This window comes from Oratosquilla oratoria, chromosome 1, assembly GCF_046742065.1.
Source record: "Oratosquilla oratoria isolate Oo_2021 chromosome 1, ASM4674206v1, whole genome shotgun sequence".
Classification (NCBI taxonomy): Eukaryota; Metazoa; Arthropoda; class Malacostraca; order Stomatopoda; family Squillidae; genus Oratosquilla; species Oratosquilla oratoria.
The window spans coordinates 57,417,686-57,480,185 of NC_134777.1; the positions used below are offsets into that span (position 1 = coordinate 57,417,686).

At 39.9% G+C, this 62,500-nt stretch overlaps 1 protein-coding gene across 3 annotated transcripts; it reads right to left on the minus strand.

The window, feature by feature from the left end:
• Positions 1–7,653: 7,653 nt before the first annotated feature.
• On the minus strand, positions 7,654–46,983 carry Tbce (Tubulin-binding cofactor E). Of its 3 annotated transcripts, none has more exons than XM_076189716.1 (14): positions 46,841–46,983; positions 35,027–35,124; positions 33,507–33,682; positions 30,448–30,626; positions 27,924–28,032; positions 25,688–25,767; positions 20,926–21,111; positions 20,448–20,607; positions 13,239–13,369; positions 12,650–12,779; positions 11,983–12,102; positions 9,298–9,469; positions 8,841–9,067; positions 7,654–8,034 (listed from the first exon to the last, which is right to left on the minus strand). In XM_076189716.1, the coding sequence occupies exons 2-14, from the start codon at positions 35,067–35,069 to the stop codon at positions 7,936–7,938; spliced, it is 1,812 nt and encodes a 603-aa protein (XP_076045831.1). In that variant the 5' UTR covers positions 35,070–35,124; positions 46,841–46,983; the 3' UTR covers positions 7,654–7,935. The 3 variants fall into 3 exon arrangements, with proteins under 3 accessions (XP_076045831.1, XP_076045779.1, XP_076045870.1); XM_076189664.1 differs by having other exon boundaries at positions 33,507–34,214; XM_076189755.1 differs by lacking the exon at positions 35,027–35,124 and having other exon boundaries at positions 46,841–46,865.
• Between the last annotated feature and the right edge of the window lie 15,517 nt (positions 46,984–62,500).

Consider the following 62,500-nt stretch of genomic DNA (forward strand, 5'->3'; position numbering starts at 1 on the left):
TGGTGAGCGAAAGGTCTCTTGTTGACCTTGCAATTAATTTATAAACGCAAAGGCTGGGTATCAATCAATCATTCCATTTCCTATCCCCTTCACCCCGTCCATGCACCTCTTTTTTAGTTTTCCTCCCAAGTTTACTCCATCCACTTCTGTTTTTCGTCTTTTTTTTATATTTTATTTCCTGTTTGATATATTCGATCCAACAACATTCTTTGCGCCCCCGCTTTCTGCCTCACCTCTACATTTCTCACTCCATCTGTCCTCGGAACACCTATCATATCTCCTAGACATTTCATCTTGAACACGTTTAGGTTTTTCTTTTCTGTCTCCTTTAACTTTCACATCTCCGCTCCATACAGTGCCGTAGGCAAATTCACTCCCTCATTCAATCTTGTATTTCCATTTATTCCCAGTTTAGTATTTGTCACTACATTTTTCATTATATTTTAAATTCTCACCTTCCTCAAGCTTCTAATACTTCAAAATCACTTCCACACCACCATCATCACTCCTTGTGCATCTCATCATCTTACTTTTCCCCACATTTACTTTTATCTTTATCCCCTCCCAAACTTTGTCACCAACTTATTCATTCTATCCTCAGCCAAAAGTGGAATGTCATCTGCAAATTATTTGACTCCCACCCCACTCTCACTCATGAACTCCAAAGCCCTACGTAGTGCCCTTTCCATTCTATCCATATACATGTTAAACTACCATGGTGGCATTACATAACCCTAGTGCAGCAACCCTCATATCATTTACTCTATCCATTCCTGACCCTCACACAAGCTCTTCTATCCATGTAAACTTTTGACTACCTTCAACAGTTTTGTCCACATCACATACATTCATAATTCACTCCATAACCTCTATCATAAACCTTCTCCAAAGTCATAACCCAAGACATCCTTATCTTCTGCCAAAAACTTTTCTCATATGTCTTATTAGAAAAAAGTTATCTACAAACCTTCTTCCTCTCCTAGACCCACACTGTTCTATTCCCCTCCTAATCCTTTCAATTGAATCCATTCCATACACCTTACTAACTAAAAATGATTCCTCAACTGCTTGCATATTTAGTCAAACTGGTGTTGTACATTCATGTCACCTGCCAGTATGTGGTTTGTTGGTGTGTTGAAAAGTAGAAATCAGTGGTGTAACCCCATGGTCCTGACATGTAAGGTGGTATGTAGATGTATGTGATGTTCTAAATTTTATCTGGATTGTGATTATTTCTGTTGTGGTGTCAGTTATAATTACCTAATTTCTATTTTTGTGGATAAAGGCATGCTGTTGTGTATCATTGTCACAAGTCCACTTGTGCTGACCTGACCATGGTATTTTCAGTGAATATGAGCTGGGTGGACTGAGGTGTTAATTTTGTATCAGTGCTATGTGGTTCTTGTGTACAAACTGAAACAACTCATGCAAAATTTTGTGATGCTGTTGATGTTTAGGTTCATCTCAGTAATGAAAATGTGGAGCTCTTTTAAGACAAGTGTTATTTTACTACAATCATAACTGTTGACAAAACAGCTTGGACAAAGTTTATGAAAACATCTATCTACATACCAGATTTTTACCCCTTACAAGGGAGGTAGACAAGTCAAAAGACGTGTACCACTCCCATCCACCACCCTTTCATCTTAGCTCCTCATGGATGACATATCATCCTGTATCCCACCCACTGCCCTGGGTCAGAAGCGATGCAGCAAGACACAGCATATCCACAGCAAGGCTGCTTCATTTAATCGGTGACCTCACCTCTCTGTCCCCTCATGCAGAGAAGACAGGGGGAAAACCCTTTGGGCTGTGTCAAAATATCATTCACACATAACCACTCCTTTGAATCACAGTATCACCCATACACAACCATTCTCCATTAACCCCTATCGCCTACCTTCTTCATTCCTGCTCAACAGGCATTCCTCATTTGATCAATGCCCATTTCACCCCATCCATCCATCTCATCCTTGGTTATCCCTTCAAGTTCACTCTCTCTACCTCTGCCTTCCACACCTCTTTTACTATCATTTCCCCCCTCATTCTTTCCATGTGCCCAAACCATCCCAATATACCGTACTCATACCTTCATCAGTATCTGCTGTTTTCCACCCCTGCTCTCCTCAACTCCTTGTTTCTCATTCAATCCATCCTTGCAACCACTACTGTACTATGCTCCTCAGACGTTTCATCTCAAATACAATTAAAATTTTCCTCTCTTAGATTCCATACAGTGCTGTCAGCACAATCACCCCTTCATATAATCTCCTCTTTGCATCCACAGGCCTATTTCTCATGACATTTTCTTACTTCTCAGTCTACAATTTACCTCCACCTCTATTCCTTTCTTTCCTGCCACATGCAACCTCAAATACCTAAAGCTATCCACTTCCTCCAGCCTCTCTCTTTTAAGACTTCCAACTTGCTGCCATCTTCTCCCCTGGTACACCTCATCAGCTTACTTTTACCTTCAACTTATGAAAATATAATATATACAGGCATACATATACCAAAGGCTTTTTCCCCCTTACAAGGGAGGTACCCAAAAAACAAAGGCATAAAAACCATTCCATCCCTAATACACTCCACTCCCCTCCACCCGCTATCCTCCCTCTTATCTTGGCACCTCCTGGATGATGGGTCATACCTGCATCTTGTCTACTGCCCTGGGTCAGAAGCAGTGTCGCAAGACACAGCACATCCACAGCAAGGCTGCTTCATTAAATCAGTGACCCCACTCTCCGTCCCCTCATGCAGAAAAAGAGAAGACGGGGAGAAATCCCTTTGGACTGTGTCACATTTTTCTCAAGGGAGGTAGCCAAAAAACAAAGGCATAAAAACCATTCCCACCCATTCCATCCCTAATACACTCCACTCTCCTATCTTAGCACCTCCTGAATGACGGGTCATCCCTGCATCTTGTCCACTGCCCTGGGTCAGAGGGAGTGTTGCAAGACACAGCACATCCACAGCAAGGCTGCCTCATTAAATCGGCGACCCCCCTTCTCCGTCCCCCCATGCAGAAAAAGTGAAGACAGGGAGAAATCCCTTCAGTCTGCGTCAAATTTTTCTCACACATACTACCTCACCCCCATCCATCACAACATCATCCATATACAACCATTCTCCATTCACCCGTCTTCTGTCCTTCCTCAACAGACATTCCCCTCTTCCCCAAAGCCCCTTTCACCCCATCCAACCATCTCATCCTAGGTTGCCCCCTCATGTTCACTCCCTCCACATCTGCCTTCCATACCTCTTTTACTAGTCTTTCTTTACTCATTCTTTTCATGTGTCCAAACCATCCCAATACTCTTCCATCCACCCTATCTCCCAACTCCCTTACTAGACAATAGAACACAAATACATACCTCATCTCTACATCAACAACACTCTAATACCACACACAAACACACCGAAAATTCTTGGTGTAACATACGATACATCCATGTCTTTCAAACAACACCTCACAAACATAAAAAACAAATGCACACCTAGACTTAACGCACTTAAGTCAATCCCTGGAACGACATTTGGACAAAACAAAGAAACTACTATAACAATATACAAACAATGCATACACTCAGTGTTGAATTATGCGAGTCCTGCATGGGCTCCTAATCTCAGTGAGACACACCACAACACCCTTCAAATCATACAAAACAAAGCCCTAAAAACAATTACAGGCTGCACAAATACAACACCAACAGACCATTTACACCATGAAACAAAAGTCCTCAAAGTCAAGGACCACCTCGACATGAGAGGCACACAAACACTTGCCGCAGCCACCACAAACACATCACACCTGCTACACTACATAGCAGAACACCCACACACACCAAGAAACAATAAAACACCACCCAAAGACCTTTATTACGCACAAATACTCTCTTCTCTTCCTCCACAACCACCAAATACCAGCCTCCGGAAACATATTCATAAACATATCACTCACCGCTCCATTAACACACTGAAAGACAACACACTGCTGCATGCCAGACACCCTGATATCCACCCATCTGAATCCTCTCTCCCACGAAAGGACAGAGTCCACTTGGCCAGACTGCGGTGCGGCCACCACCCAGCACTTCTAAGCTACCAGAAGAGGCTGGATGACCGCATTGTGAACAGCTGCCCAAGATGTAACACTTCACCCCATACCATACAACACATAATGGAAGACTGCATTATACACAATCATGCATGCAAACAACACAACATACACTCTATAAAGGATTTGTGGGAAAACCCAGTTTCGGCTGTAGCATTCCTTGGGGAGACGGGACTGCTCGGACAGACAGTCTAGGGAACGACAACAACAACAACTCCCTTACTACCCCTGTTCTCCTCCTCATTTCTCACTCTATCTAGCCTAGTAATCCCCATCATACTTCTCAGACACCTCATCTCAAACATATTCAAACTCCTCTCTTATGTTCCATGTTTCTGCCCCATACAGTGCTATTGGCACAATCACTCCTTCATACAATCTCCTCTTAGCATCCATTCCCAAATTTCTCATTACACTTTTTAATCCACCAAGGCATTTACTCACTTCTCTCAATCTACATTCTACCTCCACCTCCACTCCTCCCTTTCCTGCCACATTCACACACAAATATCTAAAACTATCCACTTCCTCCAGTCACTCTCCCTTAATGCTCACTTCCAGTCTGCTGCCACTTTCACCCCTTGTACATCTCATCACCTTACTTTTACCCACATTTATCTTCAACTTTCTTCTTTCACACACTCTTTCAAACTGTCACCAACTTCCTCAATCACTCCCCTAATCCTGCTACAAGTGCAGTGTTGTCCGCAAACAACAGGTGGCTCACCCCCCACTTTTCTCCATTTTCTTTAACCATCTCCAATCCCTGACCCACCACCCTTGCATTTACCTCTTGCACCACCCCATCCATGTATAAATTGAACAGCCAGGGCGACATAACACATCCCTGATGAAGTCCCACCTTTACCTCAAGCCACTCACTCTCTCCCTTTCTAATCCTGACACATGCTCTACTACTCTCATAAAAACTCTTGATAGCTCCTAGAAGCTTTCCTCCTATCCCATATACAGTATCTGCAATACCTCCCACAGTGCCATAAAAGCCAATCCCTGACCCACCATTCTTGCATCCATGTACAAGTTAAACAGCCAGGGTGACATAACACATCCCTGACAAAGTCCCACCTTTAATTTGAACTACTCACTCTATCCATTTCTAATCCTGACACATGCTCTACTACTCTCATAAAAAATCTTGACAGCTCCTAAAAGCTTTCCTCCTATCCCATATACAGTATCTGCAATACCTCCCACAGTGCCATCCTGTCTACCCTGTCATAAGTCTTTTCCAGATCCATAAAAGCCAATCCCTGACCCACCACCCTTGCATTTACCTCTCGCACCACCCCATCCATGTATAAGTTAAACAGCCAGGGCGACATAACATATCCCTGACATAGTCCCACCTTTACCTCAAACCACTCACTCTCTTCATTTCCAATCCTGATACATGCTCTACTACTCTCATAAAAACTCTTGACAGCTCCTAGCTTTCCTCCTATCCCATATATCTGCAATACCTCCCACAGTGCCTTCCTGTCTACCCTGTCATAAGCCTTTTCCAGATCCATAAAAGCCCAAAAAACATCCTTACCTTTTCCTATTGCTTTCTCACATATCTGTCTTACCACAAAAATCTGATCTACGCATCCTCTACCTGTCCTAAACCCACACTGCTCTTCACCAATTACTCCTTCTATTCCTCTCAAACAAGATCCTCCCATAAGCCTTCCCAACTACACTTAACAAGCTAATCCCTCTGAAACTACTACACTCACACTTGTCCCCTTTTCCCTTGTAGAGTGGAACTATACAGGCACTCTTCCAGCACTCTACCCTCTCTCCAACAAACATCAAATAACCTCACCAGCCAGTCCACCATCACTGTCCCTCCTTTTTTTTAGACATTCTACATGGCATCCATCGAGACCAGGTGCTTTACCTGCTCTCATCATCTTAACAACTGCCTTCACTTCATCCTTCCTTATTTCTCCTCCATTTTCCTCACTCATCACAGTCATTTTCTTAGCACTTCCCACTACAGCTATCTTTCCCTCCCTATCCTCCTTCACAATTAGTAACCCCCTAAAATACTCTGCCCATTTTCCTCTTACTGCCTTCTCTTCCATTATCTCTCCTTCTGCACCTTTTACCTCTTAATTTCTTTCCAAAACATTTTTTATTAATTTCAAAATTTTCTGTCATACTCTTACCCCATTTCACATCTGCTCTCCTCTTTGCCTCCTTTACTTCTCTTCTCTTGTACCTCTCATATGACTTTCTTGTCCTATTTTGTAACCAATCTGTGAAAGCTCACTTCTTCTCCTCTACAACCTTCTGTTTCCTCATCCCACCATTCACTACCCTTCCATTTCCTCCCATCCTTCTTGTTCCATACACCATCTTTGTACACTTTGTGACTCCCTCCTTGAACCATCCCCATTCCTCCTCCACTCCTAGCTCTACTCTATCCTTCACTCCCTTCCACTCCTCTCTAAGCTTCTTGTACTCCTTCTCCTTTAAAGAGTTCACTCTAAGCACCTCGCTACCTTTTGTCCTTTTCCTCTTTCTCCATCTATCCTCCACTTTCAACTTACCTTCCACCAAAAAATGATCTGATATTCCTCCACTCTCTCCCCTTAGAGAACATGTACATTCTTAACTCTTCCTATTATACTCCTATATACCACTACATAGTCCATTAATGCTCTGTCTACCACCCTCTCCCATGTGTAGTTATGCTCGACTTTCTTCTGAAACACTGTATTTGCTATCATCAACTCTCTTTCTAGACACATCTCCACCATCAAAAATATATCAAAATCTAAAAATAATTTAAGTTAGGAAAAAGCCCCCATATTCTTTTTCTTACCCCATTTCAGAATGGGCTGAGGACCCATGCTTAGTTACTGAAGTATCAATTTTGAAACTAAATTGATCAATATATACCAAATAACCTTTACAAGGGGACTGGGGTGCATTACCAAGGGCTTTTTCCCTCTTACACATGAGGTAGCCAAGACAAAATGCAAGTACCCACTTCCACCCACCACACTTTCCTCCCCCTTACCTTAGCTCCTCATGGATGATGGGTCATCCCTGTATCCTACCCACTGCCCTGAGTTGGAACCAAAACAAAACAAAAAGTGAAAACACACAGCCACATAAAAAATAAACCTCATCCAATCATCCCTCCCATCTCAGGACCTCAAGATTGAAGACACATCACACTGGTTGGGAAGGTTAGGAAAACATCCTTTCTTGTTCCTGATTCTGGTTATCTTAATAGAGAAAAACACTTTTCTTTTGTAATGTACAACACAAAAGCATTATGTAGTTTTATCACAGTCTTTTGCAATATAATTAGTTTTATCATCCCTTGCAAAATTCCCCTGAAGTGGCCTCACTTTCAAAGTAGATTAATTTTTATTTTTTCCAGTCTCACAATTTTGTCTTATTTATCTATATTAAAAAAAAATACAATATCATACTCTAACATCAATGTCACACCAACAAATGTTACTTTTAATAAAAAACACAAAATTCTGTCATAAAGGTTGAATGAAACTATACAAGAAGCTCATTTTGTTGTAATTTTCTCTGAAAAAGAAATATTTTCAAGGTACTGAAAGACTCAATACCAAGAGAGCATCTATGAGTTAGATTTAACTTAACCTAAAACCTTTATGTAGCATGTCAAAATGTGTGAGAAAATAAAAGGAATATATATATATTTTTTTTCTCAGTTTCCATTCCTAATATCACTGTGACCAGTCTATAGCACTATTTTTTTCTGTATCTTGACTTCATTCTAGAATGTTCCTTGTTTACACAACCACAGTAGACATAATTGGGGCCTACTGCCATCTCACACACAAAGTGTCACCATTATTAATTGAAAAGAAATCAAGCTCCTTGATGTCATTGTCCAGTGGTATTTCATATATTTTGTTACTCTGGAAAAGAACAAGAAATAAAAAAGTGAGAAAAATCATACATGATGACGTGAATACAAACATGAATGACCAAATGTTAAAGTCATGTTAAAGCTTTGAGTTTCATCTTCTATCACATGACAAGTGATAGACAATTATCTTAATGTGATGTCATATGACATTTGAAAGTTACATGTCATTTATATTATATTGGTTTTATAATTCTGAGAACACTTTCAATGTTTTTCTATCTATATACCAAGGGCCCTTTTCCCCTTGCAAAGGAGGTAGCCAAATCAAAAGGCAAGTGCACACTCCCATCCACCACTCTTTCCTATCTTTCATTTTAGCTCCTCATGGAGCTAAAACGTTTTTAACTTTTCAATTCTGGAGGAACATGTATGTATATGGTGAGGGGTGAAGAATGTTATTACCATGCTTCCAGGTGTGTCATAGAAAGTGACTAAATGTGACAAAGTGAGAAAACTAGGAATCCTCCATCCAGTACTAAAATCCACAGACATACTAAACATTCAGTACAACATGAAACAATCCTGGTGCTGTTCTACTTTCACCTCAAATCATTCAGTCTCTCCATTCCTGAACTTCACACAAGCTCTACTACATACATATACCAAAAGGGCCTTCTCTCTTATAAGAAGGGTGGCCAAGTCAATATATATATCCACACTTCACCCATTCCTTCTTACACTTAATCTAAAACATATTTAGGCTCTTCCTACACCCTTCCTTCAAATTTCCAGTCTGCTCTATACAGTGACATGTCTTTCCTCATATATGAAATAATAAAAACAAAATTTCCTTACATCTGCTGGCACATATGTGACATCAACTGTTGCTCTGGCATTAATCTTGAGGAGCCTCCGAAGCATCATCTTGACCTTGCCAACCTTGGTGATGGACAGGAAGCTTCGTGTCACAGGTAACACATCAGGCTTATCAGGGGCAGTCACGAGGAGCTCAATCTTAAGGTCTTTCAACTTCTGCTTGACCAGTGATTTGTGATGGGACTCATCCACTGGAGCCCCATGCTCTGTGAAGGATAATCAACACAAAAATAAGTTGCTTCTTGACATCATTCAATTAAACTTTCTTCTCGAGTTTCAAAATAACATACAAGGAAACTAGGAGAAGTGTTGGTCCATGGTAAATTGATTGATCATCTGCTAGCCTGTGTAGTTTGGAATTATTGTCAAATCTGGATACGAGTGTTTCTAATCCTTTATTTATATCAATTTTCAACACTAGCACTTGAATGCTTACCCTTAATGAGTTGCAAGAAAGTTGGGTGCTTATGAATAAATTCTTGACTTGGTTTAGCAGTTGCTAGGTCATCAGTACCTCCACTTGTATACCACTCATTGCCAAAAGTCTTCAGGTAAAACAACTCACAATCTTTTCTTTCCTTGTGTGACTTGTATGTTCTGTTAAGAGTCTGCAAATCATTCAAATTCAGCAGTTTAAGCTTAATTTTATTTCAAAGGTCTTCTTTAATAGTATTCATACATACATACATACATATACCAAGGCTTTCTCCCCCTTACAAGGGGGGTAGCCAAAAAGAAAAAGGCATAAAATCATTCCCACCCATTCCATCCCTGAATACACTCCACACCCCTCCACCCTCCCTCCCATCTTAGCACCTCCTGAATGACGGGTCATCCCTGCACCTTGTCCACTGCCCTGGGTCAGAAGCAGTGTCGCAAGACACAGCACATCCACAGCAAGGCCGCTTCATTAAATCGGCGACCCCCCCCTCTCCGTCCCTCCATTGCATAAAATGAGAGGACAGGGAGAAATCCCTTCGGGCTGCATCAAATTTTGCTCACACATACTACCTCACCCCCCATCCACCCCCCCATTCCACCTCATGCTATCACAACATCATCCATATACAACCATTCTCCATTCACCCCTGTCTTCTGTCCTCTCCCGTCCCTCCTCAACAGACATTCCCCTCTTCCCCAAAGCCCCCTTCACCCCATCCATCCACCTCATCCTAGGACGTCCCCTCATGTTCACTCCCTCCACATCTGCCTTCCATACCTCTTTTACTAGTCTTTCTTCACTCATTCTTTCCATGTGTCCAAACCATCCTAATATTCTTTCATCAACCCTATCTCCCAGCTCCTTTTCCACCCCTGTTCTCCTCCTCACCTCCTCATTTCTCACTCTATCTAGCCTAGTAACCCCCATCATACTTCTCAGACACCTCATCTCAAACACAAACTCCTTCTCTCTTCTTCTCTTATGTTCCATGTTTCTGCCCCATACAGTGCTGTTGGCACAATCACTCCTTCATACAGTCTCCTCTTAGCATCCATTCCCAAATGTCTATTCCTCATTACACTCTTTAATCCACAAAGGCATTTACTCGCTTCTCTCAATCTACATTCTACCTCCACTTTCACTCCACCTTTCCCTGCCACATTTCCACCCAAAGTATCTAAAACTATCCACTTCCTCCAGTTGCTCTCCCTTAATGCTCACTTCCAGTCTGCTGCCACTTTCACCCCCTGTACATCTCATCACCTTACTTTTACCCACATTTATCTCTAGCTTTCTTCTATCACATACTCTCCCAAACTCTGCCACCAACTTCCTCAATCCCTCCTCCGATCCTGCCACAAGCGCAGTGTCGTCCGCAAACAACAGCTGGCTCACCTCCCACTTTTCTCCATTTTCTTTAACCATCTCCAATCCCTTGCCCACTACCCTTGCATTTACCTCTCGCACCACCCCATCCATGTATAAGTTGAACAGCCAGGGCAACATAACGCATCCTTGACGAAGTCCCACCTTTATCTCGAACCACTCACTCTCTCCATTCCCAATCCTGACACAAGCTCTACTATTCTCATAAAAACTCTTGACAGCTCCCAAAAGCTTTCCTCATATCCCGTATATCTGCATAACCTCCCACAGTGCCTTCCTGTCTACCCTATCATAAGCCTTTTCCAGATACATAAAAGCCCAAAAAACATTCTTCCCCTTTCCTATAGCTTTCTCACATATCTGTCTTACCACAAAGATCTGATCTACACACCCTCTACCTGTCCTAAATCCACACTGTTCCTCACCAGTTACTCCTTCTGTTCCTCTCCTAATCCTCTCAACCAAGATCCTCCCATAAGCCTTCCCAACTACACTCAACAAGCTAATCCCTCTGAAACTACTACATTCACACTTGTCCCCTTTTCCCTTGTAAAGAGGAACTATACAGGCACTCCTCCAGTCCTCCGGCACTCTACCCTCTCTCCAGCAAACATTAAATAACCTCACCAACCAGTCCACCATCACTGTACCTCCCTTTTTCAGACATTCCGCATGGCATCCATTCAGACCAGGTGCCTTACCTGCTTTCATCATCTTAACAACTGCCTTCACCTCATCCTTCCTTATTTCTCCTCCATTCTCCTCATTCATCACTCTCATTTTCTTCGCACTTCCCACTGCAGCAATCTTTCCTTCCCTATCCTCCTTCACATTTAGCAACTCCCTAAAATATTCTGCCCATCTTCCCCTTACTGCCTTCTCTTCCATTATCATCTCTCCATCTGCACCTTTTACCTTTTCTTCTCTACTTGATTTGCCTCCTCTTCCTCTCTTAATTTCTTTCCAAAACATCTTATTCATGGGGCATTTAAATAATTGAGAATACTAAATAAAAAGTCAGTCAATCTGTTGCCCCTGGTCTCTCTTGCAGAAGACCAGCATTCTTCAGGTAATTGGCAACAGCTGGGTGGGACCATAAGTTACTCAGGAAAGATATATTGTGTTGTTGTCTAGGGACTGTTAGTGTGGGACATTGTAAAAATGTGGATATCAATGATATTCTTAGTTATCTAAATGACATATTTCTAACAAGTACAACTTCTTCACTGAGAGATTGTGTGCCTGCTCCACAACACTTTATTACTTTAATTTGCATAACCAACCCCAACTTACCTTAAGATTAAATATTCGTGCAAATGTGAATTCCTGGAAAAATAGGTCCTTTTCTCCTTCATGGGTGATGATAAGTTCTTCCAGAGATGGCAACTTGTTCAACTCACCAACCGATGTCCACTGCAACACGTAAATTCAAAATTTGGGAATTACCGCTAAAGACAGAAGGAAAGAAAGAAGAAGGAAAAAAAATCTATATACAAATTTTTTTTCCTTTCCAAGAAAGGTAGCCAAGTCAAAAAACAATGTTCTGCTGTCATGTGTAGGCAGTCAAACTAGATTGGACCTGAACTGATTAAAATTGCTTTTTTCTAAATTTATTTATGCTCTGTTCGAAATGGGTGGGAGAGGAATTATGCCTTTTGACTATGGCTACCTTCCTTGTAAGGGGTAAAAAGCCCTTGATATATGTATGTATTTATGTTTTGTGATATAAAGATGAAAGGAAGGAAAGGGTGGTGGATGGGAACGGAAAGGGTCAGAGTAGGTATATGTCTGACTTGGCTTCCTCCCTGTATAGATAGATAGATTTATGTTTTATTCAACTTTTTTTTTTTTTTAGGAAACTAAAACATAAATAAATCTAGAAAAATACAATTGTAATCAAGTCAAGCCATATCTAGTATGAGTGACTACACATGACAGCAGAACACTAACAACTACTTACCACATCAAGTGGATTATTAGCAACCATTAGGAAGGACAGCTTTGGGAAAAGCTTAGTTTTTTCACCCACGGGTGTCTCAGGGAAGGCAATACTTTGCAGTTTGCAGTCATTCACATTCATCTGACTTAACCTGAAACAAAATAAAAAGACTGATTTAGACATCACAAAGAGACTTCACAAACACATGTAGTAAATTTCTGAGATAAAACCATACATATATATCTACCTAGGGGTCTTTTTGCCCTTATAAGGGGGGGTGGCTAAGCCAAAGCATATACCCACCCAACATTCATCCAAAAGCCATACATTGATCCTAGAGATAACAAATACTTCACGTTTAAGAAAATATATTGTGTCCAACTACAATTTTCTAAAGTCAGTTCACTTTACCAGTGTGCCATACAATCAAACAGTTAGGTACACTTTTCTTTAACTTTTAAACAAGACAGAGCCAAGGTCTTTTTGTGGAGGGAGTGCACAAAAAGTCTTGGCATATCACATGATGGCACAGAGCAATATATAATCTCTGGCATCTGCAATTAATACCTGTCAAAGAGCTAGTCATTTCATAAATATCTTTATCACTTACTTGGGCAATGAGCCAAGGTGGCAAAGGGTCTTCCACTGTGTGAAAAGATTCGCTCCAACATCCAGGTCTTCTAATGTGTTTAGCTGACCCTCAGGAATAGGTCCTAGTTCTTCCAAATCATTAAAAGCAACCTGAGAAGACAACAGAATTCCTAAGTTAGGAATCAATATGGGAGTGGAGTGGGTGGGGATGAAATGGGTGGGAATGGAATTATGCCTTTTGATTTTGGCTGCCCTTGGTATATGTATGTATGTAAGAGTCAGTATCTTTATGAGATATTACAATAGGAAACCAAACTTTAGATGCTACCCATTGGAGACCTGTGGCCCCATATAATTTGGCCATGGCCATCATATTGGATTTTCATCAATGGAGTGCTATTATTGATTATGTGTGATGAATGGGTTTTGGATAGGTGGAGGATGGATGTATGCTTTGATTGACCACCCCCTTATAAGAAGGAAGGCTTTTTGGTATGGACATATGTATACATGTATGTGTGTTTACAGGGAGTTCAGGATAAATTTTACACTTTTTCAGAAGAGAGAGAAAAAAGTAATATCTTGGCCAAAAATTGATGTATTCTCAAAATTCAAAGTGCATCTCTTGGAGGATCTTTTGCCAAATACAGCTCACTCAAAGAATCCACCCTGAGCCTCCACCACAGCCTCCAGGTGGGACCTGAAGCTGCAGCACGCGGCCTTCATAGTGTCCTTCGAGAGATGCCATCTCTCTTGCCAAAGTCTGCATTGCCTTGCCTGGATCTTGCCGCACCTTGTTTTGCAGCTTCTCAACAACTTTCGCTGTGTGGACAGAGTCAGAACGCCTGCTGTGATCCTTCCTGTTAGCCACTAATTCCACACCTCCGTTGCAATTCTCCAGCCTACATTTCATGGCCTTCACGGTATTCAAGGAGCAGTGAGGTGCACCTAAATTTAATGAATTTTTTAATCCAGCATGAATCATCATGATGCAAGTCACTTTCTTCCAATATTCCAGTGCTTTCTAAATTGTCCATGCTCTCTTGCTCTCACACCCAACAATAGTACACAGAATTGGATATCTGTTGCATTTTACAGCTATTAAATCCTTCAAATGGTTCTGAAATAACAGAAGATAAAAAAATTATCACATTTATCCCATGCAGAATGTCTAAAAAAACGAGGTGAACTGGCTGGTGAGTGCCGGAGGACTGGAGGAATGCCTGTACAGTGCGACTCTACAAGGGAAAAGGGGACAAGTGTGAGTGTAGTAGTTTCAGAGGGATTAGCTTGTTAAGTGTAGTTGGGAAGGCTTATGGGAGGATCTTGATTGAAAGGATTAGGAGAGGAAGAGAGGTAGTAATTGGTGAGGAGCAGTGTGGATTTAGGACAGGTAGAGGTTGCATAGATCAGATTTTTGTGGTAAGACAGATATGTGAGAAAGCTATAGGAAAAGGTGAGGATGTTTTTTGGGCTTTTATGGATCTGGAAAAGGTTTATGATAGGGTAGACAGGAAGGCACTGTGGGAGGTATTCCAGATATACGGGATAAGAGGAAAGCTTCTAGGAGCTGTCAAGAGTTTTTACGAGAGTAGTAGAGCATGTGTCAGGATTAGAAATGGAGAGAGTGAGTGGCTTGAGGTAAAGGTGAGACTTCATCAGGGATGTGTTATGTCACCCTGGCTGTTCAACTTATACATGGATGGGGTGGTGCAAGAGGTAAATGCAAGGGTGGTGGGTCAGGGATTGGAGATGGTTAAAGAAAATGGAGAAAAGTGGGAGGTGAGCCAGCTGTTGTTTGCGGACAACATTGCACTTGTAGCAGGATCAGAGGAGGGATTGAGGAAGTTGGTGACAGAGTTTGGGAGAGTGTGTGAAAGAAGAAAGTTGAAGATAAATGTGGGTAAAAGTAAGGTGATGAGATGTACAAGGGGTGAAAGTGGCAGCAGACTGGAAGTGAGCATTAAGGGAGAGCAACTGGAGGAACTGGATAGATTTAGATACTTGGGTGCGAATATGTCAGGAAAGGGTAGAGTGGAGGTGGAGGTAGAATGTAGATTGAGAGAAGTGAGTAAATGCCTTTGTGGATTAAATAGTGTAATAAGGAATAGACATTTGGGAACGGATGCTAAGAGGATATTGTATGAAGGAGTGATTGTGCAGAAACATGGAACATAAGAGAGGAAGAGAGAAGGAGTTTGAATGTGTTTGGGATGAGGTGTCTGAGAAGTATGATGGGGGTTACTAGGTTAGGTAGAGTGAGAAATGAGGAGGTGAGGAGGAGAACAGGGATGGTAAGAGAGTTGGGAGACAGGGTGGATGAAAGAGTATTGGGATGGTTTGGACACATGGAAAGAATGAGTGAAGAAAGACTAATAAAAGAGGTATGGAAGGCAGATGTGAAGGGAGTGAACATGAGGGGGTGACCTAGGATGAAATGGATGGATGGGGTGAAAGGGGCTTTGGGGAAGAGGGGAATGTCTGTTGAGGAAGGACGGGAGAGGACAGAAGACAGGGGTGAATGGAGAATGGTTGTATATGGATGATGTTGTGATGCATGAGGTGGAATAAGTGGGGGGATGGGGGGTGAGGTAGTATGTGTGAGAAAAATTTGACGCAGCCCAAAGGGATTTCTCCCCGTCTTCTCCTTTTCTGCATGAGTGGATGGAGAGGGGGGTTCGCCGATTTAATGAAGCGTCCTTGCTGTGGATGTGCTGTGTCTTGCAACACTGCTTCTGACCCAGGGCAGTGGACAAGATCCAGGGATGACCAGTAATCCAGGAGGTGCCAAGATAAGAGGGAGGATAGTGGGTGGAGGGGAGTAGAGTGTATTAGGGATGGAATGGGTGGAAATGTTTTTTTATGCCTTTGTTTTTTGGCTACCTCCCTTGTAAGGGGGAAAAAGCCTTTGGTATATGTATGTATGTATGTATGTATGTATGTATCCCAAACACCCTGTGTGTGTGTGTGTATATATATATATATATTTACATTTGCCTAGTTGTATTTTACGAGCAGGGGGCTTGTGGTATCCTGCATTTGTATCTCACAATGTCTAGTTTGCTCTTAAATTCATGAATGGTTTTTGCACGCACTATTTTTTCGTCCTGTTTGTTCCAAGTGTCCACCACTATATGGAAAACTGTTATTCTTCAAATCTCTTCTATAACTATGTTTTTTGTTTCTTTCCATGTCCTCTTGTGTTTCCCTTGTCCCAATTTAACAAGTCCTCTCAACTGAGTATTTCTGTGCCCTTCATGATTCTATAGATCAGTGGTTCTTAACCACTTCAGTACGGGACTTAAATCTCGCGGGCAGCAGCCAATGCCAGCCGTATGACGTAACATAATAATATTTGCATTATAAGATATAGTCACCGCTTATATCGATCGTTCTCTCTTTCACCCGCGAATTTTGAAAACCACAGAGAATGGGATTCAGGGCGCATATGGGAGAATGTAAAAACACAGGGGCGACTACAATAAATATAATCAAGACGCCGATATGGCAGCGTCGCGAATCCACTTGCTCCTCATGACGCCTACGTGTGTGGCACCGTATGGAAGGGGTTAACCTGTGGGGAATTCCCCACTGGTGGGGAATGGTGGAGTTGCCAAGTGGGGAATGACCGGTTGGACAGAAGAACCACTGTCTTTTTTTTTTAATCGATGTGTTTTTGTTTCTTTTTGTTTGTTTCTGGTGTTTTCTTGTTGTCACATTTCGTGAAGTTGTTTCCACCCACAAATAATCGATAGTGCTTCAAAATTTAATACATTACATCCAAATGTTGACTTACTTTACAAATCACAACCATTTACAGACTGTTTTAATAACAAAAACAACCAATATATGAGGTATTGTAAGTCATGTTTGGGTAAAAGTGACAACACTGTATATTTATATACTAAACACTGCATGGATTAAAATCGAATTTGTCAAAGACCGATGCTGTGGTGGGAAATGGAAAGTTGGCTCACTAAAAAGTGGGGAATTGGAGAAAAAAGGTTAAGAACCCCTGCTATAGATGGTTAGTAGGTCACTTCTCTCTCTTCTTTGCTCCGAGTCGGTAACTCCAATTTAGCCAGTCTCTCCTCATATGATAAGTTTGAAAGTGCAGGAGCCATTTCTGTGGCTGTTCTCTGGATTCTTTCTATTTTCTTTATGTTCTTTTTGGTACTGGGTGACCACAATGTCGCCGCATATTCTAGTCTAGGCCTTGTCAGTGTGACTAATATTTTTTAATAATTTCTTCGTCCAAATATGTAAATGCTGCTTTTATTGATCTTTGCAAGTTATAGGATTCTTCGACAATTTTGTTTATTTGTTTATCATAGGAAAAGTTGTTTGAATCATTTGTGTGTGTATATGTGTGTGATGTATGAGGTCTGTTAGAAAATTGCCCGACTTTATTTTTTGCAAAAACCTGATGGATCTGAATTAAACGTGCTTGCATGAGCCAACCTTGAGCCTTCATGCGTATGTGTATATTTTTTCCTGCCTGTCGATAGCGTCATTTGCTGGCAAGCAGCATTTGTGTGAGGTAATGTGTAGTGCTCTCTGTGGTTTTTCATTGCAAGGAAAATGACGACTGGTATTTGGTTTCCAGGTCATACCCATACACCCAGGACTCATCACCAGTGATTATGGTATTCATGAAGTTGGGGTCACTGTTTGTGGAGTCCAGCATATCCTATGAGACTTCAACACGAAGTTGCTTTTGCTCTGCCATCAGCAGATTCAGCACGAATATTGCCACCACTCTCTTCATGGCCAAATCTTTACCTTCATGAATACCATAATCACTGGTGACGAGTCCTGGGTGTACAGACACAACCTGGAAACCAAATACCAGTCGTCATTTTCCTTGCAATGAAAAACCACAGAGAGCACTACACACTACTTCCTGCAAAGGATTGTGGTACTCCCCAAGGTAGGCGTAGCTCCTCTTGGGGATCGGTGCCACCTGCGTAGAGCCGGTGGCCAGGGGTAGTTGCTGCCGTTTGGCCCCCAACTCTTGGGCTCCTAATCTCAGTGAGACACACCACAACACCCTTCAAATCATACAAAACAAAGCCCTAAAAACAATTACAGGCTGCACAAATACAACACCTACAGACCATTTACACCATGAAACAAAAGTCCTCAAAGTCAAGGACCACCTCGACATGAGAGGCACACAAACACTTGCCGCAGCCACCACAAACACATTACACCCGCTACACTACATAGCAGAACACCCACACACACCAAGAAACATTAAAACAACACCCAAAGACCTTTATCATGCACAGATACTCTCTTCTCTTCCTCCACAACCACCAAATACCAGCCTCCGGAAACATATTCATAATCATATCACTCACCGCTCCATTAACACACTGAAAGACAACACACTGCTGCATGCCAGACCCCCTGATATCCATCCTTCTGAATCCTCTCTCCCACGAAAGGACAGAGTCCACTTGGCCAGACTGCGGTGCGGTCACCACCCAGCACTTCTAAGCTACCAGAAGAGGCTGGATGACCGCATTGTGAACAGCTGCCCAGGATGTAACATTTCACCCCATACCATACAACACATAATGGAAGACTGCATTATACACAATCATGCACGCAAACAACACAACATACGCTCTATAAAGGATTTGTGGGAAAACCCAGTTTCGGCTATGGCATTCCTTGGGGAGACGGGACTGCTCGGACAGACAGTCTAGAGAACGACAACAACAACAACAACAACAACTTCCTGCAAATGCTGCTTGCCAGCAACTGACGCTATCGACAGGCAGGAAAACAATTCACGCATATGCACGAAGGTTCAAGGTCGGCTCATGCAATCGCTCTTACATACATACATATACCAAGGCTTTTTCCCCCTTACAAGGGAGGTAGCCAAAAAGGGAAAGGCATAAAAACACTCCCACCCATTTCATCCCTAAATACACTCCACACCCCTCCCACCCTCCCTCTCATCTGAGCACCTCCTGGATGACGGGTCATCCCTGCACCCTGCCCACCGCCCTGGGTCAGAAGCAGTGTCGCAAGACACAGTACATCCACAGCAAGGCCGCTTCATTTAATCGGCGACCCCCCTCTCCGTCCCCCTCTGCATATAAGGCGAGGACGGGGAGAAATCCCTTCGGGCAATCGCTCTTGGTTAAAAAAAAAAAAAAAGATAATAATAATAATAATAATAAATAGAAATAAATAAACAAATAAATAATAATAAAAATAAATAGATAAAATAAATAAAGTCTGATACTTTTCTAACAGACCTTGTGTGTGTGTATATATATATATATATATATATATATATATATACATACATACATATACCAAGGCTTTTTCCCCCTTACAAGGGAGGTAGCCAAAAAGGAAAAGGCATAAAATCATTCCCACCCATTCCATTCCTGAATACACTCCACACCCCTCCACCCTCCCTCTTATCTTAGCACCTCCTGGATGATGGGTCATCCCTGGCTCTTGTCCACTGCCCTGGGTCAGAAGCAGTGTCGCAAGACACAGCACATCCACAGCAAGGCCGCTTCATTAAATCGGCGACCCCCCCTCTCCGTCGCCCCATTCATAAAAGTAGAAGATGGGGAGAAATCCCTTCGGGCTGTGTTAAATTTTGCTCACACATACTACCTCACCCCCCATCCCCCTGCCCATTCCACCTCATGCATCACAACATCATCCATATACAACAATTCTCCATTCACCCCTGTCTTCTGTCCTCTCCCGTCCTTCCTCAAGAGACATTCCCCTCTTCCCCAAAGCCCCCTTCACCCCATCCATCCACTTCATCCAAGGATGTCCCCTCATGTTCACTCCCTCCACGTCTGCCTTCCATACCTCTTTTAATAGTCTTTCTTCACTCATTCTTTCCATGTGTCCAAACCATCCTAATACTCTTTCATCAACCCTATCTCCCAACTCCCTTTCCACCCCTGTTCTCCTCCTCACCTCCTCATTTCTCACTCTATCTAGTCTAGTAACCCCCATCATACTTCTCAGACACCTCATCTCAAACACATTCAAACTCCTTCTCTCTTCCTCTCTTATGCTCCATGTTTCTGCCCCATACAGTGCTGTTGGCACAATCACTCCTTCATACAGTCTCCTCTTAGCATCCATTCCCAAATGTCTATTCCTCATTACACTCTTTAATCCATGCAAGTACATGTTCCTGACATCTTGGTATTTTCAGAGGAAAACAACATCTGACCTGTAGCTTCCTAAGTCTGGGGAAGAACTGGCAGCAAAGTAGGAGGTCCTCCCATGAATACACCATCATCCTGTTAAGAACTAGGTGTTCCACATGCTCAAGGCTCCTCACCAACTCAGATGATGTGGCTTTACAGGCAGGCAGCTGGAGCATGTTTTCACTGCAAAGTTGAGGGATATTACTGGCCATGACATTTCCACTATGTAATGTATTACATCACTGGTAATTATCAAGGTTGACATCACCCCCATAGTACATAAACACTTTTTTTTCCCCAAATCATTGTCTTAGGGTTAGGATTTGGCAGAGTAGGGAGTTTGGTGTTTAGTCTCAGAGTACTTGTTTTGGGATCTAAATATGTTTGATTCTTTTTTTTGTGTGATTACTGGAACTTAGTGTACTTGGGTTTGATATATGTGGGATGGATGGACATATACATATAAACTTAAACAGAATAGCTAATCAGCCCTTAACTCACCTGAGATTCAAAAAACGAAGACTGGGCAACTGTTTAGTAATGCTAGCAACTTCCTCCCAGGTAGACAGCAAGGATGCAGATACATCCAAGTGATGCATTCTGGGCAAAAGCATGCTCAGATTACTCTCCCCAGCACCACGTACTGGCCATCCATCCAATACAACAGTTTCCAAGAGCTCCAGGTTACTGTACCCAAGATACAGAAGACAATTAAAAATTCTGAAACCTAATGCCTGTACACAACTACCAAGAACAAACAAATACCAACTAAATGAACACAAATGTATACAAGATATTATAGTACAGGTTTCCCTCACTATTCAATGGTTCAATATCTGATATTTCATTTATATAATCCTTTTGAATTGATACTACTTGCTCATTTTTCAATGTAGGCACTTGATTATACAATCACCAAACTGTAAACAAACACATCGTGATCACAGTGCCACCCACACTCCATCAGCCACCCAAAAAAGCTTGTTTCTGCTCTTTATTGTGTTTACTCCCTCTGCCCATGTATTTGTGTCTGTGTTTTGTGTTACTATTTCACATTTACTGTTGCTTTTACAAGAGTAATACATAATGTGATGGCTTCCAAGCTGCCTGCAACAACAACTACTAGTGAAATAAATCCCAAAAGACCAAGGAAGAGTCTATTGTTGGAGAAAAAACCTGAAATTGTTAAGCATCATGAGGGAGGTGAAGGGGCAACCTCCATTGCCAAAATCATGCAGTTGCTCCAATCAACTGTCTCCACAATAATCAAACAAGGAGACAGTGTAAAGAAAGCCTGTGAAACAGTGATATTAATGGCAAAGACACTGATGAGGCAGAGGGAACCAATATATGGAGTAAATGGAAAGCCTCTTAAGGCTGTGGACTGATGATCTGTCTCACCACAGCAATTCTCTTTCTACCTCCTTTGTGACAATGAAAGCCCTCTCAATTTGTAATGATCTACATAAGAAGGGACATGAAGTTCAGGATGGGTCAACTTTCAGTGCCAGTATGGGTTGATTCCACCAATTTAAAGCCCGAGCAACCTTACGCAACATCAAGATGACTGATGAGGCAGCAAGTTCTGATGAGCCTGCCACTGCAGCATTCAAACCAACATCCATGTCTTTCAAACAACACATCACAAACATAAAAAACAAATGCACACCTAGACTTAACGCACTTAAGTCAATCACTGGAACAACATTTGGATAAAACAAAGAAACTAATACAACAATATACAAACAATGCATACGCTCAGTGATGAATTATGCGAGTCCTGCATGGGCTCCTAATCTCAGTGAGACACACCACAACACCCTTCAAATCATACAAAACAAAGCCCTAAAAACAATTACAGGCTGCACAAATACAATACCTACAGACCATTTACACCATGAAACAAAAGTCCTCAAAGTCAAGGACCACCTAGACATGAGAGGCATACAAACACTTGCCACAGCCACCACAAACACATTACACCCGCTACACTACATAGCAGAACACCCACACACACCAAGAAACATTAAAACAACACCCAAAGACCTGTATCACACACAGATACTCTCTTCTCTTCCTCCACAACCACCAAATACCAGCCTCTGGAAACATATTCATAATCATATCACTCACCGCTCCATTAACACACTGAAAGACAACACACTGCTGCATGCCAGACCCCCTGATATCCACCCTTCTGAATCCTCTCTCCCACGAAAGGACAGAGTCCACCTGGCCAGACTGCGGTGCAGCCACCACCCAGCACTTCTAAGCTACCAGAAGAGGCTGGATGACTGCATTGTGAACAGCTGCCCAGGATGTAACACTTCACTCCATACCATACAACACATAATGGAAGACTGCATTATACACAATCACGCACGCAACATACACACAACATACACTCAATATAGGATTTGTGGGAAAACCCAGTTTCGGCTGTGGCATTCCTTGGGGAGACGGGACTGCTCGGAGAGACAGTCTAGGGAACGACAACAAAAAAAACAACACTGAAAAAACATATTGAAGAGTGTAGCTACAATGCCAAAAGGTGATAAACTACAACGAGACTGGCCTGTATTGGAAGAAAATGTCATCCAGAACATTTATTGCTACATACATATACCAAAGGCTTTTTTCCCCCTTATATGGGAGGTAGCCAAAAAACAAAGGCACCTTTATTGCTAAGGAAAAGAAAACAATGCCAGGATTTAAAGCATCCAAAGACTGATTAACCCTGGTGCTGGGTGGTAATGCAGCAGGGGATCTGAAGCTGATGCCTTTACTGTGAAAACCCAAGGGCACTTAAGGGCTATGAGAAAGAATATCTCCCAGCGATATATAGATCTAACAAGAAGGCCTGGATGATGCCTTCTATGAACCAGCATTATGTTGCAAATTATTTGTCCCCTGCACTGTGTGACTATACTGCCAAAGAAAACCTTGCCAACTGTTTCCTCCTGCTGGTTGACAATGCCCCAAGCCACCCAACAACCATGGAAGATTGGGCAGACAACATAGATGTGATGTTTCTGCCCAAAAACATGACAGCACTCATCCAGCCCATGGACCAAGGTGTGATCACCACTTTCAAGGTGTATTACCAGCACTGCACAATGAGTCAGATGATTAACATGACTGACAGCCCAGACAAGTTTTGGGCCAATTATAATATCAAGAAGGCCATTGACAATATCAATGCAGCATGGAAGGAGGTGATAGACAAACAATGAATGGCTGCTGGAAGAAACTGTGACCCGAGTGTGTCAAGGCAGCTGATGACTTCATTGGATTTAGTGATGTGGCACCCATTCATAAGGACATCATCAGGCTTTCACATATGGCTGGCTTCAAGGAGGTGGATGAAGAGGATGTGAATGAATTGCTACAGTCCCATGATAAGCCACTCAACAATGAAGCTCTGATGAAGTTGGAACAAGAATGAGCTCTCCATGAGGTGTTCTCTGGCCTAGATGCAATAATTGAAAAAAATAAAGGAAAGGGATCCAAACCCATCATGAAGTGGAACAGTTGCCTATAATGTGGAGCAAGCCTTCAAGGTCTACAGAGATATATTCAAGGAGAGAGAGAGAGAGAGAGAGAGAGAGAGAGAGAGAGAGAGAGAGAGAGAGAGAGAGAGAGAGAGAGAGAGAGAGAGAGAGAGAAAGGCAAATCACCATTTCCAGCTTCTTCAAACCTGCCACTCTCTTCCACCACACCCCTTGCCTTGCATCAGCTGATCTGGACTTTCCTCTATCACCTCTAACAGCCTATGTCTGACGCTCTTCTATCCACATCTGCTGCCTAGGATTCATCAAACACTACCACTTCTGATGACAAGAAGGCTTCCTCGGGTTTTTAGTAAGACTAACCATGAAAGGTATGTGCAGTGTGGGATTGGGTAACTAGTGGCTAGTGGTATTCTACAGAGCCTCTTTTTCTGCACATTCCAGTGGATATAGGCTTACTGGGGAAACCACTGTATAAATGAAAAAATGTGTCTATAACACTACCTCTTTAGATGGCGTGGAAAAGTGTTATATATCTCTCAATATAGGCTAGGCCAAAGCTACTCTCTCCATTAAATTAAATTCTATCAAAACTTAAGTTTGCTATCCAATCAGGTTTTCAGGAACATAACCCAATCATACAGTGGGGAAAACCTGTATATACTTCATATTGTATCATATTCATTAGAGCCTGTATCTCAGTATCTTTGCCAGCTCTAGACCTTCCTCCATATTAGCAACACAAATAAATGTTTCTAAAGCACACCATTATTCCCTGAGTGATTTCTCCATTGCTACAACTAAGAGATACCAGTGTAAGTTTGATGGACAAATAAATGTTTTAAAATTCAGTTGTAGAACCATCTATGCAATTTGGTGTAATACAGGGTGTTCCAAAAGTATATGTCACATTCTAAGAACTCTTGTATCATGAACTACAAATGGTAGCAAGATGAAAGTGGTACCATTTAAAAGCTAAAATAATTAAGTTTTCTTCTGTTAATTCTGTTATGGATTGGATGTTCTGGGCAAACTGATCACGTGCTCCTGCAATGGCCCCCTGGGTCTCCAGATCTCACTCCATGTGACTTCTTCCTCTGGGGGTATTTCAAAGGCTTGGTGTGTGTACCTCCCCTTACCAGAGATGTGAATAACCTGAAGACTTGAATAAGAGAAGCCTTAGCAACCATCGACAATGCTATGCTAGGTTGCATTTGGCACGAAATGAATTATCGTTTGGATGTGTGCCATGTAACCCAAGGTGCACACATTGAACACCTTTTAAAAAATAATAATAAATTAATTTCTTGCACTTTTGTATTCATATTTCTAGTACATAAACTTGAAATTATAAGCTGTCGGGATATATAAATAAAATTTTGATATCCTCAATAGTTATTAAGATAAAAAATGTCATAATGTGACATATACTTTTGGACCACCTTGCATCTGTCAATTAGTTATTTTGTTTGCCTATTTCATTGACCTTCTTGGTCATTTGTTTACTTTTATATTACTATTTTTCTTCATCAAACTTCACTATAGACCAAAAGGTCTCCTACTACACAGTTCAGTCATCATAATGTGCTGTTACTTTTTATGACTGAAATTGCTATTAGCTTACACTAAAATCATCAATAATAATGTCTTTAGTATGAATCTGGCCTCCAAGACTTCTTGGGAGGATAACTCCCATGAACTGTAATAAGTTCTCAAGTTTTATCATTAATACTGCAAAGCTGTTACAGTCTTACCTCTGTTTCTTTCCAATCTTGTCCATGCCTACAATTTCAACAAAACGAGCGTTAATGGTTTTCTGAAGCCCCTCAACCACCTGTAATTCAAATATTGTATTCATTATAATCAACCACAGAATACACGTAATTCATGGGATCATTTATCATCTATGTTACTCCATGATAACCAAAAATCTCCCATACAAAGTCAAAAATCATCATTTCATTTCAGCTTTGTGTAGCCATTATTGAATTAAAAATCTCTTCACAATTTATCATTAAATTTCATCTTTGGTAACTTGGCCTTAGGGATTCAAAAACTATGAATTTATTAAATTATTATGAATGCTGACATAAGTTCACTATTTTGTAATAACAGCAAATTAATAATTTGATTTCCTAAGTTGACAATATATCAGCCTACACTCACAAAAATAAAACTGCACTCCCTTTGACCTAAGCAGAGTGGCAGGGACAAGGATGACCCTTCATTAATGAAGGGCTAAGATGAGAGGGATGAAATGTGGGTTTTGGAAGATCATGAGACGAGTGTAGGGTGAATGTATGATTTGACTCAGTTAACTCCCTTGTAAGAGGAAAAGATCTTTTGGTAAGTATGTATGGAAAAAGGAATTTTTCTGATTGCAAATCTATAAAATAACTGTTAATAACCAAACAACAGGTCAATATGTAGAAAAAACTCTGCTATATACCTTTGGCCAAGACAAAGCTTACACCTAACTCACTACCTATCTATATTCCAAGGGCTTTAATCCCTTTATAAGGCAGCTAGCCAAGTCAAAAGGCACACACCCACTCCCACCCATTTCACTCCCATCCACCACCCTTTCCTCCCTCTCATCTTAGCTCCTCATGGATGACAGGTCATCCCTGTATCCCACCCTCTGGTCAAGGTCAGAAGCAATGCAGCAAGACACAGTACATCCACAGCAAGGCCATTTCACTTAATGGCAACCCAACCCCCCTCTCTGTCCCCTCACTCATCACTCTCATTTTCTTAGTGCTTCCCACTGCAACTACCTTTCCCTCCCTATCTTCCTTCACATTTAGCAACTCCCTAAAATACCCTAAAGCACATTTAAACTTCTCTTAAATTCCATGTCTCTGCCCCAAACAATGCTATCTCCTCTTTGCATCCATCCTCTGATGTCTATTTCTTATGACACTTTTTAATCCTCCAAGGCATCTACTTGCTTCTCTCAATCTACAATTTATCCCCACTTCCACTCCTCCCTTGCCTGCCACATGTGAACCTAAAATACCTAAAGTTATACATTTCCTCGAGCTTCTCTCCTTTAAGACTTACTTCCAAATTGCTGCCACCCTCTCCCCTTATACATCTCATTACCTTACTTTTACCCACATTTATCTTCAAATTTCTCATATTGCATACCTTCCCAAACTCCATCACCAACTCCCTTAATCTCCTCTCTGATCCTGCCACAAGCACATTGTTGTCAGGAAACAATAACTAGCTCAACTCCTACTTTTCTCCATTTTCTTTAATTACCTTGAGTCCACCTCCCTCACCACTCAATCCATGTACACATTGAACAGCCATGGCAAAATGACACATATCTGATGCAGCCTCACCTTTACCTCAAAACATTCAATCGCTCCCTTTTGAATGCTAACACAGGCTCTACTACTCTCATAAAAAATCTTGACATCCCTTAACAGCTTTCCCCCAATCCCATATATCTGCAATACTTCCCACAGTGCCTTCCTGTATACCCTGTCATAAGCCTTTTCCAGATCCATAAAGGCCCAAAACACATCCTTACCTTTTGCTTAAAGTTTTCTCAATTATCTGCCTTACCACCAAAATCTGATCTATGCAACCTCTAACTTTCCTAAACCCACAGTGCTCCTCACCAATTACTCCCTCTATTCTTCTCCTAATCCTCCCATAAGTTTTCCCAACTACACTCAATAAATTGATCCATCTAAAACTACTACAATCACATCATCACTACAGTCACATAAATTATATCTGTCCAAAACTCATTCATAACCCTTCCCATCACTGCACCTTGTAGATGAAGGTTTATCCCTGTTCTCTGCCACACTATTTAGGTCAGATGGAATGTAGAAAGACGCAGTGCCTCTACACTTGGACCTGACAGCCACATCAGGTGCCACATTATTAAGAGTTGAGTGTACTTGACATACATCAATGAATGCTTATGATGTAATTATATAAATAAAAAAAGGCTCCTCTCTGATATATCACCTTATCCATGACAACTGGTTCATCTTGATAACGTCCTCTAACAGCTTCTTCCAGCGTAATACCTCTGCTGGCTTTGCCTGGGCGTATGAAGGAACCAGAGCTGCCAAATCTGCAAAGTTTGGAGCATGACATCAATACCACAAAAGCAGCACAATAAGTGTGGAAATATAAATGAGTGTTGGATGGGTTGGGGTGGGTGCATATCTTGACTGACCATATCCCTTAACCTCTTCAACATGTGTCAAATTCTCACGGGTATTATGAGCTGCCTAATGTACAATGATTTGACAATGCGCCACAATACTCACATTGTAAAATATAAAGTTACAGTTGTATTACTCATTCTCTTTCGCTCTTAATATCAATAACCACAGAAAATATGATTAACTCAAGTTCACAGAATGTGGGGGTCATTCAGCTACAACTACAAAATAAATATAAACAAGATGCCAACACCGACATTCTTATATACCCACTCATGCCTCATGATGCCTACATACCATATATACTCATCTATAGGTCGAAACCTTAAGGAATTTTTTTTAGGCCAAAACCTAGGGGTTGACCTATACCCAAGTAATAATCTTGTTAGGTTGAAATCCAGACATGACAAGAAAGGCTAGGAAGAACTCTTACCTTTTCTTTAGGTTCAGAAATCAAAATATTTACCTACTAGTTACTACCAGTAAACAATGGGGACATAAAATACACGGTATGTACCAAAACATGTGAAATTCCTTCTAGATACGGTAACCCCATACTGTGGTTTTACCCGTTTGTTAAAATTCTTAGCACAGGCGAGCTTATTATCACGTATAGTATTATAGTACCTATAGTTGTTTAAAAAATAATAAAATGCTGTGATATCCTCAAATTTAGGTATTTTTTTTTAGTTTCGACCATGGGCACAATATAGCAATAGAAAATTAATTATTAATTTTGTAAATTAAAATGTATCCATGTAATATGCAATTTTGTGGGCGGAAGTGAAAATAAAAAATACCATGCTACAAGCAAATATGCTAATGAACGAAGTTGGTAGCATAGGATTGGGACACCATCTTGTTGTCTGTCAATTGACGGCCTCGGTACTTCCGACAGTACCTCGCCAGGTACATTTTCTTGAAGGAATGTTATGGAGCGGAGATACATGCATTCCTTCAAGTTGCAAGAACTTTGTATACCCCACAAGCTGAGAGAGTGGTTGAAAAGCCCGCCAACGTCTCTCACGACGACGACAATGAGGATGAGCCGGATGACATTTAATTTGCAGGTAATGATCTATTAAACACAGGTTAAGTTAGGTTAGGTTAGTTTAGGTTAGACGAATTTATCATCCTTTCATTTCTTCGACGTCGGCATCTATCATAACAAACATGGCGTACCATTCGTCCGACACGACTTCGTTACTTACGAAATCTGCTTTAGCACCTTTTTTGTTTTTTATTTCCGCTCACAAAATTGCATATTACGTTAATATATTATAATTTACAAAATTAATACTTAATTTTTTATTGCTATATTGCGCCCATGGTCAAAACTAAAAATTTACCCAAACTTAGCTTTCTATATAGTATATATTATTGTTACCATTACCAAAACAATGCATGGATCTCACCATCATGAAAACAAACTGTTCAGTATTGCCAACTTGTTACTGCTACAGTGACACATGGTATAATCCTAAATATTTTAACTGAAATCCACCAAAATCGTTTTCCTTGCTGTCATCATCTTCACCACCAAACAGCTCCTCCCACTCACTTCTGTGTAGAGTATCATCATACGGATCAACTTCATCAGCCATAGGAACATCAACACCATCTTCCTCCTCCACATTATCATTAGCCGGATCATCCGCACAGTTGAGATTACAAGACTACTCTGAGATACTGTTGGTTAAAATTGTTTCTAACAAAACATGCCCAGCCAGTTTATTCCGTATACCGTACATTACTTGGTAATCTGTTCAAGTTTTTCACTCCACTGAAATGGCAACTTCAGTGAAACTTATTAAATATTAAAATCAGTGAACTTGAAAAAAACATCAACCAAAATATATCAGAATTAATGAAGTGAAAAAACCATAATAATCAATTGCTATACCAGGCAAGCCATGCCACTTCAAAGCATTAAGACAGTGGAATGCTCACAGCACCAAAACAAAAACAAGCCACTCGACCTGTACATGAGGTATATGGAAAATTCCACATTTTTTGGCCAAAAATGGAGGGTCGACCTTTACACGAGTATATACGGTAGGCATCATTGTATGGAATTAGTTAAAAGGAGAAAAAGGCCTTATGGTATATGTATGCATAAACAAGACCAAGAATTAAGTGGATTGATAAGATGGAGGGGGCTGTGGATGCATGTGGAATGACTGTCAAGCAGAAAAAGTCTCAATGATAGGACTGAATGGAAGATCATGAATGGATGAAGGAATGATACAGTACAAAGGGAGATTCTTCTCATCCATTTCACATGCTATTTTGAGTAGCTTGAAGTCTTATTCTGTACTCACCTGGTAGTAAAGTAGCGAACTCCTTTGTGAGACCCATCATGGCGTCCTCTGGCTTTATCATCCCAGTCTACTCCATACCAAACTCCTGTGGTAGGAGGAACTTCACCAACAAAGCGCACTGTTCCACGCACATAGTCGTGTATCAGGCGGTCGCCTACTTTTGCTTCTTCACCCATCCTCTGAGAATATACACATATATTCAATCAATCCATTTGTAGCATCAGTTCTCTTCCAAGACCTACAGCCCCACGGCAAAAAGTGGGAAGCAAGGGTGGTGGATAGGAGTAAATAAAACCATCTAGCATGACCCACATTAACCCTTCACTTTAACAGAAAGAGAAAGAAAAAGAGAGAGAAAAAAGGACAATAAAAAAAGTCTTACATACCATTACTATGAGTTTTTTATGCAGAACTGAATAACTCTAAAAAATTCTTTTGATGATTTACTCTGCAAGCCCAAAGCGAACAGGTCCCCTGGCAGTTGCCAAGTCAACTATAGTTCCTCGCTGTGTGACCAAGATGATTCCTTCATGCACTAGCCCTGTTCCTATAGCTCGCACCTGTGGCATCAAATCCCGCCAAGCCTTTGGAGAAAGTGCTCTTGCAACCTAAAGGAAAAGAGGAAAAAAAAAAAAAAAAAAGACAAGTGGGGTGTATTTACCTAAATCTAATAATGTATACATAAAAATAGCTGTGCTGGCAGAGGTCCTATTCATTCTTATCAGTCATACTAGCCCTTAGATTATTTCTTATCATTTGACTGAACTTGTTCATTATCCATATTTAATATTTTCAAACACCTCATCTTTTACAATACTTTACTTGTTGTCTTGTTGTTTTTCTGCTCCAAACTAAGATTCATCTCAAACACATTTAAACTTTTCCTCTCTGCCTCTCTTAAATTCCAAGTCTTCACCAAATACAGTGCTGTCAGCACAATCATCCCTTCATATAATCTCCTCTGCATCCACTCCCATATGCCTATTTCTCATGACACTTTTTAAACCTCCAAGGTATTTACTTGCTTCTCTCAATCTCCAATTTACCTCCACCACACTTTTACTCAATTTCATCCATTCATTTCATAGTTCTTAATACAACATTGATGTTACCTTCCTCTTTTCTTTGTCACTATATGAGGTATTGACTTTGGTGATAACCCTACAGACCAGTCACACAGCATTCACTTGAAAAAAGAATGCTGATCACTTTTACTTTCTACTCTTCTCATCTCTCCTTTAATACATCTGAATCCACTTCTCTAGTACAGTATGGTCCCCCAAGGATGGAAGTGTTGGTTATTGGCAATGAAATAACACAAAAATACTTTTTCCTCTAATGAAGGTCCACCTATCCTAGCCTTTACTTGCACTTTTGATGAATTTGAGGTAAATTAATATGAAATGATAAAAACAGGTAATATATATATATATATATATATATATATATATATATATATATATATATATATATATATATATTCAACAAGAACCCACTGTGTTGGATAAAAAATGAAATAGATGAGATCCATATATTTCGATCACAGACTGTGATCCTCTTTAATGGAATACGGAGTAGTGGAGCAAAAGGCGTGTCTTATATACAGAGAAAGAAGAAGGAACATGGGTAGGGCTCAAGTGGCATCTAATGCTTTGTGGGGCAAGTCACCCGCCTTCACCAAAGATGGTAATAATTCATTGACTGCCCAGGTAGTAATGCAGTCTGGTGACCATTGTCCATTTGAAATATTGAAATTAGGAAATTTATTTATCAAGGATGATTCTATTATTGACTGGAGGAAGTGGATAGTTTTAGATACTTGGGTGCAAGTGTAGCAGGAAAAGGTGGAGTGAAGGTGGAGGTAGAATGTAGATTGAGAGAAGCGAGTAAATGCCTTGGTGGTTTAAAGAGTGTAATGAGGAATAGACATTTGGGAATGGATGCGAAGAGGAGACTGTATGAAGGAGTGATTGTGCCAACAGCACTGTATGGGGCAGAAACGTGGAACATAAGAGAAGAAGAGAGAAGGAGTTTGAATGTGTTTGAGATGAGGTGTCTGAGAAGTATGGTGGGGGTTACTAGGCTAGATAGAGTGAGAAATGAGGAGGTGAGGAGGAGAACAGGGGTGGAAAAGGATTTGGGAGATAGGGTTGATGAAAGAATATTAGGATGGTTTGGACACATGGAAAGAATGAGTGAAGAAAGACTAGTAAAAGAGGTATGGAAGGCAGATGTGGAGGGAGTGAACATGAGGGGACGTCCTAGGATGAGGTGGATGGATGGGGTGAAGGGGGCTTTGGGGAAGAGGGGAATGTCTGTTGAGGAAGGAAGGGAGAGGACGGAAGACAGAGGTGAGTGGAGAATGGTTGTATATGGATGATGTTGTGACTGCATGAGGAGGAATGGGCGGGGAAGTGGGGGGTGGGGTAGCATGTGTGAGTAAATTTTGACGCAGCCCGAAGGGATTTCTCCCCGTCCTCGCCTTATATGCAAAGGGGGACGGAGAGGGGGGGTCGCCGATTAAATGAAGCGGCCTCGCTGTGGATGTACTGTGTCTTGCAACACTGCTTCTGACCCAGGGCGGTGGGCAGGGTGCAGGGATGACCCGTCATCCAGGAGGTGCTCAGATGAGAGGAAGGGTGGGAGGGGTGTGGAGTGTATTTAGGGATGAAATGGGTGGGAGTGTTTTTATGCCTTTCCCTTTTTGGCTACCTCCCTTGGAAGGGGGAAAAAGCCTTGGTATATGTATGTATGTATATATATATATATATATATATATATATATATATATATATATATATATATATATATATATAAACACTGCCAGCACTTCCAGTTGGAGATGAGGGTGCCTGATGAATTTTGAACATTAGCAGTTGGGAGAAGATTCTTTCCAGTGTGTCAGAAGTCCACTTCAATCAGGTATCAACTTGTAGTACCTTTCACTCGGACCTAGTCACTTAAGTGTAGCACTGTTATACACCACATGCACAAGAAACATGTAAATAGTTTCATAAAAAATAAATAAATAAATAAGAATAAATAAACCCAGTAACTACCTCTGATGGACAGATGGTCTTTTTGTACCCTCTCTGTTTGACCAGTTCAATTATTTTGGCTCGAATGAGGGAGTTAAACTTTTCTGAAAGTCTTTTCTGTCTTTCTTCAAGTGTGAAGCCACTGTTCACTGTGCTCAGGGCAGACTTCCTGATGGTCCCTGAAGTTCCACCGACAGCTATGGAGGATGAAGTTGGTGATGAAGTTGGTGCTGAAGTCACGACTGGTACTCTAGTAATTGTAAGTACAGGGACTAATGGAAGACGAGTTGCATTTTTTGTTTCGTGAAGAGCTGAGGCTGGATCAGAAGCAGGGGCAATACTTTGATGTGTATGAGATGAACTGATGGTTATGTGGTTTGATAGTAGGTCAGGCTGCAGATTTACTGAGGGGAGATTGACTGAGGAAATTGTCAGTGGTGAAGAAGTTGCTGGGGCTCCCAAGTTGGTGCCTACTGGTAGTGCAAGATTGTTGGAAGGGACGGTAATGTTGGCATGTGTTGGGATGGCAAGGTTAGCAGGCTGGGGTAAAGCAAGACCTGCCTGTGGAGGAACTGGTGTAGGCACTGTGATGTTGGCAGGTGAAGGGAGGGTCAGGTTTGATAAGGTTGGAACAGACGGACTGGTTGATGACACCACTGACTGTGGGGTGGCTGAAACCCCAACAATGGCCACTGGAATGGCAGCTGTGGGCCCTACCTGCAGCAGATACTGGAAGAAAACATAAAAATATTGCAAATGTATAAGTATGAACCCTATTACAGTTTATTCACACATTCACAGTTTATTACACATTCTATACTTTTTTATGTAACTTGATGGTAATCAAATATGTTATAGAAGATATGATCTCCACAAAATGCAAATTCATCCACATATGATGGACCTATCCTACAAAATAATTTTATGGATAAAAATCTCTACTTTCTTAGTTGCACTGTATAAAAATGTGAATCAGATACAATATCTATCTTATGCAAATTCACACTATGCAAACACATTCTTTATATTTATGGAGGGGATGGGGTAGGTACTACTTCTAAACTGATGAAATTCTATCACTTTGTCCCATGTAATTTGTTTATTCTAAAACTTAAGATCAATCACAAAGCTGTGTCAAGCTCATGGAGAAATAGATTACAAAAATGGATTTACAAATGCATAAAAATATAAAGTTTTGTCATCCAATTATAAAAGCATAATGAGAAAAATATCTCAAAATCATTGTGTCTACTATTGGAGAAAATACAGATATTCCTCAGTATAACAAATTCATATACCATAACAATAATCAGAGGAAACAAAAAACATTCTTCTATGAACAACTAAAACACACGTTAGTAGTATGGTTGAACAAGATGGAGATGGTCGGACAAGTGGTTGAAAAAGATGGAGATGGTTACAAGTGATTATGATAAGTAATAGTACCTTGTAGTTGTGGCCATAAACCCATAATATAAATGTGTAGACATTATCATCTACATGTATTCTTTTCAATTGGGAGACCTGTTCAATATACAAACCTGAGTGGGAAGAGAGACTGCAGGGGCAAGACGCTTGGTACATGCTTCACCTTCCACAATGATGTCGTCCTTCCTCTTCATCTAGCCTCCTTCCTTACCTATCAATGTAATGCCAATACAATAATAAAAACTGTAAAGCCATACACTCATCATTACAATTACAATGGCAAAGCATGTCAAAAGACCTTTTGGCTCATAAGGTTGGATGCAGACAAAATAAATACATAAGCAAGCAAATAAACAAATTGGCATATTGCTTCAGTGTTTATCCAAACAAGTTAAAAATTGAAAGTGGATAACATTCCATAAATAAAAGTAAGCATATTGATGTTCAACAATAAAACCTCAAGAGATTAAGGGGTAACTTAAATTTTGTTTTGATTAATTTCACAATTTATAAAAAAAACATAAATTCATCGATCTTAAAGGAATCCCCAAGTAATCCCTCCTTTCTGAATTTTGTCATTTCCAATGAGGCACACCAGGTTGTTGTCTATTTTTTAGGGGTTGCCATGTTGCTGTTTAACATAGTATTTTCTAAATTTCATCCTTAAGCATTCACAGCCTTATATGATCATGTGATTTCATCCTCATTATGGGAAGCATATCCTCAAGAAGAGGTAATGTGTCCACAAATGATGTTTATGTTTGGAAAAATGGAGATTTATAAGCTATAAAATGTCATATGTACACAAGATCACATTTCTCTCATTCAGCTCCAACCGCATTACTACTGCAACAACTTAAAAGCACAGAAAAAATGAGGGGTGCTTTGCAACTTTTAACACTGGTACTCACCTGGTTCACTACCCCTAATGCATAACTCATCAGAAATTTCACAGAGGGAAATGAATCTATGGTTACACTAGTCTACATCGTAGAGTAGCAGGAGAGTAGTGAAAAACTAAATTAACTGCATTTTCATAGTGTTTGCTTAAAGTTTATCTTTAATTTGTGAATAACGTGTGGTTTATCGTGACTGGAACAAAGTCACTGTGCTGTGAGCAAAAGAAATATTGTTTTAAGTGTTGAAATTAGCGAAGGAAATTATGCCAGCACAGTGATAAGTTTGAAATGCAGATTTTGTTTGTTACTTTAGCAGAGCTTACTTAAACTACTAAGTGATACAAAACATATTTTTTGAGTGTATTAGTTGTACTTGGACGATGAGTAATTACTGTATAGTGTTTTCAAGACATACCCTGTGATGGAGGTATAGCAAGCCGTATTTTCTTCACAGGGTTGCTCTGTATGCCTCGTCCAAGGTAATAGGAGCTTTCATGTTGTCACCTGTATTATATACTAACGTACGTACTTTATTTGAATATATACCGTCATGATGGCGGGTAAAGTTGGCATCATTTTGGCTTTCCACGTTTTAGTGATTTTTATCAACTTTTCAGGACGGTTGAGAAAATCGGAGGTTCCAGAATATGAATATAAGGTTCAAGATCGGATTGAGAACTATTTGACTTATGATGGCTGTTGCAAACACTTTGGATTTGGCCGATGGATTATCTACAAACATCTATTATCGCCCACTTCCGTTACCAAGCGCAGTAACAAGGTCAGGGTCGGAATGCATTCGTGTACTTCCGAGGTAAACAACAAACCCAGAAGTGACAGTGTTATAATAGCAATATGTCTGCTATTATCTGGTGACATTCATCAATGCCCTGGCCCTGTGAGCAGAAAAAGACAGTCTAGATTCCCGTGCACGTGTTATGAAGTAGGTGTGTGATCCAACAGTAAAGCCCTGTCCTGCGACTATTGTGACAGATGGACCCACATTCGTTGTTGTGATTTCCCTGCTGACTGATATGAGGAGCTACAGATAACTGGTGAGGACATTTCGTTTATTTGCCCCAGTTGCTGTTTGTCTGCACTGCCTGGTGTAGTGGATGACACTCCTGGAACAGACCCAGATGATACACCCACCACAGTACCTCAGACTGAGTCTGTTACACCAACTCAGTCCGCAGAGATGGATGCCAAACTGAACTGTTTGTTGAGCAAGGGCCTACAAATTGTTCACTTGAATGTTTGCAGTCTGACGTCAAAGTTGGACGAGGTACAAGAGATTGCCCGGAGGACGACCCCTGCAGTATTATGCTTCACCAAGACCAAGCTGGACGATACGATAGCGGATCCGGAGGTGGAGATCAACAACTACACCATCGTGAGGAGAGATCGTAACCGGGATGGTGGCGGCGTGGCTGTCTACATACGCAACGACATCACGTTTGATCAACGGACAGATATGATCAGTGAGTTAGAGGCCGTGTGGATAAACATTCTCTTGCCAAAGTCTAAGCCTATTCTCGTAGGTGCCTGTTATACACCGCCCTGGCAAAATGACTTCTGTAGTAAGCTTGAGGATGTGTGTTCCAATGCTACAGACTTTCTGAACAAAGAAGTGATTATAACTGGTGACCTGAATACTCAAGTAGAATCAACCTCGAATACTCTGCATAATGCTCTAAAGACATTCTGTTCAATGAATGATATGAAACAAATTATCACTGAACCTACCAGAGTATGTACCACTGTTGAATCTATTATTGATCTTATTTTAGTATCTGATGTTAAGAAAATATGTTCTAGTGGAGTACAGACGCTCCTCTACTTATGTTCATTCGTTTTACGTTTGAACTGACTGTAAAAAAAAAATTTGGAGTGAATTTTTTAGTTTAGCGCACTCTCCGTAGTTCAAACGATACTTGCGGATGACGCTGCGTCCATTGTTTACATTGCACAAACGACAAACTGAACATGCCTTGCCTCCTCCTCCACCATCTCAATTTATGTTGCTTGAATTTAATTTATTTGAAATTAATGTTATTATTTTACAATGTTATGTGTACAATTAATGATTTAGGGGTGTTTTATAAGATACGGTAATAGAATTTACGGATGTATAGTACAGTAACAACTTACGTTCATTTTCAACTTACGTTCGGCCGTTCGGAACGTAACTAAACCGTAAGTTGAGGAGCGTCTGTAATTGATATTGGATTGAGTGATCATAAAGCTACGTATTGTATCAGGAAGGTTTCCAAACAACAATTCAATCAGCATAATACTTTAAAAGTTCGTTCTCTTAAGCATTACAGCAAGGAATTGTTCTGTGAAAGGTTGTCTGCGGTTAACTGGTTTTCAGTCGTCCATTGTACAGATGTTGATCAAGCTTGGAATAATTTTAAAACTCTGTTCTTGGGTGTATTAGACAATATAGCTCCTGCAAAATCCATCAGAGTAAAACAACGTTCCGAGCCGTGGTTTACTGGTGACATCTTGAATATGATCAACAGGAGAGATAAGGCTTTAAGAGATTATAAGAAAGCAAAAGATCAATCTGTTTTCGCTATGTATAAGAAGTTACGGAACGAGGTTCAGGTTATGGTAGACAGAGCAAAGGTAGGATATTACAAAGATTCTCTTCAAAACAACAAAAACAATCCCAAAAAACTTTGGCAAACAATCAAACAGTTAGGTTCTTCCAAAAATACAAAATCCAAAAGTAGTAACATTGGTCTAAATGTTGATGGGATTGTTTCTTTCGACAAAGTAGCAGTGGCTCAAAAATTTAACTCCTTTTTCACCACCATTGCTACAACCCTCATAAGTAATTTACCAGTATCTTCAGGTCTTTTTGGCCAAGAACACATCAATAATTATTATAGGAATCAGGGTGTAACCCATGACACCTTTGCTCTGTCTACGGTTGCTAAGGTAGATGTGTATAAATTGTTGAAAACTGTTGACAGATCGAAGGCTACCGGACTAGATAATATTCCAGCCAGATTTGTGAATGACTCAGCTGAGCAGATTGCTCCCTGTATCACTCACATAATCAATATTTCGATTCAACAGGGCAAAGTTCCCAATGATTTTAAATTAGCGAAAGTTATTCCTTTGTACAAGAAAGGTAGCAAAACAGATTCCGGTAACTATAGACCTGTCTCAGTGCTCGGTATTATATCAAAGGTCTTGGAAAGAGTTGTTTATAACCAGGTTTATGAATACATTCATAATAATAACTTGTTCTATGATTTACAATCCGGCTTTAGAAAATCATATTCTACTGATACATGTTTGATAAATTTGACTGATTATATCAAAGGTGAAATAGATAGAGGTAATTACTGTGGAATGGTTATGCTAGATCTCCAGAAAGCTTTTGATACTGTAAATCATGATATTCTATTATTCAAATTACAAGCGTTAGGATTCAAAACAATGTTATTAATTGGATGAGGTCTTATCTAAAAGGTCGAGAACAGATTGTGAATGTAAATGGTACAACATCAAAATCAGCTAAGATAACTTGTGGTGTCCCACAGGGTAGCATTTTAGGTCCACTGTTGTTTCTTTTGTATGTGAATGACATGAAAACTGCTGTTGTATGCCGATGATTCAGCCCTAATAGTTTCTAGTAAAGATGTAAATAGGATTGAGACGTTACTTAGTGAAGAGTTAATGAATGTCAGCAAGTGGTTGATAGATAACAAATTGTCTCTACATCTAGGTAAAACAGAATCCATTCTCTTTGGCTCTAAACAAAAACTCAATAATGCCCCCAACTTAATTATCCAATGTAATGATACTAGTATTCAACCTAAATCTGTTGTTAATTACCTTGGAACAGAAATTGATCAAAATGTGTCGGAAGAAGTTATGGCACAAAAATAATTAAAAAGGTCAGCTCCAGAACAAAATTTTTGGCAAGAATTAAAAAATACCTAGATGTAGAGACAGTGAAGCTACTATCTTCAGCCCTGGTACAGTGTCATATTGACTATGCTTTTTCTTCTTGGTATAGCAGTCTAACTAAAAAATCTAAAATGAATCTTCAAATATGTCAAAACAAACTAATCAGGACTGTTTTGAAACTCCATCCTCGTACTCATCTAGATTATACTCATTTTAAACTGTTAAATTGGTTACCTGTTGAAAAATGTGTTGCTCAGTTAAAGCTTAATCATGTTCACCAAATTGTAAATGACTCTTGTCCCAGTTATTTGTCTGATACTTTTACACTTGTTAGAAATGCTCGTACCTTGAGAACTCGTTCTAGTCGGTCATCCATTATTGTACCTAGGTTTAATAGTTTGTTAGGGAAAAGTTCGTTCAAATACACTGGTGCTATTGCTTGGAACTTTTTACCGATCAACATACAATCAATTGTTTCTAAAAGTAGTTTTAAAGAATCAGTTAAGTGTTATCTTTTTGACACTGTTTTTTCTGAAGAAAATAGTTTATATGTTTTTTAATATACACCTTTAATGCTAGTCATTTTTCTAAGTCATTTATTTTTTCTAGTCTGTACAGTCATATTTTCATGTATGTCAATTTTGACGTTTTTTTCTAATCAACCTAGCTTTTATGACAATCTTTTCCTAGTTAATATGTCATTTTTTATGAGGACCACAGTGGAAATAAGTTTTTTGACTTTCTGTGCCATCCTCGGATGTACAATTATATTTACTATGTATAATACGAGTCTTACCTGTATTGTATTTTATTGTATGTATGATTGAATCCGAATAAATCAGACCAGACCAGATCAGCAGTAAATTGAAAAAAATTTCATGTTTCAACGAAAAAAATGAGCTTGAAAACTCCAATAAATGGGCAAGACCCAAATAAACAGAAACTAATAGCCACACAGATTATTCTGATACCAAAACTAGGGCAGGGTATCACGGGAGAGCTGAGAAATTGTAAATAAAAACGAGTTTTTTCTATCAGGTTGGGTAACAACAACGTCAAACGTATTGTGGCATCTCAGTCACCGATGCAGATGTGTCCATCGAATCATCTTTGCATGCTTTATCATGATCTATACTGGTACTCTAACCTAATGTAAGGTAGTACAATCCAGTTTTATCTTGCTATTCAACATTGTATGAATAACTGTACTTGTTGATCTGTCATTTCTTGGGCTGCCATATTGGATTTCCACTATATTGGCTAATCAAGGTAATAGTAAATAGTTATTTCGTAGTTCTCCCAACTTTCCGATGCTTGAAAAACGAAGCCTAGGGTACTTCCAACCTCTCAGGTCAATTTGGCACTATGTTTCCAAAAGTGTTGTTAAAAACAATGTTACATATATGGACTTGGCTACACACTTTTTGGCCCGATTTCCAGGGACAAAATAAACCTGATTTGGTACCCTTCTAAATGCAATATCTTGGGAACTAGGACAGCTAGATGGATAATTCAAATTGCATTGTACCCATAGCAACTTTCTGCATCCCATGAGAACTACTTCAGCTCAAATATCAGGAATTCCATTTTCATGTTGACCTAGCTATCATTTTTCAATCTTCTCATGATTTTTGCATCATCTACAAACATGTTGGCATAGCTTGTTTCTTCCATCATGTCATTAACATGGACAAGAAACCATACTTTTTTGAGGGAGAAGATGGCCTTTGGACTTTGGTGTATGCATGTCTATTCTGTGGTAAATGTAAACTACCTTCTTACTTGGTTTACTTGGTGTTGTTCTGAGGTTGATCCCTCACAGTCACGGTGATCCGCCGCTGAATCCGGTTTTGGCGTCCCTAGTTAGTAGGTCCACTTGATCCGGGATGGAGTTTGAGGCTGCCCGACAGATGTCTGTATAGCCTGGTACCGGTGGTTCATCAGGTAAGGGTGTTAAGTATCTGTCCAGGCCAACCTTAAATGTGTCCATCGTGCAGCCTGTTATGTCTCTTACTTGTTTAGGGAGTGCACTGAAGATCCTTGGTCCTTCATGCCCCAGGCTGGCAGCAAGTAAAGTCTTGATTCGCTCCGGGGCTCTGGTTGGAAGGGTTCTTCTTTTGCACTTCCGCCCTGTTCGTTTATTGTATTGTGAGTGCAGTGTAGAGGAGTTTGTGGGGTCTGGTGTTTGATTTTCCAGGACCTTCCACAGGTAGATGGCCCTGTACCGGTCCCTCCTCCTTTGTTGGGAGAACAGATGGAGTTCCTTGAGGCAGTCCCAGTAATTTAGTTCCCTCATCCCCTGGATCTGTCGTGTGAAGCTTCTTTGAACTGCTTCCAGTCGTTGGATTTCCCCTCTTTTATGGGGTGACCACAATTGACTGCAGTAGTCTAGTGTGGGTTGGACTAGGGCCTTCCATAGGGTTAGCATAACCTGTGGTTCCCTTGATGAGAAAGTCCGGTGTACCCAGCTTACCATTCCCTTGGCTTTCTTTATTGTTTCATCAATGTGATGATGAAAGCTGGCGTCGTCGCTGAGGTGGACTCCCAGGCATTTTACATGCATCTTTGGGGGGATGACTAAGTCTCCCTCAGTGTGCAGAGCAGTTTCCCGCTTGATGTCTTGGGATGGACCACATCTCAGCATTTCGAATTTTCCCTCATTGAACTGCATGTTGTTTTCTGCAGCCCAGGTGTACACCTTGTTGAGGTCCTCTTGTAGGTGGTTTACAAAGGATTACAAAGGCGGAGCATGCCGACAGGAGACCTTTTGATCCATATCTAGGTCGGATGCAAAAAAAAAATCATAATAATAAAACAATAAATAAAAACTATAATAATGTAAATAACAAATAAAATACATAAATAAATGCATAGGTATAGTTAAATAATAAACAAACAGGTAAATAGTAATTAATAATAAATTGACATATAAATAATAATAAATGAAAATCAGACAGACAAATGATAACAAAACAAAAACAAATAATATAAGATAAATTATAATCATTACAGCATCTTACTTAGGTATTTATCTAAATGATTCTTAAAGCTTCGAACTGAACTACATTGCACTATCTGTGCAGGAAGTTTATTCCATTCATTAACTACACAGTTGGCAAAGTTGTTTCTACCTACTTCCAAATTGAATCTATTTCCGGACAGTTTGAGACCATTGTTTCTTGTCTGATTCTCATTCAATGTGAAAATTTGGTCACTTTTGATGTTGTCAATTCCCTTTAAAATCTTAAAGACCTGTATCAAGTCACCTCTGAGTCTACGCTTTTTTAGGGAAAACAGATTCATGCGTTTTAGTCGATTTTCGTATGATTTATTTTTGATATTTGGAATCAGTTTTGTGGCTCGCCGTTGTACTTTTTCCAGTCTGTCAATGTCTTTAATGAGATTCGGTGACCATACGGAAACAGCATATTCCAAATGTGGACGAACTAACGATTTATATAGCTTGTTAATGAGTGATGGACTTTTTAAATCAAAAGATCGCGCAATCAGTCCCAGAATCTTATTTGCTTTCTCAGAGGCTGAAATACACTGCTTGGATGATTTGAGATCATTACTGATAATTACGCCGAGATCTTTTTCACTAACCACTTTTATTAACGAATTACCAAATAACTTGTAATCGTACTTACTGTTATTTTTACCTATGTGCATTACCTTGCATTTACTTGTGTTAAATTTCATTAGCCACTTTTCAGACCATTGCTGTAATTGATCTAAATCTTCTTGAATATCTAATTGGTTTGAGTGATCATTTGCCACTCCGCACAGTTTTGTATCATCAGTAAATTTGGAAACAGTAGATTTTAGTCCATGGTCTATATCATTTATATATACTATGAATAGAAGTGGCCCAAGAACGGAACCCTGAGGAACTCCACTTGCAATACTTTTCCATCCAGAAGTTTTTCCATTTAAAACAACTCTCTGTTTTCGACCATTCAACCAATTACTAGTCCAACCTAATAGGCTACCACTTATTCCATGCAAAGCTAATTTAGTAAGTAGTCTTTCGTGTGGGACGGTATCAAAAGCTTTTGCAAAGTCTAGATATATTAAATCTATATTGTTTCTTTTGTCATAATTCGAGATAACTGTGTTGTAGAATTCGAGTAAGTTAGTCACGTAAGAACGTTTCCGTCTGAAACCATGATGGCTATCATTTATCAAACGGTTACTTTCTAAATGATATTCGATAGCATCTCTGATGATAGTTTCCATTATTTTTCCTACAATTGAAGTCAAACTTATAGGCCTATAGTTATTTGGTTTCTTTTTGTCACCTTTTTTGAATATGGGAGTAACGTTAGCTAGCTTCCATTCTCTTGGGACATCTCCGGATATGATGGATTTCTTGAAAATAATTTCTAATGGAACAGCAATCTCATTTTTCATTTCCTTTAAGATTCTTGGATGCCAACCATCAGGCCCAGGTGTTTTATTAACTTTGAGTTTGTCTATACACCTTTCAATTTTTTCTTTTGTTATATTTACCGTAGTAAGTTTACCCCAGACTTTTCACAGGTTTCAGTTTGGAATTCACTTTGAGGTGTTTCGTTTACGAATACCGAGCTAAAATAATTGTTTAAGATATAACACATTCCTTCATTTGAATATTCAAGTTGACCGTCAGCAGATAATAGTGGACCAATGTGATTCCTAACAACCTTTTTCTCTCTAATGTAACTATAGAATTCTTTGGGATTCTCTTTACACCCTCTTGGCTGGTCACTATGTGGCTGATGTTTGTGTCATCAGCAAAAGAGGTGAGGACTGAGGAGCCTATGTATTTGTCGATGTCACCCAGGTGGATGAGGAATAGGAGTGGACCTAGAACTGAACCTTGCGGCACTCCGCTACTTACTGCGGCCTCTGCAGATTTGCTGCCATCCACTGCCACTGTCTGTGTCCTCCCAGTAAGGAAACTGGATAGCTAGTTACCCAGTTTGCCTCCAATTCCTAAGGATCTGATTTTATGGAGGAGGATGCTGTGATCAACCTTATCAAATGTCTTGGCGAAGTCCAGGAACACCACATCTACATTTCTTCCTTCCGCCAGGTTGTGTAGGAGCCAGTCGTAATGATCCAGTAGCTTTGATAGACAGGAGCGCCCTTTTCTAAACCCATGTTGGGTTTTGTTTAGGAAGTTGTTGTCTTCCATATACTTGGTGACTTTATCCCGCACACATTTCTCAAACACTTTGGTGATATGAGATGTAAGTGCTACTGGTCTGTAATTTTGTGGGAGGCTCCTGTCCCCTCCTTTGTAGATGGGGTATAGTGGCTTTTTTGAGGAGTGCCGGGACCACTCCTTTGTCCAGAGAGGATCTCCATAACATATTTATGGGTTGTGCTAGGGTTTCTCTGCATTTTAGGAGCATGATGGCTGGCACTCCGTCTGGTCCAGCAGCCGAGTTTGATTTGAGCTCTTTCATGCTGTTCTTTATGTCGTTCTTCGTGAACAGAATGTCTGTGAGCCGTGGTGACTGGGGGTTATTCGTTTCAAAGAATGTTGCTGACAACTTTGAATGTTCTTGGTGTACCGAATACACTGTTGTACTGTTGCCTCAACACTTCGCATGTTTCTTCCTGATCTTTTGTTAGTGTTCCCCTATCTGTTTTTAGGGGGCCAATCTGGGTTTTTGTCTTTATGTACCTCTTGCAATAGCTGTAGAAGTATTTCGGGTTTTGTTTAATGTTTGTTATCGCCCGACTTTCTTCGTTTCTCCTTTGTGCTTCATGGGATACTCTTATTTGTTGTTCGACTTCAGCTATTTTGGCCCTGATTCGGCACCCCTTTTCTTCACTTTTTCTTTTATTCAGTTGTTTAATTAAGGACCTTCTTTTCTTCATTAGGATTCTTCTGTCTCTCGGTATGGTGGTTTGTTGAGGTCTTCTGTTTCGTTTTAGTGGAATGAGGTTATTGCAGATTTCTAGTAAAGTTTTTATTAGGGCCTGAAACGTGTCATCTGGACTATTCCCTTCCATGATCTGGTCCCAATTTACTTCACCAAGGCTAGCATTAACCTCTTCCCACTTTATGGAGTTGTTGTGGAAGTTGAAGTGCCCAAGGTGAGTATCCTCCGATGGGAATGGTTTACTTTGTACATTCCCTGTTTTCATGTAGGTGGTGTTCACCGTGATGAGGTTGTGGTCAGTGAGCGTTGTTTCTTCTACGTGGTAGTTGCTGAGAATGTCCTGATTGTTGGTGAAGAAAAGGTCGAGGATATTATTCATCCTTGTTGGCTTGGTTATCGTCTGTGTGAGAAATGCCCTGTCAGTTAGGTCCAGCAGGAGTTTGGCTTGGACTTGCTCCTCTATTGTTCTTCCTGATGTGGTACCTTCTGGCCATTGTATAAATGGTGGATTAAAATCCCCACACAGGATGATGTCAGGCATTGGTGTTTGCAGACTATCTAGTAAGAGGTCTATCTTTTCTATCCCTCTTCTGCGATAGCAGTTAATGACAATAAGGTTGAGTGTGTATATATGTAGAGCTATGAGTTCAACCTGACTGTCTGTGTGTGTGAGGAGGATCTTTGTGTCTGAGGTGTGGGTATTCCTTACGTATATGATAACACCTCCATGCGTTCTCCCTTCTCTATCTACTATATATGGGGTATATTGTTATTTCTATTAATTATTTCAAGGGCCAGAGTTATGGCAGGGTTGCCACTTCCCTTAAAACTCACTTTTCTTTTTAACATAAAACTAAGTTATTCCATACCACTCCTACAATAACCTTAATATCTTTTGACTGGCTGTTCCATTTTTCCTTGTCATGGACATGGTAACCATGACAACATCGTAAACATGACATTTCCAGAGACGTCTGCACATGATTCATTACACAAAGCATACCTTAGTTTTTTGAAGACAGCAGTGACGTAAAACATCTTCAGCTAAATGCAACTGTTGTTTTTCAATTATGATCTCTTGACAGAGTGTGCGGATGTCATGACTCATCCACTGGTCTGTTGCATTACAACCTCTCAAACACCACTAACTTGCTATTTTCAAGTATAACAACTGCACAAATCTATATTTTGCATGCAATACAACAAAAACACACCCGTTACGTACCCAAGATCATATCCTGGTAAACAGAATCTCTTTCCTTGGTACCATTTGCACTCCTCCTTTCAAGTTTGTTGTTGTGTGACAATTGCCACTTCGACGTTAGCTGTTTTGGCAGCTTTGCTTACAAATACTTCAGGACGTTTTGTATTTGTAAATTAATTCTAATAAGTAAATGTGTATTGCTAAATAACTGCCTGATAACAATAGTAAATTATTATGTATATTCTTTAAAATACATACATAATTACTATTGAATACTTTGAAAAGTTGCGCACAGTATTTTAGAATAGGGAAGTTAAAATGTCGACATTGGTAAGAATGGACCACTTACTAGTGAGAGGGCAGGATAGATAAGATGGGGGAGAGAGAGGGAGGGGAATTTGTTTAGTGGAAGGAAAGAGTAAAATGGAAGGAAGGGAGAGTTATGAAAGATGTGGGGCAGACCCACTTGCTCGGTTAGTTTATGGTCTTTTTTCCATTCGACAACAAAAGGAGTTGAAGGGGTAGGGGCAAATTTTAAATATCGAGAGTAGTGAGACTGTATATTGGAATTATGTAGATACTAGATGGTAAGTCGGTCAAGGATGTGTTATGTGGAAAAAACGACAAATTGAAATGTAAAAAATATATAGCATGCTGAATATCCTAAACTAGGAAAATGTTAGCATCATAATGCAGGGATTTTAATAATGAGAGAAATAGATATGGCAGAAAAGAAAATTGTAATTTTCGTAGAGGAAGGGGTCGTATACATCAGCCTCGTGAGAAAATATGTAAGAAGGAAGAACGATTATACATTGCATATATTATCGCCGACGTTCCACCAGCGTGGTATGGGTTCGAATCTCAGTAGGAGAGTTTATTTCCATATATATATGTATATATATATATATATATATATATATATATATATATAATATATATATATATATATATATATATATAATATATATATAAAATAATGTAACACATTCGTAAAGATTCAACAAAAACCCACTGTGTTGGATAAGAAGAAATGAAATAAATGAATTCCATATATTTCGATCACGGACTGTGATCCTCTTCAGTGGAATACAGAAAGGTAGAGCAAAAGGCATGTCTTATATACAATAAAAATAAGGGACAAGGGTAGGACTCAGGTAGCGTCTAGTGCTTTGCGGGGCAGGTCACCCACCTTCACCAACGATGGTAACAATTTGTTGACTGCCCAGGTGGTAATGCAGTCAGGTGACCACTGCCCATATGATATATTAGAATTTGGAAATTTGTTAATCAAGGATGATTCTATTATTTCCTTATTTTTATTGTATATAAGACATGCCTTTTGCTCTACCTTTCTGTATTCCACTGAAGAGGATCACAGTCCGTGATCGAAATATATGGAATTCATTTATTTCATTTCTTCTTATCCAACACAGTGGGTTTTTGTTGAATATATATATATATATATATATATATATATATATATATATATATGTATGTATATATATATATATGTATATATATAAATATGTGTATATATATATATATATATATATATGTGCGAATAAATCACACAAAAAAACGTGATTCACAAAATGTGTAATAAAAGCATCTGGAAAATAAATTGAAAGGGGACCGAACGTTTTCGTCTACTTAAGACATTTTCAAAGGTACAAAGGAAACAGTGACAACATATATTCAAAAGAAGCACATTAGTGGGTAATTAGGACAGGTCCATTGTGACCTCACTCTCTCAGCACTGCCGGACGTTTGAGCCGGCTACTGTCAACAATTTTGTATGTTATAATGTTATCTAATTTATACATTCCCATACACATATTCATGTTGTTCTCTATAAATTAGATAACTTCATAACATACAAAATTGTTGACAGTAGCCGGCTGAAACGTCCGGCAGTGCTACCAGTGGACACCGAGAGGGGTAAGACTAGTGGCAACCCCCAAAAAGAGGTGGAGAGGTGGAGTCAGGGAAGCGACAGAAAGAAGAGGGGAAGAGCATGAGGGCGACTGAAGATGAAGAAGAGTAATACAGAAATCGTCCCCCAATGGAGAAACTTGGTGAAGCATCATTAGGACGACCGCCCATGCCGGGAGTATGATGAGAAGATCAGAACCAGTTAGGCCTAAAATTGCAGTCTCTACATGGAATACTATACACACACCCTTTCCATTAGGGATTTTTTTTTTATTAAGAGTTAATACTATTTTCAAATAAAATGAGGATGACTGATTAAGTTTACATGGTATGGAATGGCTAACATATCTTTATCACTAAATTGTTTACCCGGAGTTATGCCACACAATGATTGCCTTGCTATATTTTGTTCCTTGTCAATCCAATATTTTGAATATTTTAGATTACTTCTAATGTCATAATCAAATTTCAATTCACTATCTAAAAACCAATGTCAGCAAAATCCAAAAGCTCTCAAAAACATAGAAAAAAAAGACTTTTTTGATTATGAGAATAAAAATTAATCTATGAAAGGACATTGGTTGGTTTTCTAAAAAATATCTAATCAAAAATCTCTTCCGCATCTGTAAATCATTACATCTAAAAAGGGCAACTTATTGTTTTGTTATATTTCAACTGTAACCTAAATGGACGGCACCAAATTATTTAACTCTGACATGAAATTATTTCAAGGTTGGTCATTAGGCCAAATACACAACTGTGAACATAATATTGACTGGAATATCTGAAAAAAATTCTTAAATAGCAACATTTTGGATGATAACATAATGATATAGTAATAACATAATTGAATCCTATTATATCAAAAAACTTTTGAAAGCAATATGAATATGAGTATGGCATTGTACAAACTCGACAATTTTATTATCAAAGAAAAAAATTGATGGTTATGATAGACAACCCGTGAAAGCCGAGAGCGGTTTCACAAGGGACCTCATATATATATATGTGTGTGTGTGTGTGTGTGTGTGTGTGTGTGTGTGTGTGTGTGTGTGTGTGTGTGTGTGTGTGTGTGTGTGTGTGTGTATTTACCTAGTTGTATTTTGCGGGAAGGGGAGCTATGTTAGTGAATTCCCGCCTTTGTATCTCGCAGTGTCTAGTTTGCTTTTAAACTCATGAATGGTTTTTGAGCACACTATTTCATTATCCAGTTTGTTCCAAATGTCCAATACTCTATGTGGAAAACTGTTTTTCTTCAGTTCTCTTCTGTGGCTGTGTTTTTTTCTTTTTTTTCTTTCCGTGTCCTCTTGTGTTTCTCTTGTCCCAGTTTAATAAGTCCTCTCTATCAAGTATCTCTGTGCCTTTCATGATTCTGTAGATGGTCAGTAGGTCACCTCTCTCTCTTCTTTGCTCCAGCGTCGGTAACTCCAATTTAGCCAGTCTCTCCTCATATGATAGGTTTGCAAGTGCAGGTGCCATTTTAGTTGCTGCTCTCTGGATTCTTTCTATTTTCTTTATATTCTTTTTGGTGCTGGGGGACCACAATGTCACCGCATACTCTAGTCTAGGCCTTATCAATGTAACCAATATTTTTTTTATCATGATCTTCGTCCAAGTATGCAAATGCCACTTTTATTGATCTTAGCAAGTTGTAAATCTCCCCGACGATTTTGTTAATCTGTTTATCATAGGACAAGTCGTTTGTGATAATTACCCCCAAATCTTTTTCGGATCCTACCTTCTTTACTTCCTTGGTTCCAATTGTATATTTTCCTGATATTCTGTTTTTGCTTTTTCCAAACTCCATTATGCTGCACTTCTAAGTATTAAAGTCCTCTGCCCATTTCTGACTCCAGTTCCATACCTTATTCAGGTCTTCCTGTAGTGCTTCACAGTCCTTATCAGTTTCTACTTTCCTTAACAGTTTGGCGTCGTCTGTAAAGAAGCTCATGTAACAATTCACATCCTCGTCCATGCCATTCACATAAATAGCAAACATTATTGGTGCCAATACAGATCCTTGCGGTACTCCACTGATCACCTCTTTCCAATCTGAATATTTTTCTCTGAGCACTACTCTCATCTTTCTATCCGTCAGGAAGTCCTCCATCCATTTTAGTAGGTTCCCTTGTATTCCTCCTATGTGTTCCATTTTTTTTTCTTTTTAGTAATTTTCTGTGTGGTACTTTGTCAAAAGCTTTTTACAAGTCTAGGAAGGCACAATCAGCCCATCCATTTCTTTCTTACACTATGTCTATCAGTCTTGAGTAGAAGCATATTAAGCTTGTGGTGCATGATCTTCCTTGTCTGAACCCAAATTGTCTTGGGTTTATTATGTTGTTGTCTTCCAGATGTTTTACCCATCTATTCTTGATGATTTTCTCACAAATTTTGGCTATAGTGCTTGTTAGTGATGCTGGCCTATAGTTGGTGGGTTCTTCCTTGTTTCCTCTTTTATATATTGGTACAATGTTAGCATTTTCCCAGTCATTAGGTATCTTTCCTTCTTTGAGTGAGCTATTTATTATGTTGTGTATTTTGTCCGTTAGTTCTTCTTTGCATTCCTTTAGAATCCAATTTGCAATACCATCCGGGCCATGTGATTTTCTGACGTCAAGTTTTTATGGGTGTTCTGATATTTCTTTTTGTGTTGTTGTAAACTCACTCATGTGGGGAGATTGCTTGTTATTATCTTCGTCCCAAATTTGTATTTTCTCTCTGGTGAAGACAGATTTAAAGTAATTGTTCATGACTTCGGCCATTTCTAATTCTTCTGTGTATTCTATATTTCCTTGGCGTAGTTTCACCATTTCCTGTTTGTTTTTAAGTTTACCATTCACATATCGATAGAATATTTTGGGTTGATCTTTGCATTTATCTATAATATCCTTTTCATTGTTCCTTTTCTCCTCTCTTCTCACATTAACATACTCATTTCTGTAGTTTATATAAATTTGCCATTTGCTAGGTTTTTTATCTTTTCTCCACCTTTTCCAAGCTTTGTCCCTTCTGTCTTTTGCCTCACTGCATCTTTTGTTGAACCAACATTTAATGTACTCTCTCTCTCTCGCTTTTGTCTTGGTACATGCCTGTTTACCCCTTCATTATAATTTTCCATCAATATATTCCATTTCTCTTCCACTGTTGTCTCTTCCATATAGAATTTTTCCCAGTTTGCATTTCGGAAGAATGTCTTTAGTTTTGCAAAGTCTGTTTTGTTGTACATCAATCTTCCTTTCCTATGCTTTTCATTTCTCTCCATGTCTATTTCTTCCTTTAGTACAGTTTCGATGAGTATATGGTCACTCTTTCCAATTGGTGTCTTGTAATGGATTTTGTCCACAATTTCAGGTTCTGTTGTAAATATTAAATCTAGTTTCGATGGCTCTTCATTGCTTCTGTACCTGGTGTTTTCACTGACCCATTGGGTCATTGTGTATTCCATGGTCATGTCTAGCAGTACATTGCCCCACAAGTCGTCTCCTCCTCGCACTGTCATGTTATCCCAACAAATTTCTTTGCAATTGAAGTCCCCCATAATTACCAGATTACCCCTACCCATTAGTATCTCGTTTAGTGATTTCCTTGTATTTTCTGGCATTTTCGTATGTTCGTTCTCTTTCCAAGCGTTCGTTTTTGGGGGCACATAGGTCACCATAAACTTTCTACTTTTCATATTCTTGCCTTCGAGTTTTATCATGATCAGTTCAACATTACCTTTGCCCTCCGCAATTTTTGTCACGTGTGTGTTTGTGTGTGTATTCTTTGTAACTTTGAAGAGGTTTTAGATAAACGAAAATGTTCGGTCACCATTTATTTCAATTCCTCGGTGGTTTCTGCAAATATCAATCACGTGTTTTTTTTATTTCTTTGCACACACACGTATCGCTGCTCTTCGGGTCGTTACTCTGACTCTCGTGAGCGGGGAGTTGGGAGTGTGTGTGTGTAAGGTCATAACATTACCCATAGATCGGTCATACGAGCTCTGAGCTCTCTTCCCGGAGGGAAATAGCTGTCAATCACGAATCCAACACGTGATCCAAAGACCAAGGTGAATCACACACACACACACACACACACACACACACACACACACACACACACACACACACACACACACACACACACACACACACACACACACACACACACACACACACACACACACACACACACACACACACACACATGGAAGTCCTGGATAGAAAAGACTTATTAGATTGGGATAAGAAAAACAAAGGGACATGAAAAGAAACTCAAAACGGACAGTTATAGAGGAGATAATATGAAAAAAGTTTTCCACACAGAGTGGACGAAACAAAAAGAGTGTGCAAACACCATGCATAAATTTAAGAACAAACTAGATGTTGCGAGATACAAAGACGGGTCACCACGAACATAGCTCCCTTTCCCATAGAATACAACTAGGTAAACACGCAATCCCGCCCAAGGCTGAAATAATTTCAGTATCGCTACGCTGCGAGTCGTTACTCCAAATCTCGTGGGCAGGGAGTTGGGTGTGTGTGTACGTGTAAGGTCACAGCATTACCCATAGATCGGTCTTATATGAGCTCTGAGCTTTCTTCCAGGAGGGAAATAGCTATCGATCACGAGTCCAACACTGGATCCAAGACAATGGTGAATACACCCCCCCCACACACATACCAATTAGCTTGCTATCAAACGTATATAAAGTATTCTCCAAGATCCTTGCAAATAGACTGAGTCAAGTTTTAGATGGAAACCAACCGAGAGAACAGGCAGGCTTTAGAAGCGGATATTCAACTCTCGACCATTTGCAGACGATAAACCAACTAATCGAGAAAACGACAGAATACTATATACCTCTGTGTTTAGCTTTTGTAGATTACGAAAAGGCCTTTGACTCGGTAGAACAAATAGCAATACTAAACTCGCTACGCAAACAGGGTAAAAACGAACAGATCGTAAGAGTTTTAGAAAATATTTATGCGAAAGGTACCGCTATAGTTCGACTACATAAAGATTCAGAAAAGATCAAGATCGAGAAAGGAGTACGGCAAGGCGATACAATTTCACCCAAACTATTTACATCTTGTTTAGAAGATATTTTCAGTAGGTTGAGTTGGGAAAAGAAAGGTTTGAAGATTAATGGCGAATATTTGAACCACCTAAGATTTTCGGATGAAGACTTGCAAGATTTGCGGCAGAAGACTTGGAGGATATGCTGAACGATCTAAACAAGGAAAGTCTTAAAGTAGGTTTGAAAATGAATAAGAGTAAAGCCAAAGTAACGTTCAACACGAAAGTTCAAAGCAAAGAGATTGTAATTGATGAAGAGAGTCTTGAGGAAGTTGAAGAGTATAACTATTTAGGCCAGATGGTGAAAGTGACGAAAGAACATGATAATGAAATAAAAAGACGCATTACAATTGGTTGGAAAGTGTTTGGTTAGTACAGATTGACCTCTCATTAACGGATACCGCATTACCGGATATCGGATGCAACGGACAAAATCTGCTGGTCCGATCCGACAGTCTAAATTTCGCGAGTAGGGTGAATGCGTCCGTTAGTTCGGCGTTTGTCCGCTAAGTGGCTGATGGCGTGATGGCGCGCACTTTGTTTTGTCTACTAGTTAGCAAGATCGTGATTGGTGTGGACGTTTGGACGTTTATTAGCTGTGTTTGCGGTGTTTTCGCTGTGTTTACGGTGTTTTTGGTGCTGTTGTTTAGTGCTGTGCAATCACTATGCCACCCAAAGCTAAAGCAAAGCGTGTTAATCTAAATATTAAGAAGAAATTAGAGCTAATTAAGAAATTGGAATCGGGTGTGTCTGTGGCCAGAGTGGGTGAGGAGTTTGGAGTAAAACAAACAGTGAGTGATATTCGTAAAGCGAAGGATAAGTTAAAGCAATATGCCACTCATTTTGATGTCTGTGCTAGTAAGGACAAGAAAGGTGTTGAACATGCTCGTAAGCATATGAAAATTCCTTGTAGTAAACACCTTGATGACGCGGTGTATAAATGGTATGTTCAACAACGTTCGGTAAAGATGAAAGTGCTTGGTGTTGAGATCATGGACGCTGCTGATAAATCTGCTCGTCAAATGAATATTGACTGTAAGGCTAGCACTGGTTGGTTGTGGCGTTTTAGAAACCGCCACGATATTTGTAATAAATTGGAACATGGGGGGGGGGGGGCTGGCAGTACAGACGACGGTGCTGTTGAACCTTTCAGGTGATCTCCCCCCGCAATACACACACACATACAAAAACCACTCGAAACCAACGGATTATTCACATCAACGGACACCGTTACCCCCCTTTTAGTCCGTTAATGAGAGGTCAATCTGTATAATACAATCCTGAGAGGCTCTCTACCTTTATGTTTGAAACGTAAAGTTTACAATCAATGCATTCTACCAGCAATAATTTACGGGTGTGAGACTTGGAAGCTGACGAGGGTGATGGAAACAAAGCTAAGGACTGCACAGAGGAGAATGGAGAGATCAATGATGGGAATAGCACTGAGAGACCGAAAGAGAGCAAGGTGGGTGAGAGAGCAGACTAGAGTGAAAGATATTGTAGAGGCAGTAAAAGAGAGGAAGTGGAATTGGGCAGGTAAGTTGGTGCGAACGACTGATTAGCGATGGAGCAAGTGTGTTACTAAGTGGACGCCGCGAGATAGGAACCGTGGAAGAGGGAGACCAGACAGAAGATGGAGAGACGAGATCGAGAAGTTTGCAGGAGTGACGTGGCAGAGGATGGCACGGTCGTATGATTCATGGAATGCTATGAAGGAGGCCTTTGGTCAGCAGTGGACTCAAGATGGCTGATTTGATATATATATATATATATATATATATATATATATATATATATATATATTTATTTATATATACATATATATTGAGGTTATTATTTTAAGGGTATGGTATTCTTTGGTTATGAGAGATACATTTGTGTTTTCACAGTGTAATTATATTTTGGGTACGAGGCTTCAAGTCTCTCATAGGGCGTGGAAGGATGGTAGGGTCATAATTAGCGACATTTCACCCATGATCCCAGGTAATGCTATTATTTGTAGGCATAGAGGGAGGAGTAGAAGGCTGCTGCAATAGGTTAAGTTTTCGGACATGATGCATGGTATTGTTCGAGGGTCACTACATGCACAAGTTTCAGTAATATTGAGGAATTTACCCAGTCAGCCATCCGGAGTCCACTACTGAACAAAGACCTCCTCCAACCTCTTTCATGAGCTGTTCGACTGCGCCAACCTCCACCACGTCTCTCCTACAAACTTCCCTCTCTCTCTTGACTCTCCACTTGATCGTTCGCCTTCCACGCTTCCCATCTAGCGGCGTCCAGTCAGTAATGCACTTGATATGATGTAGCGTGACGGTGGGGTGAGGGATGGCTGAACGATGCGGTGGTAGCAAATCAACAATTAGGGTTGATATTACCTATATATATATATATATATATATATATATATATATATATATATATACATATATATATATATGTATATTTTTTTTTTTTTTTTTTTTTTTTTTTTTTTTTTTTTTTAGGCTATATACTTTGTGTGGTTTTATAGTGTACATCCAACCATACAATGCGTGATAGGGTATGTGTTTTTGTTATGGATAAGTAGTGAAAAATATGTAAATTATTTTAATTTAAATTTGAACGCATCCGTGTAATTGTAACAACTATGTAGCATTTTCATTCTTTACCTGGGCACGATTTCGTCACGTCTACTAATTCAATATGTCACCCTATTTTATTTTATTTTTTTTTTTTTTTTTACATTTACTGTCAAATTCCATTTACATTCCTTAAAATCACCTCCTTAATATGTATTACGCTAATGTTCAGATTTTCTTTTGGATGTGATTTTTTGTAGGGAGCATGAATAGTGGACTGTGGAACATTTTTGGAATGCGCATGATAATACGGATATATATATTTATAGAATTTAATGAATATATACGATAAACAAAAATGCAATGAACTAATATGCTAACATTCAATCAATTCTCCCCGTCACGTTTGCTAGATATCAAGAATGTGCTCTTGGAAGACTTGTCCAGATTACTGCGAAAAAAAGTGCAACTGTGGTCAGTACTGACCACACCATTGGGCGCGACAGGTAACGACGAAGTTGTAAACAAATAACTCTGTGATTTGATATTTCTCCACGCAAGCATGGGGACATATTATATAATTCAAATGAGGTCAAATAATATATGATTGTTATCAAATTAATTTAATTGTGATCCTGCTGTGCAAATCAAACCGGATATGTGACATGGAAGTACCTTCTTTTATAAACGACATGCATTCTGAGAATGATTCTCAGAACAAATTTCAACCATTAGAGGAAATCACACCATCAAATCACATTGATCAAGGTATGTATTGAATCTGTAGATGTTGTAAATGGATGAAACTGTTTCGTGAAAGTATATTCCTCCATCCGATTTTTAATGCTGGTACTTCTCGTAACTATGTATATTGTATGTACTGCACGGTTTCAAATTAGTTTCTATTTATATTATATTTGACAAGTAATGTTAGCCTTTAGAGATTGGTGATGTTTGAATCGCAATTATGAATACAAAAGCTGTACAGAAAATGGTGATGGAAATAAGTAAAAATTGGATTGTGATTACTATAAATTGGTACTCGACATTGAAATGACGTCACAAAAGTAACCGACATTTGATTCTTGGTGATTCGTACAGTGAACTGAGTTGAATCAAGGATTGTGCATTTCTGCTATCAGTTTTGCAGAAATTTTGTGTTTGTCGCTTAGATGATGACTTTAAATTTGAGTTAATGGAGGAATATTATGAGAAAGGAAAATAGTTTGAACTCGGTGGCGCGGTTGGTAGAGTACTGGACTGGGAAGTACGGTGGTGCTCGCAGTACCTGGTTCGAATCCTGCCCAGGGCCGAAATTATTTCGGTATCGCTGTGCTTCGGGTCGTTACTCTGACTCTCGTGGGCGGGGAGTTGGGTGTGTGTGTGTGTGAAAGGTCATAGCATTACCCATAGATCGGTCATACGAGCTCTGAGCTCTCTTCCGGGAGGGAAATAGCTGTCGATCACGAGTCCAACACGTGATCCAAAGACCAAGGTGAATGTAAACACAGATGAAGCACAAAATAAAAACTTAAATATAAATCAACCAAATAATTTCCCCCAAATGGTCTGATCGAATGCCCACCCTCTGTGACCTCCCTGTGGTCCCCTTTCACCACTCTGTTGTCGTCTCTATGGGCTGTCTTTCTTTAGTGTTTTTATTCTATATTTTACTTTCACCATTGTCGATGTTACGTATGATTAGTCATCACTATTTTCATCTGTAAGAAGCCCCTTTGCTTCCGATCATCCGGAGCTTAATTTTTCTTTCTTTTCTTCCCAAATATTTATACACTTGGTTCTTTAAGTTACACCGAGGGACTCCCGTCTGGGATCCTCAATTTTGGTACTAGGTCAGTTTTGCAATGACGTCATGATTTTTTTAGTCTAATGATCTTCAAGGTTAGATATAAGATTTTCCCCTAAGGGCGTGATCTTACAATCGTGAACCAATTGAAATTTCTCCTCCTCCACCCTTTCTCCAATCAGAATAGCTGTTACAATCTCGTATGCAATACTGCTTACTCAAGCAATCTCGAAATCAATGCACACACTGACTTTGTTTACATATTGTTCAGCAGAAAAATGAACATTATACAACAATGAAATCGGGTTCTCGGACACTGTAAACATTAGACAGAGCGAGCTTGTGCAATTTTCTTCGCCTTCTCACCTTCGGGTATTATGTAAATACATAAACAATGAAAATATAACACTCATCTACCTCTCTTTCTACTCGTCTACCAGCCTCTTACAACCGCCCCCTCCACCCCTCAGCACGCCACTGCGAAGGCGTTAAGAACAAATCCTAAAACAAACAAATACGATCATAAGTTGTGGGCTTTGGAAAAAATGTGGAAAATAATTCATAGTAAATGGTGGGGAAGTCTGTTATGACCGTACAGTGAAAATAACTTAGTCCATAGCTAAAAGTACACAAACAAGCAAAAAGGTAAATTTCTAAAAGTCTGTAGTGAGCTGAATGAGAGAGAGGGAGGGGCAAACACTTCTCGGAAGATATTATTGTGTTATATAAATTAGTTTAGCAGTAAATTTTGACATATTTATTTGACATATCTATTTGATAACTAGAAAACACGGTGGAGGAGAGGGTCCAATGGAAACATGTTATCCTAGAATGAAATCGCCATGATTTAGAGAAAATACAAATCACAGAGTTCAAATAGGTTGTGTAATCTTGTTCTAGAATCGTCCTGTTCCATTTTCTCCTCCTCGTCCTCCCCCTTTCACTCCAGTTTCTTAAATTATTTGGTGAAAATTGTTCTTGTCTATAATATTTTTCGTTAACCAAGTCTTCTTATTTGCACTAACACTCCTTCTGCTTCTTTTCTCCTCTTTTTTTTCCAGATTCTGGAAAACTGCTTTCTTTTATTTATTTTTTTATTCTTTCTATTTCGTTTCTTTCGTCATATTTGATTTCTGTACCAACGATCGAACCGGTGAGGTGCGACATTACGTCATGACGTGTGGGATGCGGGACATACTGTATTTCCAAAGAATAAAGAAATTGAATAAAAAGCTTTCGCTAACTTTCTACTCGCTTGTCCCTTCCATTGATGAAGTGGCCTTGAGCTTGACAGTCTCGTGTTGACTTCTCTCTTTTATGTAATCAAACCACTGAAAGATACTTATTATCACACCAAATACCCCCCCCCCACACCCGTCTGGGGGAATTAATTGTCATTTTAGGCAGTTAATATTATAAGAACTTCCGGGCACCCCTACGGCCCGGAGTCGGTGTGTTTTAACTCATCAAGTACTGTATACTGGTTCACCATCATATTTAAGAAATCTTTGGAGACGACCTTCCTAACTGACCCTGCGCACTCTAATACCTAAATATAAATTTTATCAATACTTATCGTAACACATTTCCGTTCATCCCAGCAGTACTGTTCTAAGTTTTTAGTGTCCTTTGATAGGGAAACACTCTCAGACGTATGGGATGTTGAAGATATACGATGATAGACAATCCTTTGCCCAGGATTGCATGAGGGCCCGACCACATTGAATCATCAACGCGTGGTTGGTAATGGTTGGCGGCTGGATCCTCGCAATTTCATATTTTGTCGTTCACTAAATTAACACTGCGTTGATGTCGCAAGCATTCCAAACACGAACTCCGTCACACCGATCCATCAAAATGATTCGTAATAGCCGACAGTTGGGTCTTTGATTTAGTTTTCAGATAGTTTGCCGTGTTCACACAGTCTCAACGAGTACATCCTTCGAAGATGTGTGTCCTTTGCAGGTGATGTGGGTATTGCCCGACGCGATGCCTGAGGCAGAGTGGGCATGGAATGATGCGCTGTTTTTAGCGGGCGTTTTCCTAATCGTTAATTTACGTAAAGAATATGGTGTGATGTCGGGGCAGAAGATGAGGTAATTCTGATAGTCATGTAAAATAATTACTAGTTAGAAGGAAAGGTACATGTGATCCTAACCTAATTTAAACTAGTCAAGAAGTGGCAAGTGCGCATGAGTGGGTATGAAAAGCAGCGGGCTCTCCAACAAAACAATAAAGATAAGAACAAATTATGATAAGGCAAAAATGGTGTTAAGTATAACACAAATGTAAAGAAATAATAATGACAGTAAATAACTGAAGTCAATTAATAATTTGAAACGTTTCAAAACAATAGGAGCTTTTGAAGACTCAGCATGAGAGGCTCGTGAAGGAAAACATTGTGCGATGAGACGGGATGATCCCTGACTAAAATCAAGGATAGACTCAATAAGGCACTGTCAACCAATTAGTGTTAAACTCTCATAACAAAAGCAGTGAAGAAGAGGGACTTGTAAAACTTTAACTCTTGACAGCTCCCAGAAGCTTACCTCCTATCCCGTATATCTGCATAACCTCCCACAGTGCCTTTCTGTCTACCCTATCGTAAGCCTTTTCCAGATCCATAAAAGCCCAAAAAACATCCTTCCCCTTTCCTATAGCTTTCTCACATATCTGTTTTACCACAAAGATCTGATCTACACAACCTCTACCTGTCCTAAATCCACACTGTTCCTCACCAATTACTCCTTCTATTCCTCTCCTAATCCTCTCAATCAAGATCCTCCCATAAGCCTTCCCAACTACACTCAACAAGCTAATCCCTCTGAAACTACTACATTCACACTTGTCCCCTTTTCCCTTGTAAAGAGGAACTATACAGGTACTCGTCCAGTCCTCCGGTACTCTACCCTCTCTCCAGCAAACATTAAATAACCTCACCAGCCAGTCCACCATCACTGTACCTCCCTTTTTCAGACATTCTGCATGGCATCCATCCAGACCAGGTGCCTTACCTGCTTTCATCATCTTAACAACTGCCTTCACCTCATCCTTCCTTATTTCTCCTCCATTCTCCTCACTCATCACTCTCATTTTCTTCGCATTTCCCACTGCAGCTATCTTTCCCTCCCTATCCTCCTTCACATTTAGCAACTCCCTAAAATACTCTGCCCATTTTCCTTTTACTGCCTTCTCTTCCATTATCATCTCTCCATCTGCACCTTTTACCTTTTCTTCTCTACTTGATTCGCCTCCTCTTCCTCTCTTAATTTCTTTCCAAAACATCTTTTTATTACTTTCAAAATTTTCTGTCATACTCCTACCCCATTTCACATCTGCTCTCCTCTTTGCCTCCTTTACCTTTTGCTTTACTTCTCTTTTCTTTTCTTTGTACCTCTCATATGACTCCCTCGTCCTATTTTGTAACCAATCTGTGAAAGCTCGCTTCTTCTCTTCTACAACCTTCTTTGTTTCCTCATCCCACCATTCACTACCCTTTCTTCTATTTCCTCCTGTCCTTCTTGTTCCACACACCATCCTTGCACACTTTATGACTCCCTCCTTGAACCATCCCCATTCCTCCTCCACACCTAGCTCTACTCTATCCTTCACTCCCTCCCACTCCTCCTTCAGCTTCTTTTCGTACTCCTCCTTTTTATTCAAAGAGTTCACTCTAAGAACCTCCCTACCTTTTGTCCCTTTCCTCTTTCTCCATCTATCCTCCACTCTCAACTTACCTTCCACCAAAAAATGATCTGATATTCCCCCACCCTCTCCCCTTAGCACATGTACATCCTTAACTCTTCCTATCATAATCCTGTTTACCACTACATAATCCATTAACGCTCTATCTACCACCCCTTTCTCCACCACCCTCTCTCATGTGTACTTATGCCTGACTTTCTTCCGAAACACTGTATTTGCTATCATCAACTCTCTAGAGACATTTCCACCATCAACTCTCCACTACGATTCTTTCCTGGAACTCCACATTTCCCAACCACTCCATCGATTGGACCATTTCCTACCCTAGCATTAAGGTCTCCCAGTACTATTACATTGACATTTCTTCCTAAATCCTCTATGCACTCATTTAAATCTATCCAAAATGCCTCCCTTTCTTCTACACTCTTCTCACTGCCAGGCCCATATGCACTTACAAAGACCCACATCTCCTTTCCCACTTTCACCTTAATCCACATTATCCTTGAGGAAACCTCCTTCCACTCCACTATACGTTTACCTATCTCTTCACTTACTAGAATAGACACCCCTTCCCTCCCTCGCCTTCTCTTCACTCCTGATAACCTCCCACTT

Excerpts from the sequence above, each read along its gene's own strand:
- Tbce (XM_076189664.1), bottom strand. The coding sequence starts at position 35,107 with ATGAAGAGGAAGGACGACATCATTGTGGAAGGTGAAGCATGTACCAAG. Across the intron at positions 30,627-33,506 it reads AGACCATCTGTCCATCAGAG|AGGATGGGTGAAGAAGCAAA; the intron begins GTAGTTACTGGG and ends GTATATTCTCAG. Across the intron at positions 12,780-13,238 it reads CACCTTGGCTCATTGCCCAA|GTTAAGTCAGATGAATGTGA; the intron begins GTAAGTGATAAA and ends ATTTTGTTTCAG.